Source organism: Indicator indicator, chromosome 10 (assembly GCF_027791375.1).
Source record: "Indicator indicator isolate 239-I01 chromosome 10, UM_Iind_1.1, whole genome shotgun sequence".
Classification (NCBI taxonomy): Eukaryota; Metazoa; Chordata; class Aves; order Piciformes; family Indicatoridae; genus Indicator; species Indicator indicator.
In genome coordinates, this window is record NC_072019.1 from 10,229,476 (window position 1) to 10,300,220 (window position 70,745).

General features: G+C 42.4%; 1 protein-coding gene across 1 annotated transcript; it reads right to left on the minus strand.

The window, feature by feature from the left end:
- Positions 1 to 5,512: 5,512 nt before the first annotated feature.
- DDAH1 (dimethylarginine dimethylaminohydrolase 1) lies at positions 5,513 to 57,249 on the minus strand. Its single transcript, XM_054384408.1, has 6 exons — positions 56,944 to 57,249; positions 21,814 to 21,913; positions 20,580 to 20,653; positions 19,362 to 19,481; positions 6,749 to 6,892; positions 5,513 to 5,629 (listed from the first exon to the last, which is right to left on the minus strand). The coding sequence occupies exons 1-6, from the start codon at positions 57,247 to 57,249 to the stop codon at positions 5,513 to 5,515; spliced, it is 861 nt and encodes a 286-aa protein (XP_054240383.1).
- Positions 57,250 to 70,745: the final 13,496 nt, after the last annotated feature.

Here is a 70,745-nt window from a genome sequence, read left to right on the forward strand (position 1 = left end):
CTCTCTCCTGTAAATGTGTTAAAAAAAAAAAGCATGTCAATACAGTAGTTCACTACATTAATAGTACCAAGCTAAATGTATCTACATTAGATATAGCACCAATTTAAATATATCAGTATAAAACCCCCCATACTTTTAACCAGTGTAGTTAAACTAGTAGGAAGGCTGTATTTAGATGAGCCCTAATGAAATCTTTTCTTGTCCCTGCCTCCCCAGCAAGAAGTGTATTGGATTATGGCTTGTTTAAGGTTTGTTACTAGCAAACTGTACGTTTTGGAAGTGATGTTACAGTACTGTTAAATTATGTTTGGTTTCTTAAGTTGAAACGACAATACTGAGACCTTGAGCAACTGCTGACTCAATCTTAGAGGTCTTTTTCCAAATGAAATACTTCTGTAATTGAATCTTGGATTGCCACAAGGTGGCACTGAAAGCCCATGAGCACTTCCACGTGTCCTCGAAGCCTAGAGTCGCTGCACTGTCTCTTGAGATCGTTAATCCTAATGTCACAATCTAATGATACTATGGCACAAGGGTTTAAAGTAGAGGTTAGTCCCACAAGTACTGTTTTTAGCACACAAGTAGTATTTAGATATAAAGCATGCAACCATCTGTCATGTTACCAGAAAGCAATGTCTCAAATGTCATGTCTCTTGACATCCTGGAAAAAAAAAAAAAAGACACAAGAGCTACGTGAATAATATAACTGTAACAGTCAGTCCACTACACCCTTATAGTTTTACCTTTTGTAACTTCCAGTAAAAACAGGAACTACAAAGGAAATACCACACTACAGTAACATCTGTTTAATTATCTTGGACAAAGATAATACTAAAATTTAGTCAGAACCACTGTATCTAGAACATATAGGCAATATCCTCTCTATGGACATTATTCTTAAATGTAGAGCACAAAACCATTACTTGTTTTCAGAGTCAACATTTCTTCTAGCAGGCTTAAAGGTTTTAGCATTTGTGTCTATAATTGGCTTTATTTCTAGGCATGTACAAAGCTTCCAAAGCTGGCATGAAACAGTATTAAATGAAATGCATACACTTCCAATTTCAAAACAAAAGGCAAAAACTACACAGTGCACAGTACAACTGATGTTTTATTCCTTCGTGATGGGAATATATAGAATTGAAACTGCAAGAGTCACACAAAAAAAAAACCAAAGTGCAAACCTCTCTTAAAACAGATTATGGAATGTACTGATGTTTTTGGCACAAAAAGTGGGGAACTATATACTGCAACAAGGTTTTAATTTTGATGAAATTAACACTTCTGTGTTCAGTAGTCATATTTGTGTACTGCAGAACAATACAATGTAAACCAGTGACTAACACAATTCACATGCAACTCTATAGAAGTTACATCATATGTCCAGTTAAAACTTCTCTGAAAATACATGAGGTCCAATGATACTTTGTTCACAATCACTTAACAGGTACCATTCTTTAAGTGGTCTTATCTTTTCAGTTTCCTTACTGATAAAAGCAAAATAAAAGAATCTTCAATAGTAAATTATTTTCCCCAAATGTTTCCAGGTCAATGCTGATGTTTTCTATCAAAAAATTTTGGATCTGACTTAATTCATATCACGTATAAGCAGCTGAATTAGATCAAAAGCTCATTTGCCCCCTATATTTCACCCCTAATTTGCTGCAAACAAACAGCCTTCTGTGCACTGACTTTAAAAATGGACATAGTGTTGCCTGTGAGCTCCGTATGTACCACATGGAAATCACCAAAAAATAAAATAATCAGAGCACAGCTTCATCAGTGGCATCTATTTAAAGGCAAAAAAAGAGTCTATTAGCATGAAGGAAAAAAAAGCAAAAATGGAAGAATTCAAGTTTATCTTATAAGGTACAGTATGCATTCACATTTTCATTGCAGAGAGAGACACTGTATTCACATTGTGGTGAAGAAATCTACACACCACAGCTCTCCCAGAACTCTTAGCAAAGGTAACAGACTGAAAGATCTGTAATGCACGTTGTAGCTCTTTCATGTGAACTGATTGCTTGAAGAAAAAAAAAAAACACCAACCAACAGCCTTTGATAGGTAACTCAAGCCCCACTACTGAGCTATTAACCACAAGAACTCTTCTACTGGCCTGCTACGTCGCATATCTTGACAGTTTTTATCAAGCATTTTACACAGGCAGCCAATTAGTGTGCAGTGTCTCATCTCTTTTTTGGTTTGGGATTTTACTATTTAATCAAGGGTGATGTTTTATATCAGGGATCTAAGAAATGGTCTGGTGACAAAATGTACAGGATGCCCATTAGATGCATATGTATCACAGCAGTAATGTCCTCACAACTGAATTCTTCATTTGGGCAACAGAGGAAAAAAAAAAAACCAAAAACAAACAGCAAAACCAAGAAGACTTTGGAGTAATTTTAGTTCTTAGTACCATACTGCAAATGCCACAAACTGAGGTGCTCTTAATGTTTCTGCTTTATAATGCCAGAATAAATAACACTAAAAGCAGAAGTAAGGGCCAAATCCACTAACCAGCTTAGATAAGTTTTGGCATCAGACTAAGACGTAGTTTAGAGCATCTATGTTAGTAGGCTATGATACTTACTGAAAATGACAGAGAAAGCAGGTGTGATTTAGAGCACCTACAGTCTGTGCCTGAAGTTAGATAGTTTGAAGCCTGAAATCATCACCTGAGGGAAAAAGCAGGTCGCTCAGCCACTCTATTGCTCCAAAGCCAAGGAAATCTAAATAGCAACAAGTGAGAGACTGAACTCTGTCAACACAGATGTTTCTCAGCTCAGATCCCAGCTCCCCACTCCCTCAGGAAGCCAGGGGAATTCATTGTCAGGTATTCTATTGCTTTCAGGGACACAAGATATCAATAAAGTTCACCACAATTGTTTCTCTTTTCTGGAGTAATCCTAAAGGGCAGTCACCCTTGTTACTCTGATCTATAGCTCCTGTTTACAGTCATCCTTCCAGTTCATAATAATTCCCTCAAAGTGGGCTACTCAGTTTCTCCTTCCTTCTGGCACCTACTCCAGGAGGGAGTGAATTTAGGACATGCCACCATGGGTTGGGATACCTAGAGTGAACAGCAAAGAGAGTAGCATGGAAAAAGAAAGCTCAAGCAGGAGAACTGAGATCACAGAAGGCAAAGATCACTTGGGGTTCAGAGGAGAAAGCTCTCACCATACCATAAACTAGAAATAAGCACCTGAAGAAGACAGATCAGTAAAAAGTGAGATAGTGTGGAAGGAAAAAAACTCAGCACCCCAAAAAAAGACACAACAGGAAGTTCAAGAGAGATAAATTGAACAGAAATCCTATAGCCTAACACTATCCCAGTATGGCTGGATGCTCTGGCTCCCTAGTGAGAGGAAAGAAGAGGGACTGAAAGACATGAAGGCCCAGACCCAGAAGGTGCATGGACAGGTTGGAGAGATTGTGTTTCAGTTTTCTGTGACAGCTCCTACAGCTGCGTAGGCTTTTAACAGAGTATAGCTTGCCTTTAGAAGGTCTCAGTTAAATACTGCAGGGGGAATTTTGGCACAAAAATCTGTTTAATGTCAAGTCATTTTAAAATGCAAAATGTTTTATCAGATTTTAAAAGCACTAAGGGAAGATAGAACAGACATTCCCCAGAGCAAATATTTACATCCTTAGAGCCTGACCACACCTGGGTCAGGCCTAAATGATGGTGCATAGGAATAGAGGGGACAGCAGCAACATTAGGAGAACCTTTTGGGACAGCACACAGCCATAAAAAGGGTACTTTGAGTGGCTGAAGACTTCCTTTGGGACACATTCTTTTCACATAACTGTATTTGGTCATCATTGCTCTCTCTCTCACAATACCCTGTGCTCTCACAACACAAAGCGTCAGATGTGTTCTGTAACTGCCAGGAGGTTTCCTCTTCATTAGCTACTGAGATGAAATAAGAGACATGCTGAGGAGTACCTACGGATACAAATACTTGTGTTTCTTCCCTTATGACTGCACAAAGAAGCACGCAGGTTTCCAAAGAATATCCAAGTGTGCTCCCAGTTCATATTGTTTGTTTTCCTGCAGACCACATTGCTTAGGCTGCCCCTGCTCATTTCCTACTGTACCTTAGCAACATGCCACAAGCAGTTCAGGAAAGGTGGAAGAGATGTCTAGGAAGCTGGTAACATGTTCAGGCTATTTGTCAGTCTTCAGGGAGTTCCCACTACTGCCTGTTTGGGAATTTCCCCTTCCTTAGCTTACAAATGATTTAACAAGAAGCACGTGAATACAATGGGGTATGCTTCACTTTACTGTGATGACAAAAGGTGATTCAGTGGGTAAACATGTTGTGGAATGTGCTACAAAAATTCTGTTTGTTTTAATTGAATACCACAGTAAATATTCATACAATTAGGAAAAAAAGAGTTATTGTTCCAAGGAAAACTGCCCCAAGGACAGATAATGTACAAATACCAATCTTTCAGGAAAAAATAGCTTCCTTTATTCATAAGCATAATCCATGAATAGCTGTCCTTCACCTCCTTCCATCAGCGTTTTATATTAAATTTTGTCAGTTATACAGCCTCCTAGAGAGGATAAAATAGCAAGGAGAGACTAATAAATTTTAAAAAGTAAACAAACTGATAATCAAACCCCCAAGTATTTCAGAGTACTTTTGCAGGTTTCATTTTTCCAAAAGCATCTCAGTCTTTCATTTTTGTGGTGTGGGTGCTCCCTGGGATCTGGCCTTTTTAAAAATCTCCTCTTCCATTCTCACCAAATTGAAACCATGACATTAGCAGCAAACTGGGTCTCAGATTTGCAGGACATTATCTGTTGTGGCTGCACTACTCTGTCATTCAAGTTTCCCAGGCAGACATTGCCCCTGAGCATTCCTGTCAGAGAAAGCTTTTTCAGAGAGCATCTGAAAATTATTGCAGCCACAACTCTGCCCAGAAGCAGTAATGTCATAGGGCCAAGACAGTGAGCACAGTCCATTGCCTACTGTTCCAGCTAGTGTATGGAAAGTTTCTCTACCACACAAGATACTAAGTTCATGAGCCTACTGAGCTTTCTTCAGTCACCCCTGGTATCTTGCACCACTGAAAGAGGACCAAGGAAGGCAAAAAAGATGCACAGCAAGGAAGACAGAGGAGGGGAAGAAAAGAAAGAAAAAAGAAGAGAACAGCATAAAGATAGAGGTGCTTAAAACCTTGAGAATTAGTTGATTTTCATAAAAATTCCACAGAGATATGTTAAATCACTAAAGCTAGAGGTTAGCCATTATAATTGTTTTCTGCTAGCCCACAGGACTACCATACTTCAGTTATGGGCCCCCCAACAAACCATACATCCACCTTAAATACCATCTGCAAGGACATAAAAATACACAGAGCAAAAAATTTGTAAACAAAGGTTAGTAGCACAGTGGTACAGTAGATTGTCAATAAAAACAATAGTAAGTGTGGATACAGATTCGTCTACCTTGTGTGTAACATTATTGCCAGTTACAAGGGAGGGACTCTGTAAACTCATAATTCTGAAGTTTTGTTAATAAGGACAGAGCAACAGGTGAGTGACCCATCCACTTTCTCCAGTTCTGTGTTGGCTATTGGGATCAGCATGTGGTCCTTCAGTTTTTCAAATACCTGTTTAGGAAAGAAAAAACAAAAATCATAACCCCACATGCCTGTTTTCCCTCTAGGATTTACAGAGTGAATGGACATGGGTTTATCATCAAGCTGTCACTGAACTGTCTTGTCACCTGTAATCAACGCTAATATTTGCAGTGCATGTAGCCTTTCACAGATTGCATCGGGTTGGAAGGGACCCTCAAAGGTCATCTTGTCCAACCCTCCTGCAATCAGCAGGGACACCTCCAAATAAATCAGGCTGCTCAGGGCCACATCAAATCTGATCCTGAATGTCTCCAAGGACGGAGCCTCAACCACATATCCCTAGGCAACCTGTTTCAGTATTTTAGCACTCTCGCTGTAAAGAGCTTCTTATGGCTAACCTATATCTACCCTGCTCATCCTATTGCTACAAGCTCTTCCTTGAGCACAAGCCCTATGAGGAGAGGCTGAGGGAGCTGGGACTGTTTAGCCTAGAGAAGAGGAAGCTCAGGGGAGACCTCACTGCTGTCTACAACTACCTGAAGGGAGGTTGTAGCCAGGAGGGGGTTGGTCTCTTCTCCCAGGCAACCAGCACCAGAACAAGAGGGCACAGTCTCAAGCTGCACCAGGGGAGGTTTAGGCTGGAGGTGAGGAGAAAGTTCTTCACAGAGAGAGTGGTTAGCCATTGGAATGGGCTGCTCAGGGAGGTGGTGGAGTCACCATCCCTAGAGGTGTTCAAGAGGGGATTGGACGTGGCACTTGGTGCCATGGTTTAGATAGTCATGAGGTTTAGGGTGACAGGTTGGACTCGATTTTTGAGGTCTCTTCCAACCTTCTTGATTCTATGATTCTAAATAGTCCCTCTCCTGCCCCATTCTGGCTATGGGATTTACATACAACAGTAGAATAAGGGAAACTGTTGCTATGCCCAGTTCTGGAAAAGAAGCACCAAGGGAACAAGAGACAAAGCAGTTAAATCAGTAGTGGTGATGAGCTCTGTTCTCAAGCCTCCCAACTTTTGCTACCTGATATTTCCATGACAGGAGACAACAGCCCGTTCTGGAAAGCACCCGATTACAATTTTCACCAACTTCCTGACAAGGCCAGGATACTGGGGGTCTATCTCAGGTACCCTCACAGTGCACCTCTCACCTTTGCACTCTCCGGATACTCTTCAGGAGCTCGGTGCAGCAGGACATGGCCTTTGTTGGGAATGTTTAAGTAGATGCAGTTTGCTGCAGCATCATCGGGCACTGTCAGCTTGTCGTAGCGGTGGTCGCTCATCTGTTGCATGGTCTGCCAGGAGACAAAGTGCAGCTATTTAGACCAAACACATTGGCGGCTCCAAACAAATGGGAGAAGAGAGTCTTCAAAAACTAGCTAATTGTGATTGCCAAGTCAGCCAAGGGCCATTTTGCTATGCAGCAGAAGTAAGGAGATCTCTTTTCATCTCTGCCCTTCAGGGAACAATCTACTAACCCTAACTGAAATGAGCAGTAGAGAGCTTTTATGAAGTGGTTCCTGTGAGTAGCAGGATTAAGCAGGGTGCTCAGTAAGCATTCTCCGTGAGGTCTTTTCATCAAGGAATGCTCACTGAGTAGGCAAAAACTCTGCTCAAATTGATGGAAACTGTAGGTGCTAAGCACCTTCAAAAGGAAAAAAGAGAGGCAACCATCATTCAATATTTATGAAATAAACGTGAATTAACACAAACAGGACAGGAACAGTTCCCAGCCTGGATACCAGCCCGATCTTTATTCTTTTCAAGGACCTCCTTTTCTGCTTTCCAAGCAGTCACTCTTTCACTAAGCACCTGTGCTGGGGGAGCAAGAAGGCACGTCTGCGCTAATCCTCGTTCCCAAGGGGACAACACAATAATCTCCTCAGAAAAGCAGAGCTGGTGGGTTTCAGAGGTCTGGTTTATAAATATAGGGCTTATAGACTAATTTGGATCCTGGCTGGAATTTCAGAGACAGATTTATCACACAAGAAGCCTGAGGTCTATGTTTTGGATAAGGCTCAACTCTTTAATAAAGATGGGGAAAGCCTGGAGACGAGATGCCTGACTTCCCATTGTACCATTCCAGCTTTATGGAGAATAACACAGAAGTGAACAAAGCTCAAAGCTGAAAATGCTGGTCTGACTGAAAGCCTAAGCCCATGCAAGTGTTTCAGTTTCCCTCCTAGTCTCTCTATGTTCCCATACACATTGTAATGGCAACCAAAGAAAAGCCCTTCTTTTTTTCAGCTTGAGAATACTAACATTATCTTAAAAATGAACTGGTAATCTGTTAAAAATTTCCAATTAAATTCTCTTCCTAGGAAAACCTCACGGATTTACATAATGTAGCAAAGAGCAGACTAATTTTAGGCACGCTTAAGTTTCTTGTTAAATTATTTGCAAGGCGATTCATTTGCACTACTTCTCATTCATAAAATAATGCTATATAGAACTGCAATTATAATGAGTCTACAACATATTGGGAAGCAATGAAGCAAGTGCACACTTGCACACACCCACAGAAATTCTTTTATAGGTTTGGATACATTTTTCACATTGGAGCTTGAGTCATCCACATCCCGTGGAGAACATGAAGCTCACAATGAAGAATGCATTCTTGAGGAAGTGTTATCAGATTGTAATTTCTTGTTGCTTATGAAGTTATGAGACTTGAGTTCCCAAGGTCACATCTATCTCCATAAAAGGGTAATGTGTTTTTCTAGGGAAAAGTCCTTGCACCTTTACTTCACTGGAGGAGTTTATTATTGTGCTTACCATGGTTGACTTCCCCATTTATAATTTTTTGTTATGTCAAGATGTATTTTATTATGCTTTCCTTGATGTTGCAAACATGTAGCAGCAGGTGACATTCCCACCCCATAACAAGACTTCTCCCTGGTAACCACAGCTGGCAGACTCATCCTTTTATCCGCAGCTTTTCTTCCCTACATAATTGTTTTAAATATCAGTTAAGGAAACATTAATTTCAGTGCAGATTTAATAAATGTGTCACAGTTAAGAGGAAGAGCCAGCATGTCTGGATTTTACTCAGCTCCCAAACAGTGGGCTTTCTGTACTCCTGGTTGGAAACAAAATCCTGATATTGTAGATTTTCTGTAGGAACAGCTCATTCATGAGAAACACTGTGCATCACTGTGAAACATGTCCATATGAAATTATGAATGAATTCTTAAGCAGAATAATATAGACATCTCCCATTGGATTTGCATCTGCAAAATGCTGAAAGGAGAACAGCAGCAGTGAGCAGAAATGAGCAAGTAGTAGGGTTCTAGCTGTGCCGCAGGAACCAGCTTCACAGAGCCCAGAGATGATGGCAAAGGCACATTAGGAAAGACTGCTTTCAAGATTACAAAGCACCAAAGCAGTGGCCGAATTAATTCAGAAACAAATGAGGAAAAAGCAAAAAAGAGTGGGAAAGTGAGATGAAGCAGCAGATGAGTACACAGCTGCAACAGTCGGAACAGGATCTTAGTTAGCTGGAACAACACTGCATTAAAGCTTTTATTAGTAACTGAAGGTTCAGCAATGTAAGATTCTCTTCCTTGGCTCTTAAGAAGGAAATTGTACTTGCTTTTGTTGCTGTTACAGCTATGCCTGCAAGTTGAAGTAAATGCCAAAAACCACTTGAGAGCGTACCCAAGCAGTAACACCCCAAACCTGCCCCGCAGGGAGGCTCTGGGTGCAGCAGAAATGCACCATCGTGATGCACTCAGGTTAAAGACCCGCAGGATTTCCTGTATTTCTGTTATGTAAAATTATTGAGCGAATGTGCCTGGCCAGACAGAACTCTAGAGAAGAGAAAAAGATACAAGCAAGGTCCTTTGATGGTATTTTCTGTCAGGCATATCCCAAAACACATTTGTTCGGAAATGACAAGTTTTACAAAGACTATAGCACTCACAATGCATTTGCAGAGGGCTGGCTTTTTGCCCACAAACACAACCAGCTACATTACAGGCCAGGCATTTCCCACAAGCCTAGTTTTTCTGGGAATTTTCTATAGCCTGAAGAGGGTGATTTTCATTGTGCATTCTCTCAGCCCTAAGTCATGCTTTCCTTATGCTGAAGTCATTCACATCACCTAAAGTGCCTTCTCTATAGTAGTTTGGGGGTTTTTTGTTTTGTTTTTTTTTATTATATTTTAACAGTGTGTCCTCAGACAACTGAGGTAATGGATAAGCTAAACAGCCCTAAATATGAAGCAACATTATGCATGAAGGAAAAATGTGTGTGCATTTAGAGCCTATTATCACTAACAGTTATGACCACATACACTTTTAAAACAGGCCAAGCCTAGTTACAAATTTTCCCTTTCCATGAGGAAGGCCCCAGTCGGAGCTCCTTGCTGCCATCCGGGACCTACTCACATCCAGACTGCTGCAAGACAGAGACCAAACCCATCACAGTTGCATTCACTCTATGTTCTTCTTGCTGACCAGGGCAATGAACACTGCACTTAAAGCCCGTATCGTGTTCACAGAATCACAGATTTTCGAGGCCTTATTTTTGATTAGCCTCTGCTCCACTGGCCCCCAATATTTAAGAGGAAAATGAAACTTAAGCCCAAGTCTAATGCACAGAACCCTCTACCCACAGGATCTTTCCTTCACCAGATTTCAGCTACCCCTTTCCTAACTCCTTCAAATGAGTGTTCTTAAAAGAAAACAATTCACTTAAAACTATTTAAGGTATATTTTTCCATCCCATCTCTTTTCCTTCTTTCCAAGAAGAATAAAGTTTGGTCTGTTTTACACCAATGCTTAAGTAACATTTGAGCTGGGGTACACAGCAATTGGAATATTTTAATTCAAGAGACTAGACTTGAGAAAGATTAAGCTACTAAAATATTTTTGTCCCACAGAACAACGAATGTGAATGAAAACAATAATTCAGCAGTATGCAGCTGCATAACCCCCAGGTTGTCTGAGAGTTTGGAAGGACAACATGCTTCTTTTCTACTTGGAGGAAGGATGACTTGTCTGGGAACAACATCAGGCTTACACCCTTAAGGCAAAAGACATTTAGATGGAGGACTGAGAAATATAAATCACTGCTTGATACCTGGGACATACAGACTACAAAATGTTATTTTTTTAATGCTTGCAGAACCTGGAAGAGCTTCTTTAGTGCTGCTGTACACACAATGCAGGTCTCAAGTCCCATGTGAAAGATGACAATACCTCATTTCTGAATTCTAAGACTGACTGGAAGTGGGCAAAATTTGGTGTGTGGTTCCTAGGAACCTCAACTCATCAGTGGTTATACAGTGCGATACCACCTACGGTGCTGCCCCAGGAGTCTGTTTAGTTCATTTTTGAACCTGTAACAAGGTAGTCTGAGTGCAAGGAAACTTTTTTCCTGACTTACTCCTTGCCCTTAGACCTCCCCTGGTCCTTGCACTGGAAGAGACAGCAAACAGTTGATCCTTGGTCACCTTTTTCAGTTTTCTTATTTTATAGACACCTGTGATCTCACGTTCTCTCTTTCCAGTTATATTCATAGCTTGCTTAGTTTGTCTCCCGAGGTAAACTGTTCCAGGTACCTGTCTATCCTTGCTGCATTCTTCTGAATCTTCCCAGTTTTATTCTGTCTTTCTTGGAACAAAGGGATCATGCATGTGAAGGGATGGCAATGGCCAACATGCAGATGCACCACAGCTTTACTCAGTGGCATAATGATTCTCTCCATTTGGCTTTCAGCTGAGCTGGCAATTTCAACAACCCAGGTTCTTGTTTCTGTGGTAATAACTGACAGATCATGATTTTGTATGTGATGTTCACATTGTCATTCTCTCTCCCTGCTGCACATGACTTCACATTTATCTACATTGAACTTCAATCACTGTTTCATTGCCTGTCTCTATTAAGTTCCCTCCAGCACTTCACAATTGGCACTGGAGCAAGAAAGCAGCAGCCTTAGGGTTAAGCAAAGAGCAGACTGACTTTGGTGAGCTGTGTTATAGTGTTTACACAGGTAGGCACAAGGACTCAGCCTGCCATACAAACCACACTACTCAGCCTCTAAAAGAGTTTCCTTGAAATGCACTAGTGCCAACAGTGACTATAAACAGTTGACCAAGCGGACTAGAAGAACAGAACTGGAAAAACAACAATCTAGCTTGACTGTAAAGATCTAGCAAGAGTGTCACCCCCAGAATACAGAGAGGTGGGAGAGACATTAATGAGGTAGAGTAGGAAGGGGGCAAGACAGCCTCTTTGAGCAGCATAAATTACAGTAGACTGATGTAAGGCTTACCAGGTACCAAAACATCTTCTAGAGAGAAAGGCTAGGATAACATAGACCTTACAGAAGCAAGCTGCATTTAAGATCTATTTGAAACCAGCAATGTCCCAGTTTGCCCTATTCTATATGCCAGATTTCTTAGCCCATACACAGGCAGTGTCACTTGAATTTCCACCTAACACACACACCCGGCAGCTGGGCTTTAGGCTCTTCCTCCCTGCTGCACACTCAGTCATGTTTTCCAGAAGGCAGAGTTAAGCAACCACTCCCACCCTGCTCCTTGGCTTTTCCTGGCATGGGACACCTTTTGCATCAGCACCAATGTCATGGGTACCACGTGTTGTTCACATGCATACCTGCATTGCTCTGCCCCCCCTGAACCACCTTCCTGCCAGCTCTGCCCAAGGACCACTGCAAAGGGAAACCATGACCTGAAGAGGGGAAAAGGATGAGGCTTATGTGTGTTGTTGCTTTCAGTCAAGAAGGCAAAAGGACAAACATCCTGTCTTATGGAACAGGAACCCAGGGAGAGAAGAATCAAATGGAAAAAAAAGCAGCAGCAAAGGAGTAGAAACGACGAGTCCTCATTTACACAAGTCAAATGACATCTTCTCAGACAGTCTCTGACCCAGCTCCCATGGCTGACAGCCTTACTGGTAAAGCAGATGCTCTCCTCACCCTTAAATTTTAAAACCCAAACTAATACAGTCTCCATTCTATAAATATATACTGGTATGTCGATACCTTCCAAAAACTAGATTCTTCTGCATACGGAAACTGAACAGCACTGACACTCAGATAAGTGCAGTATGTTTATCACAGCATTTACTTTTTGATAAAAAAAAAAAAACCCACAAAAACCAACCAAAACTAGGTGCCTGTTTAAAAGAGCAGGCCATCTGCTACTCAGTGAAGACCTGTGTCCTCTGAGATGCTGTATACCCGTAATACATAAAGTAATGGGGAAAAAAATAAGAGCAAAAGGAAAGTGCAAATAATTATTAAATTAGTCAATTTTCCTAGATATAAAGCTGAGAACAGCAAAGTCTTATTTTTTAAGGGCAAGCTGTCATTTGTTATCTGGCCTTCACTAAATTCTTTGTTGCTGCGTTACAGAAAAAAGTCATAATTCATCTGCACTTTCTGCTAATTCCCTACCTGATGTCATCCTCTTTGGGCTATTAATATTAGTAATCATTTCCACAGCAACTCATTGTGATACCATAAATAGAGGATTATGACTTCATGTGGGGAATAAGCAGAGGCACAAATGATGAATTCCTAAGGAAGAAGAGATAATGTTTTCATGCAAACTTGTGCATTACTAGAAAAAAGGATGTGTAGACAATAGGAAGAGCAGATTTAGCTGAGCTTTTTCATTCTTTCTAAGGACACAAGATAGATGAACTTCCCCCTTTACGTACCCATTCTGGAGGCACTGTTTGTGGCAGAGCTGGGAACACCTCGGCTTTATCCTCAGCACTATACCCTGATCTCATGCAGGGAACAGCACTTGACTTTTTAAAGCTGACACACTGCAGAGATTTAAGTTACACAAGATGGAATACAAACAAAGTATTTAATCACAGAAATGGGGGCAGCTACCAATGCAGTAACTCCTTGCTCTCAAGCAATGCTTACTGCTCTGATCATAGCTTTGAATATAGGCCAAGAGTTAGTTACCCAAGAGACTCCTTTCCGTTTCACCCTCAAGATGTGGTTTTGATAGGCCTCCCTTGACCTCTGCCAAAACAGCTGCATTTGCAATAGCATCCTTCAATGAATAATCTAGGGGATGAATGAGCAGCTCCACTCCCAACAGAAGGTATTGAATGGGAGAGTCAAGAACATGCCAAAGTAATCATGTCCAACCTTTTATCAAAAGCAGAATAAAAGAAGGGCATTTGCTGAAGCTGTGGTACTGTCATACTGTACATATGCTGAGACGCTCCTGAGTAAGAAAATCCAGTGACTAATGAGCTCTGAGTCTGGGATACAAAGGACAAGCTGAGAAGTGCAGATGTCACCACCACTCCAGGTCACAAGGGGTTACAAGCTCAGCTGTGTTACCTATTCTGCCTCACATCCTGCCTGGCAATGCCACTCATCCCTCACATCCACCAAGGCCATGCTGCCTCTGTGATGAGCATCCATTCCTCTGAAATGACCAATTAAAACCTCAGACATTTCCAATGCAACTGCATTACCCCAGATTCTCAGAGGGAATACTCTGGATGCAGCTGGCTACAGGGATTAAGCTCAGGCCATATGGTGGGATGAGCGCTCTCCATGTTGCAGCCTTCCTCCCTAGGAATCATGCTGGGTTTCCTGCTGATCATCAGCAATTAGCAGGCACCTGGCATCACTCTGGAGTATCAGGGTTCCACCAGGGTTTTCCCTACCAGTCCAGTGTGGAAACCCTGGGGCTAGTCCTTTGGAGAGTGCCAAATATCAGAAGCTACCCAAAGGACAGCTTCCTTCCCCAATGAATGAGAGAACATTAGCAGGCACTTGCTACTAACACAATACATACTGCTTGCAAGGGAATAGCTGAGCTTGCCAACAATGAGAACACCACATGTAACCCTCAGACCCTTTGGGATTGTCACAGACATATCCCAAGGGTGACAGGGAATGGTTTGGCTATAGACAAAGCCTTACCTAAGGACTGTGTCCACTACCATCTGCTGCTGTTCAAGTCTTCATTCATTACAGAAAGCATTTGTGCTCAGAAAGGATTTATGCTCTGAACCAAGCAACACAGAAGCCAAAGGACAGAAACACAGCTTTTCAGGATAGAACCAGAGAACACAGAAGGGAGTGAGTAACAGATGCTGTGTCATGGTTCCCATCATCATCTTGTCTAGTCTTTGTCTTTGCTGCTAGAATTTGAACTGGATTATGTCCCAGGCTAGTTCCTGTTCAGCTGTCCCACAAGACCACAGGGCTGCGTCCCTTGCAGTGGAAAAGAGTAGAGAGTTCACCCACAGCACTGCTGTCACCTCCCTGTGCTGGGACCAGCACTGTCAGAGCTCAAAGTCATCCCCCTGCACACTCACAGTAAAGGTCAGCAACTCCAACCATGCAGGATCAGAGCCCAAAGGTCTGAAGGAAATTCTAGTCTCACTGAGGCAACAAAAACAATCCCAGGCTTTACTGGCTCAACCACCATGGTCAATATTCCACTATGGAATTATGCATACAGAATCATGAACAGGTTTAAACTAGAAGGAATTAAATGCTTGCTGCAAACAGCAGAGGGAAGTCAGTTTCAGATGTGATAGCCACTACAGGCCCTGATACTTTCTGCAATTAATTTGTCTCTTTCGCCCAGTTTCCTGGAGTGCAACTTTTCAACAGCAGCCCAAATAAATATTCTGTACTTGCCAGAGCCTGAAGAGGATTTCATGGTTAAAATGTCATTTCTGATTTATTATCTACTTCCACCATGTGTCCCATAATCCTAAACTCTGCACTCATTTCCTAGCTCACCTGCAGCACTTTATTACACATACTGCACTAAAATGATCAATTGCATTCTGCCATGTGTTTACCAGATGCAAATGTTTTCAATTTTGGAAGTATTGTGAGAAAACATTAAGTTGCACCAGTAAAAACAGGAAAGAAAAATTATTTTAAACAAGATTGTTAGTAGAAAAATAAATACCATTTTAAATAAGCAATGTTGGCATAGCATGACACAGCAGTAGACTTGTTGCCTAACAAGACACTCAGAATGAAAACCTGACTGCCAGAGATGGTTTAAAAACAGCTTAATCATCTTGCTTGTATGATTGCATTTCCCCACATGAAAAATGGCAACAAAGAAAAGGTTTAAAATAACAAGCTATCACAATAAAGGCATGCTGGGCTGTGCCAGGCAAATGACTCAGTAGAAGCTCAGGGGACCATACTGCTACAGACTGCAATGGGTGATGAGAGCAGCAGCTGACAGCACTGCTATAGCTCAGCTGATCTCATGAAATCCAGGGAGCAGCTTTTAATTCTGAGTATCAGTGCCTTAGATCCTCTTGCAATTGCATTTCCTTAAGACTGCAAGAAGCTGATTACCAACTGTTTCTTTGGTTTGTGTTTTTTCTTTGGAAGCAAATGAACACAAAGAAATCATTTAGGTCAAAAAAGTAAGAATTCAAATATTAGGGGAACCTAGTTGTAAGCAGCACTGCCAACTCTGTCATTCCCAAGGCAGACACCTTACCTGTTTATCTTCCAATAATTTCTCTGAAGATATTTAGACTCCTGGAAGAACAGCTAGAGGTTCCCCAAGATGAGAATGGAGCTGGATCCAATACACTGAGCAAGGAACACACCCTAGGTAACTTTGTGTTGCTCTGATGTGGTTGCTTGATGTAAGCTGTTGTCACAGCTTGCTAGAAGCACAAGGGCACACTCTGTGGTATCCAAGCACTGCTCTGGGCCAGAGTCCTTAACCTCAGCTGGCAGGGTGCGAGCAAACAATTGCAACACACATGAACATGTTGCTAAATGTCCAATGCAGAGAAACACACTGAAAACTACACAGGTGATTAAAAAACATTTCACCAACAATCAAAGACTGCTAGACTATCTTGTTAACTACCACCTTCTTCAAAACAAGGTATCTGCTTTTTTAGGTACCTTGATTATGACTGGTATTTACTTGACGACTACTTACCAGCAGTATTTAATCAGCTTACCTAAAAAATATTTTTGGCTACAATAGCTAAATTGATGCACTGCAACACAATTAGCTGAGTTGTGCAAAAGGCTTTAATCCAAATGATGAGTTCTCAGATCAGTCCTGGCTCAAGTTCAAATTGAAGCTCTGAGCAACCAGTATTGTACTTGAATTTTGCTCATGTTTATATGCTCATGTTTATAAACACTCAACAGGGTCGTCTGGAAATCTGCATCAGACTGCTGTTCACCACACATTTTGAGTTTGAACCTGAGTATTTGGCATAGTGCACGTTTCACAGGGAAAGATGCATGGCACTTTCCAATCCAAACTAAAATCAATCTCAGAGCATCAGGAACGTAAGACCTTTACAACCAAAATGATTTGTCATAAGTTTTACAGGGGAGAAGTAATGGGTAATCATCTGGAAGCGTGTTCCCAGAGCTTCATGGAGTGATTTCTAACAACAGAAAATGTGACAGCTTGTTCAAATGAATGAGCAAACTTAATGTCACTCCAAACTATGTGGGATGCCAATGACCATCCTCTTCTTTAAGGGCTCCTCTGAACTCACACAGGCTGCTATCCTATTTCCTTAATTGCTGTTGCCAAGATCATAGAATCAGACAGGGTTGGAAGAGACCACAAGAATCATGTAGTTCCAACCCCTCTGCCATGGGCAGGGACACCTCACACTAGATCAGGCTGGCCAGAGCCTCATCCAGCCTGGCCTTAAACACCTGCAGGGATGGGGCCTCAACAACCTCCCTGGACAACCCATTCCAAGGTCTCACCACTGTCATGGTGAAGAATTTCTTCCTCACATTGTAAGTCTACAACAGCCACGACTGCACTTTTTTGGCTTCTATAATTCAACCCATACCCAGCAGAGGAGATTCCAAAATTAAAAACGCTGTGTTTATCTTATCTGGGGACTGAAACATTTTAAGTCTTGAATTGTCACAAAATAAAAAAGAATAAAATGAAACAAACTACAAAACACCAAATCTCTGCTAAGCTCTGGTAATAAAAATAATGCTGCTGGGAAAAGTCCTATAATTATACCCATGAGAAAAACATGTAAGATCTGAAAAGAAATGTGTGATGAAATAGCACAGCAAGGCAGTACGGACAAGTCACTCAGGCCTCTACCTTGCAAGTATTTAAAAATGCTTTAAATTAATAAATGCCACTAGCTTACTGAAGCAGAGAAGGTAGGTGTACAAGACATGCAGAATGGGTTCCTAAGCTCTCTGAGGACCAGGGATGTTGATTTCAGGGTTACATAGTCTTTGTTGCAAATGTTCTGCCTGGCACAGATTCAGATCAGCAGCCTTGGGCACTGATAGCGGTGCTGGTCTGAAAAATAATTCATGCTTTAAAATCAGGACAAGAGATCTAAGTCAGGTTGCATAAGCTCCATTTAAACTGAGTGGATTTCAGAGCTTTCTCACCAGTACAATAGAGCTATCTCCACCCCTCCTTATTTATTTTAAGGGACACACATCCAGCTTCTTTCACACGTTAGCGATCATGTTGCATCAAGGAGGCTTCTGCAAAGCCAAAGAGTGAAGTCTGCACTATTTATTGGCAAAAAAACTAGTATAGTCATAAGATAAAAATGTAGGACTTGCTGGCATCACTGAAAAGTAAAATTTTGTTTAACCAGTGAAGGCAAGTCCTGATAAAAATACATAAGACTCGTTCTTAGCTGTAAAGCTTTCAGACATGCTCTGGCTTTCCTGCATCTCAAACCAAAGTATGCAGGACAGTAAGAACTAATTTATCAAGATGATCAAAATCCTTCAAACTGCAGTCCTGGTAAAGCCTCCGTGGCACTTTGCTGGTCTGGTATTCTAGCGAAAGTTTCTCCTGCAAAGTATCAGTGCCTGCAGCTGTGCTACCATGCAGGAACAAAGATGCAGATCTCTGGGGTGAGCTGTTTCATAGACTGTATGTGTAATGAGATGCATGGCCTCAGGTGGCTGTGCCCACATCTCTGAACAAGCTTCATTTGGTAGATTTGCTCTGAACACACCCAGCAAGTCAGAAAGCCATAGCAACAATGAACAGTTTGCATTGAGAATGATGCTGCTAGTACAGCACTGACTTAACACACAACAGATTACTGGCTTGCAAAGACAGATCCAGTTGCATGAGACCTGTTAGGTCAAGGGTTCAAACCCACACCTCCCACTTTAAAGTAAAATGTTCAGAGACCAAAACTGTTGAAGAGGTTTGAGCTAGACTACTCTCCTTTCTTTCTGATATGAGACCCTTATGGAACCAGAGAAGAGAAAAACAACTGAGAAGGACCTTGACGTTGCAGCCAGGTGATGGATGAAGGAGCGATGTGGAATCCTGGACTCTGGTCCCTGAAGCTGGAGTTACTTACTGATTTTATCCAGCAAGTCTAGACTGCAAAATCACCTTCCACAACAAGGATCTGGCCTCTCCCCCTCTTTCTTATCAGAACTTTTACTTTGTCTCTGGCCATTTTAAAAGCCATGTTTCCTCACAGCAACATCTGCATTGACAACACCTCTTTCCTCTCTATCACCGAATTATCACCTTTTTAGTCAAAGCTGTAAGCAATAACCTGTATAATTCATTTATTTCCTGAAGATAAAGTTAAAATTAACATCACTGTCCTCTTGCCTGATATGTTTATATCTTTAGGGTCTATACATATAGGAGACCCTGAGATGCACTGATTTCCTCTTTCATTGATCTGTATCGACTGTAAAGCTCCAGCATCCTTCAGTAGAGATTAAAAATAACAAAAATATTTGTCCTTTAGAAAATTTTCTTATGTGCTTTACCTTGAGGGCTTTCTGTGCAGCTTCACTTGATCCAATAGCAATCAAATTTGGTCCAGCCATGCTGCAGAAACTCTTCAGATGCAAAGAATCATGAACAGGGACTGTGGAGACAGCATAATCCTGTATGGGAGGAAAGACTTGTTGCTATATGGAACTAGAACAACTTAAAATAATTATATTGAGACATTCCATAATTAATTTTACTCTGCAAATTAACAATAGCAATATATCCCAGGGCACAGTGTCAATTGTTTAAGTATGACATACCCCTCTGGGCCAGCTTGTCTTGACTGGCAAACTGGAGTTAAAATCCAGAACATGTTTCAAATACTACTATTGTTGCAACTGTAAAGAAGCACATTGAAGTGCATAATGAAATGGCCTGTACATAAAACCTCTCCAAGGAACAGCAATAAGAACATGTTGCAGATACATTAGAACATTAAGAATGTATTGATATGCTCTCAAATAACAACAGCCAACCACTACACAAGTTGCTTTTATGCAGTGATCTCACGTTTCAGGTTGAGCTTCAGAACCTTTCACTTTATAAGATGCTCAAATCTTCTCAGTAAATTAGAGAAAAAAGGTGCAAGTTGAAGTCACTCCTAAAAGCACTTGAAGTACAAGGTCCTGCACGAGGGTTGGGGTAATCCCAAGCACAAACAGAAGCTGGCTGAGGACTGGCTTGAGAGCAGTCTCAAGGAAGATGTGAGGGGGGTATGAGTTGATGATAAACTCAACATGAGCCAGTGCTGTGTGTTTGCAGCCTAGAAGGCCAACCGTGTCCCAGGCTGCATCAAAAGAAGTGTGACCAGCAGCAGGAGAAAGATGATTCTGCCACTTTCCTCTGCTCTAGTAAGACCCCACCTGGAATACTGCATCCAGTTCTGGTGCCTCCAGTGTTAAGAGGAACGTCAAACTGTTTGAGTGGGTCCAAAGGAGGGACACAAAGATGACCAGTGGGCTGGAGCACCTCCCCTATGGGGACAGGCTACAAGAGTTGGGGCTGTTCAGCCTGGAGAAGAGACGACTCTGGGGGGACCTTATAGCAGCCTTCCAATACCTGAAAGGGGCCTGTGAGAGTCAGGGATTTACAGTGAGGATGGTGAGAAACTGGAATAGGTTGCCCAGGGAAACTGTGGATGCCCCCTCCCCCCTGGAGGTGTTCAGTGGATCATAGCTTGTACTTCCTGTGGCATCAATGAATCTACAAACCTTAAATGTGTCAGCCAGAATTTCTGCACCACGTTGATTTGTCCGCCTGGAAAGACCCACAAAAAATTCTCTGCCTGGAATGAGAAAATGAAGGGTACAACAATTACAGCATTTTTTTCAGTTATTCCCCCCCCCCCAAAAAAAAAAAAATCACTACATGGGCTCGCCTTCAGAACATACACATCTTAAAAACAGGCCAGCTTTCGAGACATTCTGAAGCAATCTTTCACAGATTTTCTATCTTTCTTTTCTCAAGTTCAATAGAAAAACTAAAAATCCAGCATGGAAAAATGCAACCTGAAATTGAGAGCTGATTAAATTATTTAAAGTAATTATCTTTTTCCAGAAGACATTTCACCAGAAGCATAAATAGCTTCCTCTTCTACAGCTCTGCAATGGTCAAGTTAGGAAAGAACAGCTCGGCTAGATTAAGTACATCACCAATTGACCATTTCCCTCCCCCTCTTGAGATTTTCTCTGATCTCAAAATCAGCTCTACAGCCTCTGTCATCATTCAGCTCCAAAGAAAATCAGTGCTGGATCTCTACTGCTTTAGAAAGGCCTCCCTTCCTGGTTTGCCTTTTTTGAGACCCTTCCTTCCCCTTGGTGAACTAAGCCAAGCAGCCAGTCTGCTGTGAGGCTGATCAAAACAAACAGGCTCATTCAGCAGAGGCAGGGAGCAAGCATGTGCACAGCTGAAGTGAGAAAATGCCTAATGGGTTTAATGACAAAAAAAATACAGTCAATATCTTCATCTTTGAAGTCAACCATGCATGTAAGTTGCCTAAGCACATGACATCTGGCAGGCAACTCCACCACTTTCCCCGTGAAATAAAACATTTTTGCATTTGATTCAAACTAGTGACAACTGATTGCATCAATATTTACAAGTCCTGAAAATGAGTCTGGTGAAAGTAGCTGCTTGCAGTAAGAAAAGTGAAACAACTACAGGCAGCTGACTAGTGGAGTATTTTTCTTACTGGCATTTTACAAGCTAAAATAAAATCTGTATGCACAGTGCTGCTCTCTGTACAGTGTGTACAGCTAGTTCTTTTCTTCAGGCATTAGGCAGGACATCAAGGCTTGCATTGAAAATTCACCTCTCAGCTATCTTTGTGACATTTAGTAAACACATTTAACAAGCTGCATGAATGGTGTTTTGTTATGCAGACAGAGCACATGCAGTCTTCAAGGCAGGCAGAATATGTACAGTGATGGTAAATTTCCTGTTTACCTGTAAATAAGACGTCGCCACCATCCAAGGTTGCATTTTCATCTACCATCTCTACTATATTGAGGTTGAGACTTCCTAGTACTCTCTTCATGGCTTCAACCTGTTTAAAAGTTGTTTATATTGTGTCATTGAAAAGCTTGAACAACACTACCTATCAAAAATACATAGTTAATAAGAGTTCAAGTCCTTTAATGCACCTTTAGCAAGACAAATGGCAGGGTCCTTTGTGTCCCTGCCCCTTGCAGTTCCCTAGCTCTCTCCACAGGTTTTTGTGGTCGTCTGCAGAGGACAGGATGTCGAGAAACAGTCATCAAGCTCTTGTCTCTGCACAGCAACCAAGCAGCATCCAGGGGAGACAGATTAGGAGTCCAACACATGTTCAGTCCAGTCCCTCCACACAATAATAGCCTCTCTCCTGTCCCTTGGATTTGAGCAGGAAAAAACACCAGAGGAGTGACCTTCTCTTCTTATGCAGTGCTCAAACACAAGATGTGACTCTGCAAACCATGGAGGTGGCAGCTCTATCCCAAGCTCCTCTCGAGGGGTGAGGAATGTATGTGATGATAAAATAAAATCCCTAGATCCACAAATGTTCATTTCCATGATAGTTGTACAACTTCACCAAGCACTAGTTCACCTTGCAGTTTGGAGCTACGTTGATACAGAATTGTAAGATCTTTCATGTCTGCCTGTTGCGTGGTTGGCTGCTCACTGCAGAGCCACACATGGCAGGGAGCCTGGGGCTGCTGAGCCCATGTCCTGCTGAAGGAGCTCACAATAGCAGTGGGGAACACAGCTTCAGCAAGCTTCCTCTTCCCCAGTGAAGGCTGAGGAGAATACCTAGCGAAGAACCTGCTTCCACAGAGACATCAGGCATCCATAAAAGGAGCTAATGCTCGCTATGTACAAACAACATCTTGGTGCCTTGTAAACCAAGACAAGCACACAACCAAAACTCCCCCAAACCTTCCAACTACAGCTTGCAGAATGTCAGTATAAATACAAGCTCACCCACAGAAACCCATGAATCTGAACCCACACAGCAGCATCTTCATGTTTGGTGAAAGCTCCTCACCGAGGTTAACCAGAGGTGTCCAGAAAAGATTAACAACTTTGGAAGATGCAGTGAAGACCTGTTAGCTCTGATTTTTGCATACCCCACAGGTAATTTACCTGTTTAGTGTGGAAAATTAAGCATTTCTAGAAGACACAGGAATTACTGTCACCTGCTTTAGCTTATCTTCCAGCATCATATACCAACAGAAGAAACTCCAGCAGCCCTAGAACTGGGCTCTGCCAAACTTTGCCTGTCACAAAAAGAGAAAGGAGACATAATGGTGACTAATGCTGCCTTGCTGCAGCAGCCTCAGAGCCATAGCAGCAGATGCTTTGGCTGCCTTATCTTCCTAAGAGTGGTGCTGGCTTCAGGAAATAAAGGAGGGGGCAGACATGATCCACTTGAGCCCCCTTTTGCCTGCTCGTTTTCCAAGACAGCCATGTGACATTTGTGAGTGATCATACTAACCCCAAAACCCAGGCCCAAAAGGTAAGAGGAAGTCTACACAGGCTACCAGGACAGGTGACAGGTCTGAAAGGGATACACTGGGGACATTATCTTATCCAAGACTCATCTGCTCTCTGGAGGTTTTTCTTTCTCCCTAGCTCATCCTCACTCTGCAGTCACTTCACAGACAAAACCTTGGACAAACACATTAAGGTAGGTGCCTCAGTTGAAAGCTAAACACAACAAAGGCAGCTCTTTGTAGCACCTAGAGAATGCTGATGGGTTACATTGCAATGCAGTACCTGGGAGCTCCCCAAGACCAAAGTACTCATCCTACCCCCAAAAAAAAAAAACAACCCAGGGCTTTGGCATAGGCTGGAGTGAGCCTTTAACACGCCCTTTACCATTATTAGCACTTCTTTTTGCTCTTCTCTTTCACTTGATGCAAAAATGACTTCAGGCTGAAACTTGGCACTCAAGAGTCTCCAGGCTTAGTAGTAAGACTTGATCTTTCTTTTCTTGCTCTGTCTCCAGTGATCTTTAAAACTGGGTTTATAAGAAGGATTGGACCCATGTGGTATTTCAAAAATAAATGGAAAACAGCTGAGTTAATAGGGGAAAATTGACTGCTGTACAAACAGCAATGTTTTGTATTATCTGTGTGATGATAGCAGAATGATTTCTTTTGCCTGTGAAGCCCAGTGTTTTTTACTGTGCAGGTGGCTATGTACTTAAAGAAGAACAACTGTGTGATATGGAGTAATAAAGTTGCAGCATTATGTAAGAAGGTTCCTGATCCAACAGCACAGACTCCCTATTTTGTGCTGACATGAAGCAGACAAGCAGACTCATGACTGAGACACTGTGACACAAGTACCCCAACCACAGGCAACTGGAAGAAAGAAATATACCTATCAGATGGAGTTATTTTAGGCAAAAGGCCAAATCACAGGAGAAAACAGGATTGCCCAGCCTGCTGCATGGTCACCTATTTCCAGTTAATCCACCACCTGAGCAGCTTCCAAAACCAAAACGGTATCTTTCCAGAAGACATGATGCTGATCCAGTGCTCCCAGCAGAAGCTGTCTAAGCTTGCAGAGAAAGCCAAGCCAGTGGCTGCCTCCTCTGAGCACCTGCTCCCCATGCCACTCCTGTCCTCCTCTCTGATACCATTTCCCCAGCAGCCTGGAGCATCAGCAGAACTGTGGATATGGCTGTGTCAGAGGACCACCCTACCCCTTTCTGTGGGGGAGATCCTCCAGACCACAGAAGGACATCTAAGAGAGTGAAGAGGTGTAAAATCTGAGCAGCCTGAAGATAAGACAATCAGCATGCACCTTGGCTATGTGCAGGAGGCTGGATCTTCCTGCAAGATGTGCCTGTGACTAGATCAAAGAGACATGAGTCAGTGGCAGGTGTGGGCTCCCTCTGGAAAGAGGGAAGCCTACCTTTAACTTATGCATTGCAGCCCTGCAAAATGCTTGCACACTGCTGAGAAGTGACTCCAATGCAAAGGTGCTGCAGAAATTCCCAGGGAGATGCAGGCACAGAGATGGAAACAATCCACATCCCTGGGCCAGAATGGCCAATTAATAACACTTGCTCTACAGTACCAATTAAGGAAAGTGCCTAGCTAATGAGAAAAATGGAAGGTAAATATTGACTTTGGATTTGTGATTTCAGTTATATGCATCTTTTAATCACCAGCTGCTGATCACCATTTAACCACCAGGCTACACCAGGCCTTGAATTGTTTATTTAACTTACAGGGGTCAATGCAGCTGTAGCACAGACACGAGTTACCACACCTACAAGTTGTCCAAAATCATAGAAAACTAGTTTAATTTGTTTCATGATTGTTCCAGTCTTTGAAGGTAAGATCCTCAAGATATTTTTTCCCTGATGATTGAACTCACTTTAGCTTATGAAACCAAGTTTAAATAAAGAAAATGACAGCCACATAAATAGCTGGATCTTTTTTCCATGATGGGTGTTAATGGATTCAGTGGATTTTATGCAGCCAGTAGAAATTCCTACAGTTTTAATTGGAAAGTGCTGTTCACACATCTGGTGACATGCTAGGAGTATCTTTCAATAGCTGTCACTTACATAAAATAGAAGATTCAAGTTACCATTTGTATTCTATAGGCAACACCAGGAACTTCATTCAGTCGATACAGAAATAAAAAAAGGAGCACAAGATAAGTTGGGGATGATCAGAGGAAAGAATTGACATTATTAAAAAGGCAACTGGAAAAAAAAAAAAGACAACTTTCTAAATACAGGATTCTGGAAAAACAAAAAATGAATAGCCCTTCTGCTTTTTGCAAATAGCTAAGTTTCCTGCATGGGAGATAGCAAAGACTCACATTACCCCTACCACGCAATCTTTAAAGCTTTCCTGGAGTAGTTTCGAGTAGGGTCTCCCATACAGCATGTCTGTGGTATGCACTGACACATGACCATCTTGGAAACATCCAAGTTTGAGTTAGTATGTGGTAAAGTCCACGCAAGTAGCTTGAGTCTCATCACTGTGAAAGGAAACAGAGTTTGGCTCCATCCTTAACCTTTCCTACATCAGGAAGGATTGTGCCACTTTCCAACAGAACTCTACACTAAAGAGAAAACGAGATAGTCTCTAACTATGGAGGTACAAGGGGTTGTTAGTCTCCAATAAGAAGTTAAAAAAATAAGGGTGCAGCAGAGGAGTTTGATTTTTACAAAGCCCTCTATCCTCACGTTTTATTCTCTGCACGTAACTGGTACCCATTTTTCTGAAGTGTGGAGTCTTAAATACTGTGAGATTTTTATAACAAAGGAATGATTAATTCACAGAGCTAGCTTTCATGCATTGACAACTAGCCACCTGTTGTTTTTCCCAGGAGAGAACTGGAAAAAGGTGGATGGAGAAAGTCCTCTGTGAAGCCACAGTTACCCAGGAGACTCCAGTAAAACAAAGTATTTGGACATGACTTGATTACAAGCATGTTCACTATGAAGATGTGCTTGCTTTTTTCATAAGTAACCAAGAGAAGTCACCTTTCCTCGCTTTATCTCTTTTTTTTTTTTAAACTAAAATCCCAGGTAGTCAGAATTGTAGCACACAAAGAAAACACTCATCCGTATCCTTTAAGATGCCTGTCCTGTATTATCTCAGGTCAGCTTAAGGTTTGTAACACAATATTGGGTTTTATTGTACACATACCCATTAGTACATCGGGTTGAGTGTTAAAAGCTTGTGTGCTTTCTGTAGTGATTTTTTTTTTCTAATAAGCACATTCCTGGTGTGAGATGGGATGTGTCTAATCCATAGCAAAGCTGATTGAGAGACAATGGGCTCCAGCCAGCTCAGCTCTGTTTCAAGGAAAGAGGACAATAACTGCGTTTGACATTTATAGGAATCTAATTTCCTCGTGCTTTAAAAATGGAGCTCATTATCCTCTGGACTTGTGCCTTCCACCAATTACTGTAACTGATGTGCAGGGATTTTTCCTTCTCTATATTAGTATTTGATGCACTCTCCAGAGAGGCTGCTTCCTAAATTATTTACTGGGCTCCTGTGCACTAACCATGTTAAGGAACTTATGTTATTGACAGTAAGACGGCAGTGGAAATGGGTAAATGTTTTTGAGACACAGACTAACCCCTGCCAAGAGCAGGGCAGCTTCTCCCCTGAAGTGCAAGGCTCAGCAGCAGGGTTGGGGGCAAGCCACCATCAAGGCTCCCAAATCCCCAATGGGCAGGGGGACAGCTGGGGCTCAGCTGAAGTTGTGGATGGTACCAAATGAGGCATCCCCTAGTGCCTGCAATTACCCATCTACCTTTGCCTTGAGTTCTTGGTGAAAGGGGGAAGATGTTTACAGAACTGTTTTAGATGGAAGGATGTAGAGAGATTCAGAAAGAAGAAAACCATTCAATGAGAAAGAGATTAAATAACATTTCTCAACCAGCAGAGCTCAACTCCAAGTACTAACACATCAGTTCCCTAGAGATCAACTGAACCTCTAACAAAATGGACTCTCAGATCAAGACATTGTCTCCTGAGCTTATACATCCACCAGAAATTTCTTTGGTATGGTAAATTAGTTATTGGCCTTTAGTCTTCACGTTTTTATGTTTTAAAGTGTCATTCACAGATGTGCAAAGCAAATGTCAGACAATATATGTAGAAGTTAGACTATGGTATCTCTGAGGTGACTATTTCTGGAGCCATTAGCTCTGAGTTCACAAAGTGCTACTGTCAATATACAATGCATTTTTCAGCAAGGTTCTGAGGGAAGGCTATAAATAGGGATGGATAGATCCAAAGCCAGGAAAGAGTAGACTTCATTTTTGCAAAACCAGATACCACTGCTGGTCACAATCCAGGTTCTTGCCTGTCTGAATCCACTCTATTTGGAGATGAGGAAAGTCTGTCTCCTCTTGATAAGCATTGCCCTTTGGGGCTTGCAGAGACTTCCAAGAATATAAAGCAGCATTGTACTATGTTTGAGATTTTTGAGAGTAAAACCCCACTACTGGTTGTTTTCTTGCTTTACAAAGGTCAGACACACACCATCACGTTCATTGATCTCTAAACTGTGGGATGTGGGTTGTGGCAGAGTTTGACTCCTGCCACGTGTTGATACCAGAAAAGGCCCTGGTTCTTGAGAGGTCAGTGGGAAAGAGGTAGAAGAAGAGGATGCTCCAGCACTGCTGTTTAATGCAGATCATGGTGTAAGAGTGCACTAAGTGCAAGACAAGTCAAGTCATCTGTCCCACAAAGAGCTGCCAGCACAGCCCGGTAAGGACATCCTGTACCTGCCATTCCCATCCCCAGCAGCTGACAGACCACAGTTTGCTTTGGCAATCAATCCCCTTTCTAACCACACTGGGCTGTTGTGTTCATCCCACTGCCTCTTTTGAGAGGAGGAGGGAGGGTGAAGACCAGCAGCATCTTGGCCTGCATGGATAATTAACCCATTCATTATTGCCCACATACTTCTAGTTATGGATACAAACCCACTTGCTGCCCTACTGCTGAAATAGTCAAACTGTGCACCTGGAGCTGAGGTATCTGGTGCCAAAAGTCCATCACCCCTACTGAGCAATCTGAGATTAAGGCAAGTACAGCATCACTAGGGATTAATAGGGAAGGGCAAACATGGAAAAGAGCTGGACCAGGGGTGACAGTGAGGGACTGACACATGGAGAAAGAGCAGAAAGTGCCAGATGGCCTCTCTTGTTCTTGCTCCAGAAAAGCTTCTCAACACACAGGAGGGGAGCTCCAGCCTGGAAGATTTCAGCAGGTCAAGCAGCAACCTCCTCTTTCAGGTATATGCAGTTAAAAACTGAGTTAATCTTGATGTCCTTGGAGTATGTTATGTTTTAATAGCCAAGCAGAACTGAAGCACATGAGAACAACTGTAGAAAGCTCACCAGCAGTAAGCCTTGTCTGGGTTTCTCTTGCCTCTCTTCCATCACTTATCCTTTAAAACGCAGGGACATCAGCAACCTGCTCACTTCAGCTGGGCTGTAATTTCAACCCACAGAAAGAAAAAATTTCAGCTGAATTTTGAAACTGAATTTCAAAAAAGCTCAATGCAAAAAAGCATGTTTTAAAAAAATGAAGATTTAAAGTCTCTGGAAGAAAAGGCTCACCACTAAGATTCACTAAGCATGAAATCAGGTTAGTGGAAAACTTCAAGTGGCATGAATGCATTGTTACAGAAAAACAGTGAAGATTTTGCAGGATAAAGATGATGACATGAAATTTAAGTCGTACACAGGCATGCTGAGAAAGTAACGTTCTAAATACTTTCAGCTTACAATTACAAAATGATCAATTGTTAAGTGTTAGACAGAGAAATATATTCTATTCTGCTTGGACAAGCACAGTGGGCCAAGAATGCACCTGGATAAGCCAAGCATTCATTATCTCCCAGACACTCAATATCCCATAATACCCTCAGCGGCTGCCAGCTCCTTGTCCACCCTTGACCACACGCCATGTGCCCCATTTCACAGCTGAAAAGTATTTAAAATTCATGAAGTCTGTTGAAAGCTCAACTGTCACATTCTGCTCATTCCACAGGGTATGGGAAAACTGTGCAGAAGGGATATTTCAACCAGGGCTATTATGGCTCTTGAATAACCAATATTCCATTAAATTGCTAATAAACCCACTTGAAGATAAGTTGATCACAATCAAACCATACAGTAGCATTCCTTTCCTTTAACACCAAGTTGTCAGGTTTCACTCTGTACTGTACTACTGTTTCTGTGCTATTTGTTCGTGCCTTGACACAGAGCATTCAAGATACTCACTTTGTCCCCAGTAATCTAAATGCCCTATTCTAAAGAGGCTGAAAGATCTCTGGCAAGGATAACACTCTGCTTATTTTAAAGTAGGGAACTCTTTTCAAAAGAAAAATCTATGCTGAAGAAGTGAAAAAATAATTATACCTCAATTAGGATATTTGGGGTTTTGTAACTTCTTGAACATGCTGCTCAGTTTGAACGCAGTGGTAAAGGGTACAAGCACTTTCCACCTTCCCTAGTGCCCAGTCAAACTTGCCCTGATCTGAATTTTCATTTGAGTTTGCAGTTCAGCGACTCCTTTTCTCTACATATCAAATCTTAGTTTTATCAACCAAAATAAATATAAAAATCTTCTAATCAAAAACAAAAAACAAACCCAAAAGCTTGCAAGTGACTTTGTTTTGTATTAAAATAGATTTTGTTAGGTTCCTTGCACTTAATTGTCAAGCTCCTTGCATGCCTGCTGTTGCCTTCTGATCCTGCTGTATGCATATGTTGTTGTCCCAAGAGAACTTCAAATTTTCTAATTTCTAAACTGAAAGGCTTGACAGCCTTCTATCTCAGAAAGCAATTTAGAAGCTTTAATTATATATTAACTAAACCAATACTGCTGAAAAGCAGCTCCCACCCAGCTCCATCCCAGAAGAGAACCATCACCACCCAGCTCTGACATTACCTCTCCAAGGCTCATGGAGATTTCTGCTGCATAAATGGCCAAGTATTATCAGCAGAAAGATTTGATCCCACATAGTCTGTCTGGTGAGGAGCCATAGACAAGACCTAGTAGTTGCCACCAGGTTCCCGTTGCTGCATATTGAGGACAGGCAGAGAGGAGGAGTAATTGGCCCAGCAAGTATCTGCCCAGAGCCTCCTAGAACCAACTCAAGGAGCAAGAGTCATCAGCACAGGGAATAGAGTATTTTTCTTCACATTTAATTCACTCCATAGCTGGTCTTTCTGAGGAGCATCTGGTTGCTCCTGTGTTATTTTATAACAAGGGCCCCATGGGCAGAAGTTACACTAACCCTGCATTTCCCTCCCCTCTAATAATAGGTTTCATTCATACCTTCAGAGAAGTTGACATGTCTTATTTTAGCTATGCTAACACATTGTACAAGAGTGTCTAGACATATGTAACAACAATGACTGTAGGAAACGTAAATTCTGACCATTTTTCATCTCCCAGCTAGTTCCAGTAAGATTTCCACATTCCCATAGGATTACAGAAGCTTTGCTGGCACACATGCAATAAGATTAAATGCTTAAAGGCACCCCAACAGTTTTAAGTAGTCAATACAAGTAAGCATTCTAGGAGTCATCTACTGAACAAATTTGCCATCATAGCACTAGGTAGGACATTTTAACCTGAAAATTACCTTTAGCAATCTAATGTCACACTGACAAGTTTTAATAACATCTTAAGCTTTAAAAAAAGTTTTAAACATAAGGTGCCTGCTGTTTCTTGAACTCACACTGACAGAGGCAAAAAAAATCGAGCCAGCTTTGCAAGTCCTGCTTATGCGCTGACTTCCCATTGGAGGCTTATGGTCATAAGCAAGAAACAAGAATAAACCAGCAAGCACTAAAACGTCAACAGCACAAGCAGATTAAAGCACCTGGTGCAGTCTCTCTAAATCAAGCAGTTTTAGGAGATTCAGACTTCTGTATATGCAGTGCCTTGCCTGTCCTTGCAAGCCCACCAAGCATTCAGGCAGCTGCCGACCGTGCTGGGCTGAGAAGAGACTGTGCCCCACAAACACTTTCCGCACACCCTGCAAGTGCCGAGAGGGACACTGCTGCCACACAGGCTGCTCGGCCACAGCATCCCTCACCCTCCTGCGCCTCTAGCGACAGAAGGACTGCAGGACAAGCTCTCCTCTCCCATAAACCTCACAGGCAACATCCCATTTAAAAACAGCCACAACTGTGAGCAGACTACCCTCGCTAACATATGTTCCATCCACACGATACCAACAGAACACAGATCCTACCTTTACACCAGCCTCCACACACCTTGCCTCCTCTCCTTCTCCAACAGGCAAGTCCTCAGCAGACTCACAACTGCTGATGTGTAGAACTACAAGACCAGAGAGTTACAGAATAGTAAGTTCATAGCAACTAAACCTCTTGCATAACAAGATTGAGTCCTACTGCCCAAGAGGGAACAATAACCCATCAGATAGAACCACACACCCTTGGGCCTGAGGAGGGAGCACTGGAGCCTTCATAAAGCCCCTCTAAGACCTTGTCACCAGAACTGCTGTAAATGTCATCCTGTGATCAAGCACCAGCTTCAGATATAGGTGATACATAACCAAAAGTCCTGAAAAATTGTGGATTTCTGGTTTATGACACACATCTAAAAGCTTGAAAAAAGGAAACAGCCATAGTGATGTTTCATTCAGACAAAAGCACACTTCACAAACTGATATGCAAATCCCTGATCTATGCAGCAAATATTAATGAAGTACAAACCAAAGGAACTTCAAGGACTCCCTGCATTTACATTTCATACAGTAAAGGCAGAAATACAAATGTCAGCACCTTAAGAGCACTAACAGGTGCAATGTGGTTGTTTTGTTTTCTCCCCTGTCAAAAAAGCTGCTATACACTTTTACACATCCTGAGGTTATAGTCTTTCCATAGAGCTAAATATAATGTTCAGTGCAGTTGAAGGGAAAGTGGGTGTGAAGGTGGTGGTGTTACATTTTTCAACAAAACTTCCTTGGCATTTCATTTAATTATTCTGCACTTTGCTATTGTACAAACATCTTCCACTTGTATGTGCAATAAAATATGAGTGGGTTTAAACAAAGGGAAACCAGAGGGACAGGGGGTGAAATGAAGAAAAGCAAAATAGCAGCTAAGTAAAAGTGACTGTTCAAAGATTCCACTCAAAGCTCTTCTGGTAGAAAGACATTTCAAACGTGAGACTACCTCAACTGTGCTCCCTTCAAAACTGAACTATCTACCCCTCACTCACTCACCAATTCCACTCATCAGGCACAGCACTGAAGACAGAACTTCTGATATCTTACTGCCTTGTTTTGCAGAGTTACTTTGGAAATAACTCTGCAAGCTTTTAAATGCACCTTGGGAATTAGGGATGCACTTCAGGCATTACTTAGTGAGAGCTACTCTGAAGGGCTAGTAAATCTGCTGAGAACTCTTCCTAGCTACACTGCACTGGACTAATTGATGACCTACATTTCCTAAGTATGCCTCCTGTATCTGAGGTGGTACATGCTTGTGTTTCACTGCATCCAAACCAAGTGTCCTTCACACAACAGCAGTGGTGCTCCCAAGGGAATACATAGCAGAGAATCTGAGCTCTGCTCTCCTGTCCATTGCCAGCTTCACGTGCAAGAGGCACTGCTCTGAGGGATGCAGTGATGCCACAATCCTCCCAACAGGTCCCATGTTTGGAGGGATACCTACCTCACAGAAGCATGTCCCAAATGCACTGCTGCACAAAGCAAATAGTTGCATGATTAACAGACAAGGCAACAGCAGCCCATTTGTAGATTTGTGTGGGAATATGGAGCACATCTCCTGGAATATCAGCCAAGAGTTGATACAACAGACTCCAGTGTTACTTTACAGTCAGCCTAATGGCTTTTCCTTTCTCTGCACAGTACTACATAACTTTGCTGCCTTATAGAAATAAAGAGAAACAGTGAAATTTATAAAATTCTCACTAAATGGAAACTATTACCTCACCAGATGCTATCAATACCATCAGAAGCATGTTAACAACCTGACAGCTTGTAACTTCAGCACTCCCAGACAAAGGCTATGCCAGAGCCCACAGGTACCTGCAGGACCTGCTGCAAACAAAAGGTGAATTTGGGGCTAGAGCAACAGTCAGTCATGAAAAAAGTTAAAAGGAAAATCACTTCATGAACTCTTGCCACCAAAGACCTAAACTCAGTATTTCCTTGGCAGCTGTTTTTCTGTTCAGCTATGGGGGCTCCTGCCCTGCTGGGGAGGATGTCACTCCTGCATACAGTGGCTGAGCCTCCCCAGTGACCACAGTACCAGTCAGGCAAGCCTCACCCCTATGGAGAGAGTTCAGCTATGGATATGCCATGTCATTCAGACTAGGAGGAAAGAAACAATGCCCATGCTGTGGTAAGCCTGGGGGAAACTTTCATGAGCACCTACAGACAACCATCTTTGACTGTAACATCCAACCCTTAGTGCATCTTCTGGAAGTATCCTGGAGAAAAAGATGCCCTCAAACTTGGTAGTTATCTACCCCCGATGTCAGGAAGACAGCTGAAGAGATCCTCATTCACTTCTCCCAGTCACTGGCTTACACACAGGAAGACAGAGACAAGCATGTACTGTCTTTTTTTAGCCTTTTCAGAGTAGGGTCTTCTGCTGTCTGGTGAAATCCTAAACTGCAAATGCTTGTGGGTTTGCAGGTCAAACAATGACATGGAAATGTGCGAAAATAATATTTGCTATACTCTTTGCAGGTATCAGTATAATTTCTAAAGCTATCTACTGCTGAATGCTTTTGATGTCCCACAAGTGGTAAGTGCTCAAAGGGAAAGACAGAAAGCCTGTTTTCCTACCTGTCTGGTTGGTCAAAGTTAACTGTAGTTACACAGCAGTGAAGAGACACTGCAGAAACAAATCACTTCTGTTATAACCTTGCAAACTGTACGACATTTAATTTGGTCTGTTCCACATTTATATTGCATTTCAACAGAGTAACAGGTTGAAAAGAAGGCAGAAGCAGGGGCAAGTCTGCAACACACAACATATCAAGTTGCTTCAATGCTGACTTGGCTCTAAAGGAAGAAACAGCTTCTCCTTCAGAGACCACTTGTTACAACAACCAGGGAGAGGATGTGCCTGAAAAACCTCATGCACAGCTAGACATTAATTTATAAAGACAACAATTTGTTCAGAATACAGATAACAGACCATGCTCCTACAGTTACACATCATGTGGTGAAGCTAAAATGCACTGAACAAGTGACAGATTTTCTTTTTTTTTAAACAAAGTGGACATCCCTAACAAGTAAAAGCAGTGACACAATTAACAGAGAATTAATAATTTTCAAAAGTCTTCTTTTCACAAAGCTGAAATAGTTAAGCCAAATTAAGCAACTAATTTGCATGCTAAAAAAGTGATGCCCAGGAGCAGTTTTAAGCAAGTGTCATTAAATGTACAGAAGGCTTACACTCACAATTAAGAATGCTGTTCTAAGTTAAGGACCAAAGATAAGAGCTAGGTTAATTAGTGCAGAGGGGAAATTAAATCAGTTATAAAAACCAAAACAACTATATAAAGTTTTAGTGCAATACATCAAAATGTTAAGAGAAATTATAAAAGCAAAAGGACCTAGTGAAAAAAATCTCTGGAGAGCAGACTCAAGATTCACAAGAGGCTTTTTTCTGCTTTGCTTACCTGCCTTAGGGACAACAGGAATAGCAACAGTGGTGCTGTTCATTACTACCTGGAAATGGTGAAATTTTCAACATTCACACCAAAAAGGTAAAAGTACTAAATAAATATTTCTGTTCTGCATAAATAAAAAAGCCTGTTAAATATTCAGATTATATTACAGAGAGCAATTTTCATCCCAATTGCAACACAGGAGAACATTAAACAGTTCTTAAAGCACTTTTAAACCAGCAGGTCAGGATGATTTCCACCTAAGGAGGAGTTCTGCAGTGTTTGTGATCATTCACAGTCTAGCAGTCCTTACAAAAGGACTGACAGGGGAGTAATAAGGAGTCAAAGGATAAAATACTTAATGCAAATCAGCATGTGTTTACAGAATGTCAGTCTTGTCTAGTTTGATACAGCTTTGAATGAAAAGGTTAACTCCAGTCAATAGCACTGGTGCACCAGGTTAAAGATCCACCACATCCATAGCATGGAGAACACTCAACAGTCAAAGGGCTTGGAGAGGAGCCACCAAAAGGAAGTAATTTCCAAACCCTCAAAGCGACATTCACAGGGATCAATCTGTTTTGCTGGTCAGAGGATAATAAAGGCTTTCAATCATACCTGCAAAGACCTACACAAGGAAGAGAAATTTAATAACAAGCACTGACAAAATACAGTGCCTAAAAGCTGACTCCAAACCAGGAGCCATGGTTGATGTGAGGACAATGGTTTTATTTTTGAAAAAGATGATAATTCAGACAACTTTGCAAGGACTGTGTTAAACTCCCTTTGTTGCAACCTGAGCAGAAGGCATCCATGGCTCAAGTAGCAAGCAGCCCATGTCCAATGCAAATAGTGTGGGTCTGGGAGATGATGGGTGAAAGGCTGAATGTTGGCACCTACTGCTAGTCTGGGCAGCAGAAAAAAACTGATGAACCAATTGCAATTTCAGAACTTTTCCTCCTTGTTCAGTAAAGGGAAAGAAGGTATAGAGATTGGTGAGAAATTAAGGCACCTTTCAGACAGTGGCTAATGCCAGTGCAAATGATGTAATTTCAGGAACAGATGAGTCTGAATCTCAAAGAATTTTTTTTACTTTCAAATTGCTGCTACACACCGCTGCATAGGCAGTGGTACACTCACAGAAACAGATGACATACTCTATTTACAGCTTAATTTTCTCTTTGCAGGTATTAAAAGGCCTCTCTGTAAAAGGTTGTGGCTATTTAGCACAGACAAGGTGGTTAAAGATATTTTAACAGTACCATTTACTTGCCATGGTATACTTTAGTAAGCAGGAACATTGAACAGTAGGAGCTCAAAGGCAGGCACACAGCATCTGCAATACGTAGTGCAGCACTTCTGAGCGACGGGACAAGCGGGGAGGAGCAGTGAGAATGGTAGAGCTCACTTGGGAGAGGGTGGGGGGCAAGGCAGCTTGGGAAACACTGACGTATTGTCTGTCCATTACTAAAAATTACACTTTATGAAATAGCATTAGATCATTTTAAGAGGTTTATATAAGGACACTGAAAAACAAGTCCTTTTGCGAATTTTATTTTTTTAATGTCTCCCTCCTTTTTCTATTTCCACTATGCATCAGGTTGTGAAAAACCAACATGCAGTAAGTCTAGTGTTCCCAGACAGAAGACCAACCTCACCCCAAGTTAAATCTTCCAGCTGTTCCCAGCTCCTTTGCTTCTCTCCATCAGACAGGCTCATAGCAGTGCCTTAATGACTTGTTTAGGAAGGATGTGACACCTTCCAATTTAATACATTTAGCCGTTCTTACAGCAAATGTAGAATTAAGCCTCAATATGCACTTGACAGATCTCTTAGCAACTAGAGTGCAATCAGCCAACAATGGATGATTCACAGTTTTAGCAAGAGTGTGCAGAACTGCCTGCCAAAAGTCTGAATAAACTCACATTGCTAGACACTATGGTAAAATGTACCCTGATCTCTTTTAAACTATTATATCATAGAGGAAAGTTAAACTGCATGCATTCCAGCAGCCTGCCTGAGTCTGGAAATACAATTGAACTGCAACATCTTGATTTTATGATAGCCAAGACTTTTCAGTGGTTATTTTCACTGAATTCGGATAATGGCACCTTTCAAGGGAAACTGCTAAAAATCCATCAGTTTGTAAATAAGAAATTAATTCTTCCCTTTTCATTGCTCTGAGGTGGGATAAAGAAAAGTCTGAAGGATGCTAATGAGGGTACTCTATCCAAAGTCACATCAATTAAAGGATGGTCTTATCTCACACCTACTGATACAGGGCCCACTGGCATTTAAAATATTTGGAGATGTCTGTGCAATCCATCAGTCAGAGGGGAACAGCAGGAAGCAGCAGAGTGTACAAATAGCCATCCTGACACATTGCTATACTCTGTCACCCTCCAAAGCCCAACTGAGGACCAGGCTGCCACAGAGAGAAGACTGTTTATACTTCTACAGCCAAATGTCTGTCTTCACTGACCAGTTCATTTCAAACTTCAGATTTTGCTTTACCACAGTTTTCTACAAACTCCATCTTCCTACACAAAAACAGGATAGAGCAAATCCTTTATGAAATACTATGGAAAAAAATTAAAACTGGAAAAGCACTGCTGGAATTAGTGCCACACAGCACAAAGTGACAGCAGATAAGTCACAGACCTTTCCTTTGCAGCTACAATCATGAATCATGACAAGAGCTTTTCCTGTGTCACACAGGACACCAGTCCAAAGAGGTGAGTATAGCCCACTCCAAGCATCCAGTCTCATCGTAATGAGATTTCAGTGAAGAGCCTCTTTGGATCTTTAGTACAAACCTGCTCTGGAGGTCTAAATTTTTTTTTAATGGCAATTTATCCACTGTTTTTCATCATCCCTTCCTTGACATCAATATTTACAGCAGAAGAGAGCTGATATTGTTTTCTCCTTTAACTGCCTCAAGTGCCACTCACTTAGTACCCAACTGAACAAGATCTCATTTATATAGACATCTTAGCCACCTTTCAAGTAGATCTTGTCCTCCAGCTCTGCCTGGAGTTGGGTACCCTTTCTTAGCTCCAATCAGGTCCTTATAAGTCAAGCACAGACTCAAGTCAACAAAAAGTTTCACATATGCTTAATCTGTTTACCATTTTGGCAACACACCCTGGCAGTCTCACACCACCCCAGCCACCAGCAGTCTGGCAATTTCTCCTGTTGTAGGCAGGAGTTACACTGCAGCAGCCTTGAGCAACCGTCTTCCAGGTAAAGCAGATAACACTTGGCTGAACAAGTAGCATTCTTTGGCAAAGAGCAGGGCACCCAAGTCGTTGGCAGACTTCGCTTCTGAAAAGAGAACTGTGGTCAGGCATAGGTATTTGAACACACTGAGCTCTGTGTTGTCTTTAGCACTATGATAATCAACAAGTTCCCACTCATATGGGTTGATGATCCTAAAAAACAAAATGAAGCTAGCAGGGGAGGTACAGCAAGTGTCTTGAAGATAGATTATGTAGGAAAATACCATAGCTGAGAGTTCCTGTGAATGCACAAAGATAAAAACTGGATAGGTAGAGAGGAGCAGGTACAAAGTAGAAGATGCTTATACATTTAACACACTTGTTAAGAAAAGCTTTCTATTGACAAATGTTCTCAGAGAAACCAGAGCCTAGGAGATTTTTCCATCTATTTCCATAACGGTAAGATCAAAGGGATGAAAACAATGTGAGCAGCAGGGCTGCAAAGAGCTGGGGCAGAGGTGTTTGGGTTGGGGAGGGAGCCATGGGCAGGAGGGGGATCCAGTGTTTGACTTAAGCAGCCATGTGTGATCTGTGCCACGTAACACCAGCATCATCACATACCACCAGCTAAAGAAAGCATCATTGTATCTAGAAAAAAAAATACACTGGGGACTGATTTTGCCTCTGCTCAGAGCAGGCTAACCTCTGCCTGGATGGAGGCAGATGGTATGTCATTTTTTCCATCCCCAAGTCACTCTGCTGCAGCTCTTTTGGGAGCTCTGCTACAGCCTCGGCTGCAGAGCACGTGTGGTGGTACCTCTGCTTTGGGGAACTCAGTGTTACTCAATGGCTGACGTGAATCCCCATGTTGTAGGAGGCAGCAGAGCAGAATTCCCTCACTCCCTGTTTTACCCTATAAGGGCATTTGATGATGGTGCTGTGACCTTGTGCCTCTGCACACATTTTCTGCAGCTGCTGTAGCACAGCAAAGCCAAGCCCAAGTTTGGATTCTTGTGTGTTGTGATAATCAGCTGGGGTTCAGAAAATCCTTAAAAAAATAATCTTATGTCCTGGCAACTTAACAAGGCTTCTAAAAAAAATAACAGTTTAACATCTGGAACAAAAATACTCTGAGGAAGTCCAAGACCAACACAGTACAGAACATTTCCCCTTCCCCCTGTAACTTACTGTACAGCCCTTCCTTGTACCCTGCTCAGTGAAACTAGAGTGTTTGCATCAAGATACTGAAATATTTTATTGGAAGTCATGTAGGAAGGTAGAAAGATAAAGGGCTATTCATACATTTGATTTTTTTTAATTTTCTGGGTTTTGTTTATTTTTATTCCTGTCCCATGAATTTCCTCAGTCTTTTAAGGCATCTAAATCTTCATCAATATTTAACGCTGCAGCAGAAATACTGCATACTTTGTTTTCCCATTTAATTTGAGAGTAGAGGGAGGGGGGCAAAAAAACCATCTACAGGAAGAAAAACAGCCAGTTCTAGAGGAAAAGACTTTTCCCTTTTTCACAAAATGTCCTGGAATACAGTCAGGAAGTAGGATGAAAGAGAAAGGTGGCAGCAAGAACACCATCTGATTTCAGAGTTAGCTAGGGACATTATTTAGGACACTTCCTACCTCTGGGTTCCAGGTTTAAGATTTGCCTAATATCAAGACCAAATATAGTTCTCAACAGTGGATTTAACAGATGTTACTGTGTAAAAGCCATTCCCTGCAGTACTATGCAAAATGAACAAATAACCATATATATAATCACATACACTAGGTATATGTATGCACATACACATGTATGAGAGTCTTTCAACTGGGGATAAGAATGCTTAGTGAACTTCTGCAGGACAAAGGAGATCTCCATTTTTGTTATCTCCTAGAAGAGCAATTTCCCACCACACACACCAGACAGGTCTGTAAGACTGTCCAGCACGGAACTGATGGATGCCTGTGCCAGAGATTCTCCCCAGGACACCACCAGGCTCATTATACCACAATTTCTAACAGAAAAACACCATTTATTTGTCCCCTACTGAAATCTCCAAGTTCAAATTGTGTCCTGCAAAATCTCAGATACCTCATTTTCAACCTGCCCTGCCCGGGAACAGTATATAGAGCAGCACTTGTACCTGAGACACTGGTGGTGTCTCAGTTAAAATGACATATGGAGAGTTAATCTTCAACACAGCATTGTCAGTGTTGGCTATAAAATGTTATATGTTTTTTTCCTTGCAGAAAAGGGGGAAAAAGGAGTTGCTTTACTTGGACAAGCTCAGTGACAAACACTTGCAGTCTCTATCAGAATTACTAGGGCTCATGCTACATCAAATGAGGCTTCATGTACCAACTACTGTAGCATTAAAAAGTGTGGAGCTCCCAGCACAGTCACCCACAAGCATCCAAAAGATCCTAGGCACCTGAAGGACCTGTGCATATTTTCAGCTCAGCCAAAGAACATAAGTGGATATAGACTTTGGATCAAATAGGATGCAAACCAAAACCTAGAACGTTTTTATTTCCATGTACTGCATATAGGATTTGCACACTTTAATCCTGAAGCAAGCTCTCCTGCAAAGAGGACTTGAACCTCTTAGAGTACAGGAGGTCAGCATTCGTATCCTCCTTCCACACTATTTCTAAGGAATTTCACTGAAGACAGCAGAAATGAACCCTGTAGTATTGAGGTTTGTGATGCAGTCTGGCTCAGCAGAGGAGGACAATGCCACACAAAGCCCTGTTGTACAGGAAGCCACACAGACTATAGCACCTTGGGACTCCTCTGGATTAACTGCCTAAATAGACAAATCAATCCAGTAAATCTCATGTGCAGGTACACCTCCCAAAAATGTCAAAAGACTGAAAAGAGCTATGACAGAGACACCTGCAGAAGGCTCAGATTACAGAACCAAGATGTAACTGCATCTCTCCGTTCCTGCTTGCAGCTGAAATCTAGAGACCCATCAACAAACACTTGGCATATAAACCACCAGCTTTCAAGTGTTCTTACAGAAATTAATGACTTCTTCCCATACCTCTGCAGCTCAGGGGGTTCATTATCTGCTGTGGATAGTCAGAAAATGGCACATCTCTGCCCAGACAACTGGGCTTCTGGGAGATCACTTGAGAGCAGCAGAATTCCTGATTCCCTAATGATGCTTTCCCACTGATGGTGTGGACACTCCAGCGGCACCACAGCACCAATAGGCAAACCACAGAAGACTTTGTTCAGCACAGAGCTGACTGCCACCAAAGGCCCTGCCACAAAGGGCTTTCACTGGGACTTTGCAAGTGTTTGTCACTGAACAGCTACTTTAGGAAACACCTCTCTCCCCATAAACACACTCTTGAGATACACAGATCAACAAAACAGCAAGCACTGGAGTGTGACCTGTGTTTGTCAAACCTGGTGCATCATTTCATGGCAAACCAGAAGATAGAGAATGGAAATGCATTTGCTCATTCCCTAATGAAACCCACATTAACTGCAAACCACAGAGGCTTTGCAAAAGGTTGCCAAGAGTCCATCCTCCACCTTCTCACTGTTTAAACTTTTTAGAGGGCAGCAGAGGACAGTGAAAAGTCTACCTTCCTACCCAGACGCAGGATAAGTGCATCCCACAGATGTGCATCTACCCTGCTGTCCAGGACTGGAAAGCCCTGGACATTCACACAATCTATTCTAACAATTGACTATCTCTTCCATTTCCCCCTAGTACTGAACCTGTGCCTTGCTCACCACGGTTTCATCTCACAGCTTCTTACTATCTGCTAAACCCTCCCTTTTGGCAGCTGGCTGCCCTGGGGATGCTTCTGCATTTTCACTGTTACACTACACAGAATGTAATGAATCTTTAATTAAATGGTCTTGATGAGGGAAGTCATTCAAATTAGGCTTCAATCAGAAAGACAAAACCCCAGCTGTCTTTCCTAAAGGATATAATGAAGCAGTTTAAAGTACCTGGAATACAATTTTAATGCCACAGAAAAACAGTTTGCAAAGCCAACATTTGTTAGGTAAGCAATGAACGGCTGAAAGAAAAATCTCGAAGATCTTAAACGAATCAGGCACATTTTAAGCCATGCAGCTTCTACAGCAATTCCTTCATAAGCCAGGAGCTTCTAGCAATTTAACATGCTTAATGCAACCAGTAGCAAGAGTGCAACTGTTCTCACATTGGTTTGCCATTTGCATATCCAACATATCACAGAAATATAGTGAAAAAGGTACCTCTATTGCAGCCCCACAGAAGTACAGTAAATAAAGCACACCTTCAACACATCCTCAACATGCTTCTCATCTCATTAGGATGAGAGCAACACTGGGAGCTGCTGCTTGTTTAATCTATATGAGAGGGTTCATGTATTGAATGACTCTTCACATTGACTTCAGTAGGAATAAGCTACCCTGGATTTCTGAAGAAAAAAATAAGTACTAACAAAGTTAATGAGGTACAAGCCAGGTTATGACAGACCAAATAAAAAATTTCTCCTAAAGCTATTTCCTGCCCTGCTGTGATTGAATACACACCTTTTCAGGCCTCATCTTACCACCCCACCCCCCCCACTTTTAGGCAATGCTTTACTGTACCCTGAGACTTACTCCACTTTTCTAATCAGTTTCCATTATGTCTTTTCCTTTAAAGTTATCCACCGTTACAGCTCCACCAGGAGCAATAATGCTGGAAACAGCAGCATAAACTGGCTACAGCCTTTTAAAATAGTCTTGAAAGGAAGCCAAGGTGGAATAAGTCTACTGGACAGGGGGGTTTGCACACCAAGGCTCTTACTGCAGTGCCTGCATCCCTGGCTCCTGCCAAGACAGCTCTACACATGACAACATGGAAAGTTTTAGAGCAGAGTCTAGCTTAAGGTAAGAAAAAAAATCCTGATCTACAAGTTTAAAAGGATGTTATAACCAGGGGGCTGGATTTAGTCCCCTTCAAGCCAGAGGAAGGCCCAAAGGCAAGGCACTGAAGCAGGCTAAATCTGGCTGAGCAGCATTCAACCTGTGCAGTGATCTTTCCCTGCTTCCCCCTCCCCTAGAAGGAGGGTGATGCAAGTTTGCTTTGTGTATTCTCTTCCTGCTTGTGTTCAAAACAAAATGATCACCCTTGTGCACACATTCTGCTATACCCTTAGTGAACAATTTTAGCCCCCTTCAGATATTTCTTTCCATCACATTCCCACCTCACCAGCTCCCACTCCCAACAGCATGGTTCAGAGCTGGCTGGCAATGTCATGAGACAGGCTCTCACAAGAATTTCCTGCTTCTGGTTCAGCCAGACATACTGCGACAACAGACGCTCTTGCAGTATTCTGGCACCTCCGCTCCTCGTTCAGGCCAAGACCCAGGAACGCAAGGGAAAAAAAAACCAAAAACCAAACACACAATTTTTAGAATTTCAGCATTTCTTCCCCACTGAGATTAACTGAATTGGGGAACTACAGTGCTGAAGGCATCACCTTGCTTCCCAGAAAACAGCTTGGTAAGGCACCACCACAGTAGGGCATCCAAGCAGTTTACTCCAGAGAAGCAAGTGTCATGCAAAGAACAAACAGATGATCCTGCAAGTTTTTATTTTTCCTAAAACCATTAGGTTTTCCACAAGCCAGAATACTTCCAGCAAGTATTTCTATTGAGGCCACCTAGCTGGTGAAATCTCTGCATAGAAGTCTTACACAAGACCTACAGATCTTTCACTTGTGTTCCTAAAAGTGCAATTCATGGACTGAGAAAGCCAGAATTTTCACATCTTCTGGTCTCTTCTATTGCCATGCAAGCCTACAATACAGCTGGACAAGGCCACTTCTCAGCATGACTAATGCCTCATAGTAAATACTTCAGGTATCTGTAGGTTGCTACAGCTCACACCTGTGCTTTAGGAACAAATTTCTAGGCACCACTGCTGAATCAATACAATTCCCACTGACAGATCAGCTTGGCAAAAAGCCTTGCTGGAAATTCAGAATTTGGGCCACATACTGACATGCTCAGGCAAATTCCCTCTCCTCATGCCAGGTCTTGCCTCATAGGAGAGCCTGAACACATGCCCATGCTGGTGCCATGAAGCAAGGACCACACTGGATGCTGTAGAGGTACCTTTCAAGAGGAGTGGCCCTCAGATGTTCTTTTAGTTGCTCACTGGGAATGAAGCTGCCTATAGGCAATGCTGATACAAGCAGCAGTCATAGCTTAAGACATTTTCAAACACACCCTTCCTACCTCTCATGTGTAATGGCATGTTCCATCTCCTGATAGACTTTTACAGCAGTAAAAGCAGATTAGGTGTGGGCAAGCACATTTTGTGACAAAACAACTCCACTCCTAGCATACAGGCAGCTCGAGTTTTAAAGATGAGTTTAGAAACAGAAGCCAAAACTTCTCAGTACAAGTGCATATAGCTGGGCTGAGCTCCTAAACCACAAGCAGGCTTAGGAACAAGAGTCACCCCTTTCAGAGATGCTGAGCCTGTACTTCCCATTCAGGGCTTTAGCCAGGGGTCAGAGGACACGGACCACAGTGTGAGCAGATAGTCATGTTAAAATACTTTAAATGAAGATTCTGCCACTGATCTGATCTACAGGAGTTATCACCTATGTTCGTGTCTGTTCAGGGCTGGGGTTAAGGTCTTGCACCTGACAGTATACAGATTGATGAGGAAAGTGAGTGTTGACGACAACTACTTCCTCATCCTCAGTTCCTCTAGAGTATCTTCCCAAAAAACAACTAAATGAAGGCATCTATTTTTTACTAGGTTTAAATGAGCATTCCAATAGAAAATCTCATTGCTAGATCAGTCAACACAAGAGGCATGTCAGATGCTTTATGCATCAACAACGAAGAAGACACCTTGCCCAGCCATGGAAAAGCATGTCAAAAGCAACACACAAAGGTTAAGCATTCTTTAAGGATCCATGCTCCACACAGCTTTAGCTTGTTCTTAAAACTCATTGCAGGATATTTAATATTGCTAACATGCTATATTTAATATTAGTACACATGCGAGTTCTATTGTGCTTTTAACTACAATTTTGCCATTATGTGCAAATTATGTATGACATTAGTGTCTAAAAATCTCTTAGTCAATGTTTAAGGCTAAGAAACACTTTAAAGCTGAAGCCTTATCATCTTGACAAATGTTACATTACATCAGACTTTCCACTACTGAAAAAAGCCACCACCATGAGATCAGTTCAGGGAGATGGTAAGCAATCAGACACAGGGCAGGAAAGAGTTTAAGTGCTTTATATGAACAAGACAGATTTCAGGCTCCATGTCAAGCGCTGGCACCTTACAGCTCCTTACATACTCGTGTCACAGGTAAAAGTCCTAACCTTAAAAGAAAGCATCCCTCCCCTTGAATCACATATAACATCACATATAATATGCACAGCAATTCCCTGTCTTCATCCTTCCACTCCTTCCTGGACTGAAACCATCAGCTAGATCTACATTCAGATTCCCTACATGCCCTGCCAGCTCCAGAGCAGGCAGCCAACACTCACGCTTTGATGGACACCTCTCAGCCACTTCTCATACTGGATGCTTCCTGCTAGTGCAAAGGCTGCAGTCTATTCCATGTGTTCAAATATTTAGTCTTACATGTCAACAGTCCTGTTAAAAGTTAAAATGGGTTTTCAGTACCTTTCATACCACTCCCAAGAGTTCCAGTTTCTTACCATCATAGCACTTTATGGTGGATGTAGGTATGCAGTGAATCTGCTTTCAGGAATGCCTAACAGGGCATTACTTTCAGACAGTCTCAGCATTTATATAAATCTGAGTAAGACCCTACACACCATTTTATTAGCAACCCTTTGTTTACATTCCATTCCATAGAGATACAAACCTGTTTCTTAAAACATATCAAGAATGCTGTTGTGCATTGTAGGGCTGGCAGACCTTCAGAGTTCCTATTTGGCTTCTCGTCGTGTGCTGCAATCTTGTAAAGAGGGTAAGGAAACTAAGCAAAGTGGAAACTAGGTTAAAATCAGAGAGCCTGGTACAGAATCACAAGCAGTGCCTTTAGTCGTTAAGAAGAAGCGCAGTGAGAGCACATTTCAATTGCACAAAAGCTTTTGGCAGTTTCTGGTGGCTGCTGACATCTGTGCCAAAGTTCCCTTAAGGATGGAGAAATGAGAAAGACACAGCCATGTGCAGGAAATATCAAGGCCAGGACATGAAACAGCAAACCCCGGGAGGGACAGGACATGCTCACAGCTAGCAGAGGGGGGACAGTCACGGGAGTATTTTCCCACTGGTACCACAAACCCATCTGCTTTTGTCAGAGCCTGTACAGCAGCTGTCCTTCTCTATATTAGTTTCACCTTCCCTTGCATTTACTTTCACTACCCTTCAATCATTGTGCATGGCCAAAAAACAGTAACACAGCAATCTGGGCTGCAGGGCAGCCATGGCTCCAGGTACCGGGTCAGAAAAACCTGCTGGAAGCATTACTGCAGCCAAGCAACTGGCACCAAAGCAAACGGATGCAGCTCAAGAGCCCTTCTTCCCTGCCCAGCAGGCTGTAACACCTACAGGTCCCAGGCTCTCACAGCCTGCTTGATCAGATCACACCAGGCTTCCATGCAAAGGCCTGATGACTAGGAGGGCTTTTGGAAACACGGCCACAGAAAGGTTTACCCTTCGGCCTCAGATGCATCAGTTCTAGTCCTGCTCCTGTAAAGGCTCTCCAGTCAACAGTGCAATGCACAATTTGATAATCTTCTGTCAGAAAAGCCCTTCCTGGCATTATCTCAGATAAGATAGATGCCACACCTTGCAGCTTGTCAAACCCACCTAGAACTATCTCCGACATCTGCCATTTGCAGGCATTAAGAATCCATCAGCTCTGCTTCAATTCTTTTTAAAGGTTCAATCAGCTGTGAAATAGAAGCGTAAGGGGAGAAAGGAGTGCCTTTTCCGAAAGGTTCCCTGTGCTCTGAAAGAGATCCAACTATTTTCTATCACCAATGAGTGAGTCTCAGAACACCAGCAACCTCTATCAGGCTATTCAGGAAAAGTTTATCCAGCACAGGCACAGCACAAACTGGCAGGTTATCAGTTGCTCTGAACTGCCCCACAATAGATCCCATGGCCCATGGGAGACCATCCTCCTGAAGGCACTCTTCTGCAAAGGATCTTACAGAACATCTTCCTTAATGTTAAGCCTGGCTCTCAATATATCAAACTTCTCTATGCCAAGTACTCATTGCCTTTCTAAGAATTGTATTGCCATCCAGATTTTCACAGCTGATGTGCAAAAGTTAGAAACATCTCCTGCTTTACAAGGTGTGCATGGTTTCATAGGGCTAATATGACTTGCTTGGGGGGAGAAAGGAGAAGCCTTTCATATGCAGACAAAATATTTGACTGTCTTAATGGTGGAGCCATTCGATTTTCTGCTATCTGGATACACTGAAGCAGATAAGAAAATATAATTCAACGTCTGACCTCAGAGCACCATTTCTGCTGCTAGTGATGGTTCATCTTATGCTGTGAAACACCCTGATTAAGCCTGAATGCAGGTTCCCCTTTGCCTGGTAAGACAGACACCTGCAAGATCTCTGCAGAGTTAAGGCAGGGCAGCTGCCTCCTATATGGCAGTCCTTGGACGACTTACCATCTTAATGATCATGGCAAGTGACTCATCATGGGTCTGCTAAACAGCTATCAGTATTACAACTCATTCATAATACATAAACAACCTTTGTGGGTCACAGAGGCCTGTATATCCAAGTAGTCTGACACCAACAGCCATCAGTATTGACAGCTTAAAGAAAGAATAACAGAAAGAGCAGTATGGAGTGCTGCTGTCTCCAGCATATTTTCCCCAGCTTATTGTAAGAGACAGCGTACATATTTCCAAAGCCAGATATTGCATGCAGATCAAAGTGTTAAACAGCTATTGATGGTTCTCTTTCATTAGTTTATGCACAGCTGTACTTTTGGCCTCTGCAACATCCTGGCAACAAATCTGACAGTTCAGTTGTGCGTTGTATGACAAAGAGCTTCCTTTTGCTTCGATTTGCTGCCTGGGTATTTCCCTGAATGTCATCAAGTTTCATACTATCATTCCTAGTTTATTTTCTCTGTACCATTTGAGATACTGAAGATCTCTATTTGTCCTCTCCTCTGCCCAAAGGAACTTTTGAGTTGAAGGCATTTATCTCACCTCACTTCATACAAAAGCAGTCCTATGCTGCAGCAAGGTCTCCTCATCCATCCCTTTTCTGCTTACACAGAATTTCCAGGATGGGTAACCAGAACCTCATGCAGCATTTGAGGTTCAGATGAATAATCAATTTAAGTCCAGTCAAGAAAATGGCCTTTCAGCAACACTGGAGGCAAACAGAATTTTAAAATTGTGGGCAGTTCAGGTCAAAAGCATCAAGAATTATTAGACAAAGATCCATAAAGCCAACAGGAAAGTATCATCTACCCAATTTCCTCTAGAAACTTCTGCACTCCTGGCTACAGCAGCCAAAAACGTGTGCAAAGTTGCACAACCCTGTGCCATCACGTCCTTCTCTAACACCCTTTACTCCAGGAAAGCACCACATATGAAAATTTGAGTACACAGGGCTACAGAAGTCATCCCATGTCACCTTGAAAAAGCAGGCAAGCTCGCAGGGGACTTCAGTGCTCGGTGGAAAAAAAGTAGATATGGCATTCATATAATCCTCTATCACCACCTACTTTTTCTGTCAGTTTCTATTTGCCTCTCAACACTACCACTCACTCCAGCTCTTGCTACCACACTTCTCTAGCACAGTGACTAGTATCCCAGTCAAAACATTCTAAGATATAGCCATGAATCACTGCATTCAACTTCAGTGAGCACCTAGTGACTAGCAACAGCCATACCACCTCTCCTCTGCAATCATGGAAGAATGAGATACTTGAGATTCATCACTTTTGCCATTTTAAGCACAGTGATGACAAGCACACAGAGCTATCTGGGTATATGAAACTCTGCAAAGCACTTGTACTTTCTGCAAAATTAACTCCTGTAGTACTGGCAAACGTCTCTCACCTTTAGATAGGCATTGTCTGGAGTTAAGTGATACACATTTAAAAGATTTTTAAAATACATAGTTTCCTATTTCTGGACAGTAGGCCAGAAAAAATAGCTTCATCTCTAAAATAAATTTGCTTTTCTGACTTGGGTTTGTTTGGATATGACCATCTTCATGGTTGCTGGTCTGTGACTCAAAAGATGTCAAGCATACTAAAATGCATTACGCACAAGCAAGATTCTTGTCCTGTAAGATCACCTTTTCTACGAGGTATGGGATTCAGCTGCCCAGACAGCTCTTACACTAAGCCTTAGAAAAGGAGAAATCCAAAAATCCATCACAACACCACCAGTAGCATCCAATTACTTGACAGTCTTGTTTCAGTTTGCTTCAGCAGCCAGCTGGGACTAAACTGAGACAGATGATTTCATCTTCCCAGAGAACCTGACATCCAGAGACAGATATGGATAGTCAGTTCCTTTAACATACATAAACCTTCCAGAAACAAATTATCCCAATTATTTTTTAAAGACAATGCCAAATATTGAATCTCAACTGAAATAAAAATGAGTTCTGCAAGTCCTGAACAAGCTGGTTTTGAAATACTTATTTGGTTTTGCTATTGACTCAAAATGACAGGAAAATGGCATATTACATTGTGGACAGCTGACTTGTATCTGATTAGTGGCCTTGGATGAATGCAAACCTGACTCAGGTTTATCTCAGCTGTAAAACATTTAGTTTACTTTTTCCTGAAAGAAAATTTCTTAGTACTGCTACAAAAGAGGCAGTAAGAAAAGATACTGTCAGCACATCATTTATCTTCACTCCAGCCCTGTGACTGCCCAGGCCTGATACCAGGAGCAAAGCTCTCTATCTAATCAATCAAGTTTATAGAGTAAAACATTCCTGTAAAACAAACACCTTTTTTTAAAAGCGATTAATGATCAGTAATTGCTGACAGTGATTTCCTTCCTGGAGGAACACATTCTCTGCAGCCACCAACCTCTGCAGGCCTGCCATAGCAATGACTTCTACACAGATGACTGCATGTACCAGAATAACTCATGGCCAGCAAAGGCCTTTGTACAGGTGACTTGTTTCAACTCAGACATTTCATAATCAAATCCACATTTTTGATCCAGGAGACTTGACAAACACAAGAAACTGAAAATGGAACAACACAGAAGCATAGACACTGTTTGTATGGGCTAATATAAAATGCTAAACCCTAATATGCTCAGCCTAAGTGGAGTATTGCAAATTAAAGCTTGCTACGTGGTCACTGCTCACAGCATCCCTGAAGTTATGCTGTGTCTGCAGGAAAGGCCAAATATACCTGTTCCAGAGTTACTCCAGAAGAAACCAGCCAAAGGAAGAATCACTAATAATATTGGCATAAATTAAAGTCTGTATGTTTATTTTAGACAAAAAGTCAGTGTTTCCATCAGTCTGCCTCTGCTAAAGAAGCATGAAACCCAAGCTGCTCCTAGACTGTCCTTAAAGATTGTTTTACAGTTCTATAGATAGAAACCAATTACAAGTAATACAGTCCACTTCTATTTACCTGACTAGAAGCTACTTGCTAGTATTTTTACTAAATCCGTGATCATAGAAACAAAAATTTTAAAAATAGCAGTTCTTTGCAGAGCCAATTTGCCCAAAGTGCCAACCCTACTGATGTAGGGTCAGACCTAAATCAACAATGAACTTTAAAACCAAAGAATCACCTACCTAGCACACGAGACAACAAACTGCAACACAAGTGGAAGGGGCAGAGCCACAGAAACAAATCAAACTACTTCAGGAAGCTAAAACATCCCTTCTCATGTCTCCTGAGTACATTTACATAGGCCTCTGATACAGGTCTACCTAACATCATCCAAAGGACTGCTCAACACGTGAAGATTTTCTCCTCCAATGGGTGCTCTTCAGTTGTTTCATATGCCAATACAAAGACACTGAAAGCTAATGAAAACAAAGAAAACACTCATGCAGATTCTGCAGAGAATTACTTTCCTGCCTTATGATGGGCATCACCCCTTTGCTCCTGGAAAAAGCCTCCAAGTAACACACTGTCACTTGAAGATCATTGCATTTGGTTCTTCCTGTTAGATGCTCTGCAAAAGGCAATCAAAACCCATGCTAAAACTCTAGTGTATTTACTTAAGCCTGACTGGTTCTTTTCAACTTGCTTGCAGTATAACTGAAAATATACTGACACTATCTTGCACACTTTCACTCTAATTTTGAGGTCAGACTGAGAAGCTAGTTGAAAAGGATAGACTAAAGGAACACATATATGGGTCAGTGCAAAATGGGAAAGGTCCAAGAAAAAAAGATCTGACAAGGTGGAAATGTACCTGCTGCCATTCCTAATTTTTGCCAGCCTTCAGGTACAGATTTTGCCCTTGTTTTCTCACCTGCTGTTTTATGCACTAAGCAATGACAGTGGCAACCTTTATGCTTTCTGTCATAAGCTTTACAGGAAAAACAGCAAAGTCAGTCTCTAACATGAAGTGTAAAGCACATCATGCAAAGGGGTCAGTGCAAATCTACAAGTCCTGCATGGTTTGTTATGACAGTTTAAAGAATTATGAATTATTTGAAGTGGTAATAAAATGTTTAATCTCTTGCCTTTCTAGAGATCAGCAAGAGGTAAATCCTCCATGGAAATGAGACAGATCTCTGTCAGTTGGGCAGAGATGGTGGTTTAAGTGATTATTCAGCAAATACAGGTTATTTTGTACTAGCATACACAGTAAAAGCCCCATAATCTAAATAAGCTCAGGAGCCAGGAAAGCCTTGAATCTGTTTCTCCTGAGCCTAGCTTTTCTGTTGCTTTGCAGTATAGACATCATTATCCTACAGAAGTACCTAGCTCTACAGAGGGAATCCAGGAAGTGTGTAGGCTCAGGAATATCACATAGTTCCTGCTAAAAGCTAGACAATACATACATAACTTAAACTCTTTTGGCCTTCTGTTTTTTCAGAAACTGTCACCAATCCACCTGAGAATCATTCCTGCAAGCAGTAAGCTGCAGCTGGGGCTGCAGCCCAGCACAGGGTGCAAGCTCTAGTTCAATATAGCTGTGCAGCCCTGCAGAAGCTGTACAGTGTGGGGAAAAGGGGTGGCAGCTGAGCAGGTGAGGGTGCCCGAGTAAGTTACCTGGCCCAGCACAGCTTTAAAGTTCTGCCACACAGAAAGCAGAGGTGGGAAGATGTACCTACAGATGCTCAAAAGGCAATGAGGATGCTTCGCCAGTGCTTGGGAGGATGAGACTTGACAAACCTACTCCTTTGCTGCACATTTCCTGTCCTCACTGCTGAAGGACTACCCTACTACACCACAGGAATGCAGTCCCACAAATTGACTGCTGTGGGTCCTGAAAGAGTGGAAAATAATACTTTTGAGTGGAAGTTCTCTTGACAACTAAGGAAGGAACCAGAGTGAACTCTTCTGCAGCAGCTCCTAAAGCTTTCCCAGCACCAAGCTATTCTCCCTTCCCAGTGCAGCAACTGAGAAGAGCACGGGTCACTGTGGGTGCATTTTGCTGAGCTTTTGGGTTTCCATCCGTCTGCATAAGCACAGGAATGGTGAAAACGCTGTTTTGTGCTATCCCAAGCACAACTTAGGCAGTAAGAGCAATGTGCTGATGAGAGCTTTTCTCAGCAACTAACTCCGTTGTGTTCACAAGGTGACATGAAGTTTATACTAGAGGAATAAACATTTGAGAACACACTGCTGGAACAAAAGGTGCTGGAACAAGCAATCTGATCAGTGATCACAACATCCCCATTGGAGTTACTCAGCTTGAGCATCAAGCACACTGGTGACTGCACACAGCTAAACAAAACACCAGTCTATTTGCATTAGCAATCTACCTCTGGCTTATCTTAAAGGCCCCTACATTTCTGCTAAATCAAAAGATCCCCTGAAACTATGAATTTTAAAACAAGTTCAGAAATTGATAATACAGAAACATAATGCCTTGAGATAAGTTTGACTCTTGTAAACAAATCAGTAAATGCATGACTAATTTTTCTATTTTACTTAAAAAAAAAAATACTGGGCTCTTTCCCAGTACTGACTGAACACAACCAAATTTAATTCAGCTCCTTTATTTCTCCTTACAATAACTTGGAGCAAGAATAGACATAGCCCTAGAATTTATTTTGGGGCTTTTTTTGAGTTTGGGGTTTGGGTTTTTTTCCAGGCAGACGACCAGTAAAGAATCCCATGGTGCTGGAGGGGTAAGCAATAGTATCTAAAAAGCCTGAAAGCTCAATGCTGTTGCAAGATACTACAGAAATTTGCCTGCTGCATACAGTGTCACAGTGACTGACCACAAGCCTTCTTAATAAGGTGTCTAGTCAGTGAGAGAACATGCTGTATCACTTCTTAAATATTGCATTATGGGTTTTCAGTAGCATGAAACAAGGGAGATGGAGGCAGTGCTGCTCAGTGCTGCATCTGGCAGGCAGTTTAACAGGAAGGGTAATGCACCTGAAACAGCACTGCCCCAACTGCTTATTCAACCAGGTTGTTCTTTCAGATGCACCTTGGCAGTCCCACACACCCTTCAACTTTCACTGGTCTGATCAGGCTTCAAAGCCTCTTGGCAGATTTTCTGGGCACAAGCCCTCCCTCTACTAATTCTTTGCAGAAATCATACCCTATAGCCCCATTTCCCTCATCCTTCTCTGTGCAGAAGTCTGTTAGTTAAGAGATCAGCAAGGCAAGCTGGGCTGAGTCCTGCTTTACAGGGAGGCTCAGGTCAGGAGTGCATGGTCAGGAGTTGGCCTTTATGTTAAAACTGGGTCATGCCAAACATATGCCAACTGTACCATTAAAACACTCATGGGTTTGCACTTACATTACAAACCGAGCAAGATCGCGCTTTGAGAAATCAGTGCCACATGCAGACTGCATCCACCCTCCTTCCCTCCATTGTTCAGCTGACCATAGAAGTGACAACTCCTAACAGTCTTGGTTCACTTCTATAGCAGGCTGACCAAGCCAGCTGGAAGAGTAGTAGAGTCTTTCAGAAGCTGGTTTCACAGGGCTTCATCCTTCTCATTTTCTAGCAGTGGATCCACCAGACCAGGAACAAGCCAGATTTATTGACTACTCACCTTCTCAACAGTGAAGATTTCATGGCAGTTCAGCTGACAAATGCCTGACTCCATGTATACAACTGGTTTTGTGCTCACAGAATAATTCAAACTGAAAGAGACCTCAGGAGGTTTCTAGGCCAACCTCCTACTCAAGGCAAGGCCAGCTGTAAAGAATAGACCACATTACTCAGGGCTTTATCCAGCTGAATCTTGAAAGCCTCCAAGAACAACTGCACAGCTTCTACAGGCATTAGTTCTGCTGCTTGGCTGTCCCCATAGAAAAGCCTTCTCCTCATAACCCATTAAAACTTCTTGCTTAAATCTATGTCTGTTGTGTCTTACCCTTCTGCCACACAACTGGCTACATGTTCTTGTTAAGACACAGTCTGCAAGTGCCAAGTAGAGGTTAACCACTTCCCTCAGTCTACTGGTTCTGTTCATGTTAATACAGGTCAGGATCCTGTTGGCGATCTTTACCAGAGGGGCACATTGCTGGGTTTTCTGCAGGGCCGTCCCCCACCCACTCAGTTCCACTGAGGGACCTTCCTGGGACAGGACTTTGCAAGTGTCACTCTTCATATGGCCACCATAAGTCAGCCCTTTCCTTCAACCTAATGAGGTCCTTATTAACTGCAGTCTGGACCTCAAACTGAATGTAAACCTCAAAAAATACCTTGGGAGGCTGACAACAGCTAGCCATTAGGATGAACAGGAGGCTCAGGAATATTCACAGGGCTCCCTCAGCTGAGGGTGGCTTCAGACCTCAGTGCCTGAGCACCTGTAGCTCGTACCTCCAAAATCAGGACTGGAGGCAGCAAGAACAGAGAAGCTCTAGCTGCAATAGGAAACACCATCCCATGAAGCTACTAGAAACACTGGTGCTTCTTGGAAGCAATGTTATCATACATGTTTGCCAAGACATCAAAGGCAAGTGCCCAGAAAAACAAGCATCTTCTCTGCATCTCTGAAAAGCATTGCTGTAATGTTGTTCTTGGGAGGAAGGATTGTTGTAAATACTTAGGAGTTATATGTTCAGACAAGCACTACACTGCAGAGTCATGTATTGTTATAGCTTTAAGAACATATTTGTTCAATTACTTTTTCTTTTTTTACTTCACAGAAAACTAAGAGAGATTGCTCCATCATTCAAGAAAACTAATAATGTCCAAATTATGCTTCAATGCTGCTTCTCTGGACTCATGACTCCGTCTTGTCTAGTCACCCATGGAAATTAAATTTGTTTTCCTAAAAGTGAAATTGTGCAAATGGTGGCAAGAATCACAGTGCTACACACCAGTGAGTTGTGGGAAGGACCAGTGAAAATCCATTTGGACTCTGGCTGAGACACAGATGCTTCTGAGAGCAGTATGTGACAAATACTTCACTCTGATACTGTCACCTTTACAAGCATTCAGATGTTCTTCAAAGAGTAAACACACAGGAGCATGCACAAGGAATTGCAAACATACAAGCTGCATGAAGTGTCTCAGACTGCTACTCTGGACGCTCATCCATTGCATTTAATGGCCAAGAGCAGCTACTGCCACGCTGCAAGCTAGTGCCCTTACCCTGTCCCACAGGAACAACGGTGCATGCTTGTGGATCACAAGATGAGCTATGGTATCACAGAGACAATGGTTAACTGGGTTACATAAAACACATGCTTACCAAAAAGGCAGGTCGCTAGTATAGTGGCTTTGCAGCTTCAAACAAGGTAAGATTTATTCAATTGCGACCCAACACTCACTGAGGAGATAACTGTGTGGCACTTCAAAGCATGCACTGCTTGAGTTTATGAATGGGTTGAATATTTTCAAAAAGTCCTAAGAAATTTAAAGTAATGCTCCTATGACTGTTTCCTTCACACCTCTCTCCAATGAGACTATTTACACCCCCTTATGTCCACCCACCAGTGGCCCAAAGGGCCTGCAGTGACTGCACAGGGCAGGCAACATCAGGTTCAAGGGCATTCAGGCTGACACAAAGCACACACCAGCTCCTGCACATGGGCCAGCGGGTGCGATTACCATAGATATCGCTAATGCGTTGTCTGGAAAAGAGCTTAAATTGAACATGTACCGAAAAGAGGGTTTGGATTGAGTAGTACTGCAGCACGGACACAACATGGACACAAATCTGCACATCCATCCCACAGAACTGACCTGGACAAGCTGGCGAGGTGTGGAAGGTCCAGAAAGGTTAAGTCATAGTTTACACCGTACACTTGCTTTCAGGAGCAGGTGGACACCACTCTTCGATAAAAGCCCGGCGTAGCCAGCTCGGTGGCGCAGGGAGCTATCAGCGGACCCTCCAGGACGGCAGCTGGAGGCCGGGAAAAGCCGCTCTCCGGCCCCCGTCGCGCCAGTTCCCCCGGGGAGGGCTGCTGTGCCCTGATCGATCCCTCCTGCCGCCGCCGCCGCACCGCCACCCCAAGCCCTACAGCCGCCGAGGCTCCAGGGCGGGCCCGGAGACACGCCCCACGGGAGCAACTGCCCCGAGCGTATCTGCATGGCGGGAACACCGTTACCCCCGGCCCCTACGGTACCGTACCTCCTTTCTGCGGCTGGGCGCGCCCGGGCGGGTGAGGAGCGCGGTTTCCTCGCAGACTACGGCCACATCCTCCACGAAGACACAGTCGGGGAGGCTCTCGTCGGCCGGCAGCTCCACCACCTGCAGCCCCAGCTTGCCCCGCAGCACACCCACATACAGCTGGTACTCTCGCTCCGCGCGGGCGAAATCCACCTCGGGGCCCGCCGCGCTGCGCAGCGCCTGCCGGCACAGTGACTCGGGCAGCGCTCGCACCACGGCGTGCGTACAGCGCCCGAAGGCGGCGGGACCGCCGCCCAGCCCGGCCATGCTGTGCGGTGGGGACGGCGGACCGCGAAAACGGGAGGCACAGAAGGACAAGCAACCGCGACCGCCGCGGCCGGCCCCGGCAGCTGATAAAGCACCGCCCGCGGCCCGGCCGCGCCCCATTGGCTCCCCACCAGGCACATTTCTATGGGGCCGCAGCCTAGCACACTCCCATTGGCTGGCGGCCGCAGCCCGACCGCGCCATTGGCCGCCCCCCGTAGGGTGCCGCTTACCTGTGCGGCGGGCGGGAGCGGCGGCGCCACTCGCTCAGCCCCGAGGGGCTAGGCCGAGCCCCCGGGCTGGGCCGATGGTCGCGGAGTGGTACAGTGTGGTTCAGCCGGGGAGAGGCGGTGGGGTCTTTAGCCCGTGTCCCCAGCGTTTTTCCTGGGCAGTGGTGGAGCTGTCTGTGCTTGATGCGCGGCTCCAGTACCACAATGTGGATTGAGGGGCAGTGTGTTTTCACATACTAATTTTGCATAGTTATGTATAAATATGTGGTGACAGAATTCAGACACCTACATCTCCCTATATTTCTACACTTATTCAAGATGAGGTGCTTGCTCTTGCTGGTCGAGGTGGCATTGGTTTGCCTGCTGCATCCCTGCAGTGGATCAAGAGGCCAGGTGATTTATCCCTATGGCCAGAAGAATAATATCCTAAGACGAAGGCAGTTCCAAACACAAATCTAAACGAAGTAAACACAGCCCTTCCTAATCCCTCATCATGGCTTTCTACAGGACCACTCACCAACAGAGCATGTCCCTTTTTCCACTCATTTATACTGTCAAAGTTCTCACCTTTGCAGGGTAGAAGGGACATAGAATTTTGTTCCACCTCTGCCACAGGGACTGAAACAATGAGCATTTTCCATCTTTACTTCCCCCTACTTATTTTTCCCATTTTTATCCTGATGTGAGGTTATCCCGGGCGAGAGCTAGCCCTTTCCAGCGCACACTTCTAACTTCAAGGCAGAAGGTGAATGAAGCTTTGAGCATGAGTGCCATGGGCAACATCCACAGCACCAGCCCCAGGTTGCACTGTTCTTGCTTCTGCTCTCCCAAATCCACCTGAGGTGTCTCCTCACTAGCACAGATAAGAAGAGACAGATACGAATTTTTCCTCCCAGCTCTTCTTTTACTGGCAAGGCTCTTCCAGGTATCCCTCTGGTTACAAAGGGGATCCCACCAGCACACAGCTCCTTGTTTCCCCTTTGGTGCTCAGGGAGAATCTGGGCAGCTGCCTTCGCTATGCTGTCATGGACATCAATCAGCACATGTTCAGCATCTGGGAATATGATTAATACATAGCTCAAAGGAAATAGCAGAGTATACTTCCAAAATGGTAGCTGACTAGATTTTCATCTGCATTTTCCACATGTTCTCCAAATATCCTATAATGGCTGCCTGTACTCAACATGCATAGGCATGGTTATTTGAATAGCTGTCATTCACCAAGTAATGTGCAAATATTATTCTCCTTAAATAAATGGACAGATAATTGAGTTGCTATCATGTATGACATTTCAAATTCATAGAAACCACTACAAATAGTATTATAATATCTCTCATATACTGTGTGATCCTTCCACAGTCATTTTTACTTATTATAGATTTGGGACATAGCCATTGGCACACTTTAGTTTGCTTTTTGTTAAGGTGATTTCTAACCAAAAGAAAAAGTGCTATTATCCTTCTATAATTAAAAAAAAAAAATCGAGAGTTCCTATCTGAAAAGGTCTTGAAAATAGTTGTTCTTACAGCAAATGGATTGGAAAGTTCTAGTTAGTACAGATCTTTTTTTTTTTTTTTTTACATCTGTAAGTACCTTGTGATAGTAGTTTTAAAATCTCACTGAGGTTACAGAAATATGAGGTATGAGGTGATGCCACACAGCCATCTTGTATGCACATGATATACTAGGACAGTGATGTTTGCCCCAGAGGCATTGTCACCAGCCCAGGCTGACCTTAGGTGGCCACGGCTGCATCCTGGGACTTGACCAGGTTTCACTTCTGACAGCTTCTCGATACCTTTCTGCACTATCAGAGACAAGGCTGGAGGAAGTAGGATCTCTTTATGAGATGCAGTGGTATGCTAAAAATACAATGTGTTTGTGAAACAGAAAATGTTAGCTATTTAGACAAGGTTACAGAAGTAGTGACTACAGTAGAAAAAGTCATCTGTATTTCCATAGGTGTCTAAACCAGTGCAGTTTAAATACAAATGAAGATTTGTTTGCTGATAGTGATTGTTCTATTATTTATGCTGAAGAGAAAGGCATCGTTAACAATCTAGGAACAGATGCACCCAGAGCAAAATTGTGCATATTTATAACAAGATTTTAAAAATAACAGTTTACTCACAACTTAACATTAAATAGTAGAATATGTTCACACAGTTTTGTGGAAATGATGTTAAAATTCATCATATGAATTCACGCAAGTATTGTCTACTTTGCTCTATATCCTGTAATTTTTTTTCATGGAGAAACTATTGTAAAAGAGCAAAGCTGTCCTTCATCATCCTATTACAAGAGGGATATGGACATGCTGGAACGTGTCCAGAGAAGGGCCATGAAAATGACCAGAGGGCTGGAGCACCTCTCCTATGAGGACAGACTGAAAGAGTTGGGGCTGTTCAGTCTGGAGAGGAGAAGGCTCCGAGGTGACCTTATTGTGGCCTTCCAGTATCTGAAGGGGGCCTACAAGAAAGCTGGGGAGGATCTTTTTAGGATGTCAGGTAGTGACAGGACTAGGGGGAATGGAATAAATCTGGAAGTGGGGAGATTCAGACTGGATGTAAGGAAGAAGTTCTTCACCATGAGAATGGTGAGAGCCTGGAATGGGTTGCCCAGGGAGGTAGTTGAAGCCCCATCCCTGGAGGTGTTTAAGGCCAGGTTGGATGAGGCTCTGGCCAGCCTGATCTAGTGTGGGATGTCCCTTCCCATGGCAGGGGGGTTGGAACTAGATGATCCTTGTGGTCCCTTCCAACCCTGACTGATTCTATGATTCTATTCTATGTTAAAAAAGCTGTGTCACACTACAGAATTTCTGCAGAATGATGAAAACTTACACTTGTAACAGAAGATGGACTGTAGACCACTTAAGCAGTATCACAGAAAGCTGTAGAAAGGAGAAAATGCTTCATATAGAAAATGATGCAAATCCAGGTGTTTTATGACTGACACTACACAGAGTCATGTGCTGGCAGTGACAGCAAGAAGAAAATTGCTTTGCAAAATGTATTTGATGATGCATATGTGAATAGCACATTAGCTTTCAGGAGAAACAGCAGGTGCAGTTTTTGCTACACAGAGTGTATGTATTTAACAAAATCGCTAGCAGTATATTGATAAGATTTCTTTTTTTTTTTTTTTTTTTTTTTTTTTTTTTTTGAAACAGCCATGACTTGAGGATGGTCTACAGCTATGGAAAAACCTACCACCAAAGATGAAGGGAGTAATTTCCACAAGGTAGAAGGCAAGCAATGGATTTCAGTATTGTGAGGAAAAGTATGGAAAACTTTAAGAAGCAGAGAAAAAGATTGTCTGGGAAGAATATACAGCCTCTATAGCAAGTGTTTTTAAGCAGCTGTTAAAGAAATACCTGCTAGCAGCAGAAAGCCAGATCTGGGGAAGAAGGATGGATAAGAAGTCCCTTTCAGTTGTATGATTCCATTATAACTGTGGGTGTCAAGTGTGTGTCAAGCTCTTTGATGGTGCATAGTAATAAGACAAGGAACAACCAGTTCAAACTTGAACATAGAAGATTTCACCTCAACATGAGGAGAAACTTCTTTACAGTGAGGGTGACAGAGCACTGGAACAGGCTGCCCAGGGAGGTTGTGGAGTCTCCTTCTCTGGAGGCTTTCAAAACCCACCTGGATGCATTCCTGTGTGGACTACCCTAAGTGATCCTGCTTTGGCAGGGGGTGGACTGGATGATCTCTGGAGGTCCCTTCCAACCTCTGATATACCGTGATACTGTAATTTTTACACTGAAAATTATTTTAGTGAAAACACCTATGTAATGATGAGTTTGACATCCCCAGTACCAAATGTGCAACCTTTATGTGCACCGCTAGGTGACTGAAGGTCACAGCTGGTCACTGCTGTTGAACACTTTGTCAGACCACGACAAAAGGGAATTTGGATCACTGCCAGATACAAATACATACCACACAGGCTGACTGCTCGGGCATGCTAGATGCTACTGCACAGTTTGAATGCACTTCCTATCACTTGCAGATGCTGGAACACCACCACTGTCTCTAAAGCATTAATGGACATCTCTTACACTATTAATTAAATGATACTTAAGACTCAAGACAGTCAAAAGCCAGGACAAGACTTCAACTAAGCCATTCAGTCACCAGCATGTCCTGCTATGGCAATGCAAATCTGTCCCAGAAAGACGGAGAGACGCTGAGTTTCACTTTTTAAAAGGAGTACAGGTTGAAGTGATGAAGTCTTCAGCATAATAGAAAACAGTGCAACTACTGCACAGCCAAATGCCATTATTAACAGAGGGGAACACTGCTCTGCAGGAAAAGCTTCTGCTATGGGTAATTCTCTTACTGAAGGTACAGGATCAGGTCTTATGCACATCATCCTTGGGATACACAAACAGTGACTTACAATTACTTCACCCAGACAGTTCACAGAAGTTTTCAATTTGTGCTCCACTACTGTTAATACAAAACCCCACAATGATTCTGTGAAGGAGTATTTTTACTAAATAATTGTCTGGGCTCCTCATTTGGAGGAGGTAAAGATATTACTCAAGTCCCTTAACTTCACCTCACTGTGTGCACAAGCTCTAAAATGGTTTTGCATTTTCCAAATGCTGAACAGATTCAGCTTACCATCTATTCTTTATGTGACAGATCACTCCTGGAAGAGGAGACCAACCTCTTCTGGACGGTGTAAATCAACAGTGTATCTGTCAGCCTTATGGGGAGCAGCATTTTCCCTTGCCTGAGTTGAACCCAGGCTATCTCACAAAATCTTATCAGGGTCAGATTAATTCTATATATAGCTGGTTCAGAGGAAACACAATATTTGTTTTGTCTGCTATGTGATAACGAACTGGGTGTTTTCTCAGCTGGCATTTTGCATCCTCCAGAGAAGAAGGAATTCCCACAAGCTGACAGCTACGCAGTTGTTGGGAGACAAAGCTGTCAAAGGCTGATTCTTTAAAAGTCGGCTTTGGCAGCATTGTTGTCATGACGCATGGCACCAAGGAGCCTGGACAGCACACCAAGCAGCAGGGCATTCCTCACATTTATAGTCCTCCCACATGTTTTGTCACAATAGGCTGCAGTAGTGCAGCCAGGATCAACTTTGGGAGTCACTTGGCTGCACAAACAGATCACTGGGGAGAGAGCTGCAGCACTGCCTATTTACCCTCCGTGCTCCTATCTCCTCACCTATGCCATGCCTTACATTCGCTTCTGCCTCTCTTTCTTTGCACAGGATAAGTCACTTGTTGGAAAAAAAAAAGAATAGGTTAGGCACCACAGGTTCAGATGACCATGACTGAAAAATGAGGTTAGTATTCTGTGGAAATTTATGCTGAATTACAACAGTTGACATCTCCCTTACAGAAAAGAAAAAAAAAAAGACATCGTTTGTTTCCCTGGTGAACATACTTCCCAGAAATACACCAGAAATACTGTGTCAGCCAGGGCAGAAAAAGGAGACAAGGCTAAGATAAGTGCTTTGTAAAATGTTCTTCTTGTGGCTGCATAGGAAAATTAGACAGTAAGACTTTTCCTGCCATCAGACAGCATTTTAAGTAAAGTATGATATTTTATCAGCTTGGCAAGAACACATCAGCTCCAGCAGCAGAAGGGAGGATGTCTCATGCCATTTGCACTATTCAGTTGGTCTCCTGAATCCCAAACCAGATGCTGGATGGGAGGAGCTGCAGGTGACACCTGTCTGAGGGAAGGGTAGGATAAAGTCTTTGGTAAATCATGGCTGCTAAACTGGGATGCATTGATACAAGAGGAAAAACAGACATGCTGGGCTTTTTGCTCCCCTTCAAGTCTTCCACCAAAACTATACCTTTATTCCCTAGAAAAGCAAAAGCTTAAAAATGCTGATTGATGCAGGTTAATATTTTCTAAAGGACCCAAGCCTGCTGCAATGTAACTTGAGTTGCATGTTAATGTTTATTCTAAATCTCCATTTCCCTTTTCTATGGAGCCAGCTGACCAGCTGGCAGCACCCTGCAGGTGTGGCAGGCTGTCCTTCCCTTTCATTGCCTGAAAAGCCCTCGCAAGCTCAGCAGTAAGATGCAATGACATTTGGCTGTAGCATGTCTTGCTTTTCATAGTTTTAATTTCCCATTCCTTCCAGGAGCCATCTGCCTGAGAATGAATTCCCAGCCTTTTTTATCATTGAGGCATCTTTTGCCTTGATTTATACACACGCTTGGTACATTTTTGGTATAGACTTGGTCAATAACTTGAAAATACAACTACGAAAGTGTATATTTACACATAACTTGTTAAAGTGGAATTAGCTTTTGTATCTACATGAAAGAGAATATGGAGATAAAGATACACACATGGATATATATGGATATATGTGAATACATGGGTAGTTTCCCTTGTGTGCCTGCAAAGAGCAAGCAGGTCTCTTGCCAGCTTCCTTGGCACTAAGATCAGTGCTAGAGACAAACTGGCAGGTTAATACATCACAAATCAAGCTAAGAAAGTAAAAGATCTCCAATAAGCTTTTTTACTAAGTTTATTAATATGGCATCCTGAGTGACAGAGTTAAAAAGCTACAAAACATAAAAAGATACACAGATGAGCTTCATGTATCTGAGGCTGGTGACAATAACTCTTGCTGTAGTTCATCACAAAATGGATGTGAAAAGACCTTTTCTTCTTCAGAGGAAATGTCCAGTGTCTGTTTGCCCTGCCATAGGGCAGCAACAGGTAGTTGCTTCCACAGGAAGCAGATAGTACCCAGGGAGTGACACCAGCTGGAAAGCTTGAAGCGGCAGTGGGTGATCAGTTTGTTCCATTGGAACTTTTGCTGTTCCTTATCACTTAACCAAGAGGTTTCTAGATGACTCTAACTCACCAGCTGAAAAAGAATAGAGAAATGGAGCAATTAAGGTATAATTCAGAACTCTACTCCCCACAATTTCCCTGCAGCCACACATGACAGGGACCAGAGGCAGCAGAGAGGGCACTGCCTTCAGCATATAAATCTGCAGGACATGCAGCACCCCTGATATTACTTAACATATGATCCCAAGGGAGTGCTGAGCTGAAGCATCTACGGGACTTCCCAGGTCTGTTTTCTGAAAGTCAGTAAGAAGACCAGAGCTTGTCTCTGTGTATTCAATGTTAGCTTCACATACCCTTGTAGAGCAAAAGCTTTTCATGATGTCCCATTTGAACTTCTCAAGGCGCAACTTCTGCCTGATTTATCCTCTGTATCTACCGAGAATTTGTCTCCATAGTTTGCAACTGCCTTTCAAGTACCCATAGGTTGCCATTATCTCCATCTTAGCCTTTTCTTTCCTAGACCAAACCAGCATAGCTCCCTAAATCTCTCTTGCATGCCAAGGTGCTTTCGGACCCCTAATTACCTTGGCAGTCCTCTGCAGGGTGATCTCCAGTTTATCAATCTCTCTCTTGACTGGGGAGTTCCACACCAGACACAGTATTCCAGGTATGGCCTCACCAGTATCAGAGAGGGATAATAATTTCTCTTAGTTTACTGGCCATGATCCTCCTAGTGCAGCCCAATATACTACTGAATATCTGGACATGTAAACCTGAGTAACACTCAGATCCTTTTCAGCAGGGCTCCTGATCGGCTGGTTCCTATTTTGTGCAGACCCACCCATTTGCAAATCTCTGCAGCTCTTCTTGTTGACCTTCATGAAGTTCCTGTTAGCCCAGTGCTCAGGTTTCACAGTGTCCATCTGAATTCTCCCACAGGTCAGCACAACTCAAAATGAAGACTTCTGTCTCAGCACATTCCAAACAAAACAGGGGAAAAGGTAGATGAAACTGAATTACCCCTGTTAAGAACAACAACAACCTTCTATACGTAATACAAACCCTCCTATCCTTTCACCTGATTAGCAGAAATTCTACCCAAAAATCAGCTAATGCCATGCAATCCTATGGCAATCAGGTGCCTGTATTCAGCTCCAGGGAACTAGTCCTAGTCACACCAATGAAAGATCTCATTAACCTTTTCTTGTGCTGTTTTGAAACTGGTGGTTACAATTATTTTTTTTCCCTGAAATCCTGAGGACTTGTGATGACCTGTAAATTACTATGTGCTGCAGATATTCTGCACCAGTACCCACACTTCTTTCTGATCTGTTGGTATTTCAAAATCTCTGTCCTTGTACATTTAATAGCAACTTAATATTTTGTGGAAATCCAGCTGCTTTATTCTTCGGTAGACATACAAACACTGCCAGTCACATTATTGGAAAGGAATGAATGTTGTCTTAAACTGCCAGCAGAAGTCAGTTCACATAGTGAATATGCTTGCCAGTAGCTTTGCTGACCACATAAATTCAGTTCTTTTTGAAATGTGTTTGTGAAATCAAGTGAAGGGAACCAGTTATGCTTTTCACAAGATAACTGCAAAGACAAAATCAGCACTGAAAGCAGATAGCTCTCATACTGATTTCTCTGAAAGCAGTAACAGAAAAGTATATTTCATGCATTTTGGCAGTTCTATTCCTTACTGCTATAAATACATACAGACTAGGGCTTCAAAATGTTCATATTCTTATTCCTCTCAGGATCAAGGAAGAAATACCATATGGTAATGTGCTGAGTAAGTGGGAATGGAAGAAATTTTGTTGTGCATCCAGGTAAAATATAATAATTATGGTCATAGTTTTACCTGCTTACTTTACCAGATGCATTAATGGCAGGAATGCAACTACGTATTTATTTATTTATTCCTTTCAGTTACAAGTTAAGGGTGACAGAACACTGGAACAGGCTGCCCAGGGGGGTTGTGGAGTCTCCCTCTCTGGAGATATTCAAAACCTGCCTGGATGCATACCTGTGTGACCTGGTATAGGTGATCCTGCTCTGTCAGGGAGGTTGGACTAGATGATCTTTCGAGGTCCCTTCCAGCCCCTAACATTCTCTGATTCTGTGAAGTAATTTAAAGCAACTTTTTTTTTTTAATAGCTGAGGGAAAAGTATTCTTTTATTTATTTTTCACAACAGAAAGACATATTTTAAAAGATAACTAATGGCTTTGGGTGCTTCCATTTATGGGCACTCTTCTTTCAGAAGCTAAAAGTCAAAGGGTTGGGGAAGCACCTTGGAAAAAGCAACATCAGAAGCAGAGCACACCACATCATGAGTCATTTCTCAAAATGTCTCCATAAACAGTGAAGAAGACAAGACAATGTCATGTGGGAACTATTTTGTTACAAACTAGAACTGCTCTGTGTATAAAAGGAGACTATAATCCGATACCAGACATAAGGGGATATATCATTAACTGTTGTATTTTAACAGCTGTTTGAGGTACCAGATGACTTTTGCTGTGCACACTGTCATCTTCTGATTAGAAGGGGATATATATATATATATATATATATACACACACAGAAGCAAAAGTAACACAGCAGTGACATCATGATTTAAAAATACTCTAATGGCACAAGATGGAATTAAAGATCTAACCAACCAACAGAAAATGCATCATTTTCCTATTTTAAATTTGGCAAGTACAAATCTAAAACAAGATTTTTTTTAGTCTCTACTATCTTGTCCACGTATAAGGTTTGCTTTCCACTACAGGCTATTTTAATGGGCTTACTTACTTAAGTCAACAGGAAATAAATCACTGTTTCCAAGAGGGCTTGTTTGAATTTGGGATTTATTTATTTATTTTCCCTACTGCTTCAAGTTAAATCTTTCTTAAAAAAAGGACAAACAAAAGCCCTAGGTATGACTACTCAATTACCATATTAATCCATGTTAAGCATTTCTTTCCCAGTAAGTCAGAAAAAGACAATTTTAGACTATAAAACTTATTAGACAATATTACTCTTAGATTATTACTTTTTAGAGCTTAGTCAAGTACTGCTTTCATTTTAATTTATTAAGCCATCACTTAACTTTATCACACTTACTCTCTCTCTCTCTATATATGGAGGTCGATTCCACCCTATCACTGCTGTCAGTGTGGAATTATTCTAGTAAATCTACTCCAGATCCAAAGCTGAACAAAAGGAAAACCAGTCCTGTATGCTTTTATATGTCTTCCCATTTGGCATGCAAATAATTGTGGGTACATCTGACAGTTTTTAGTACTGAAACATTGACTATTGATTATTTTTACTGTATAGTGTTCCACTGCCTCTGGGGAACTACCTGATGGAATTTCCTGCATTAGTAAGTTGCATCTCCTGAATATTAGCATTTGAGTTATTACCTGTTCCTCAGCAGAAGGGAATTGATTATTCTGACTGTAATTTTTTTAAAATTTCAGAAAAAAATTCATACACCTTTGACAGGCACACTACCGTCCATTACATGCGCAGTGTTAGACCGAGTAGTCATATAAAAATCTGATTTTGCCTAATTATGCTATCTGCATACTGTAAATTGCAGCAAGTCTGTGGTTTTGATAGGCTTGCAAAGACTATTCTACCTGCTCCTCCTGTCTTCTCAATCTTTTCCTCCCAAAATGCCATTCTTTTTTCCCACTTAAATTGCTACACTTTATACCTACGTGAGTTTTCTCATGTTGTTTCTGTTTGAAGATCATGACCTGCACCAGCTACGTGCCCCTGGAACAATGAAACTGTCAACCACAGGGCAAAAACATGGCATTTAGCCCACAAAATTTGGAAGCTTCCCCCAAAAGAGATCATATTAACTGTGGACATCTGTGCCTTCAAAGTGAAATGCAAAATCCACTTCTTTGATCTAGTCCTCTGCTCAGTAACACCACATTTATAAACAAACATGCATCGTATAAAATAAACATTGCCCAGCTCCTCGAGCTGAGAGACAAGAAGGCTCCTTCTGTGCTCATTTTATTTTTGGGAGGCAACTGGACACTACAGCAAAGAGAGGCCTTATATAAGGACCTAGAGATGTGGAGATTTTCCAAAACTAACAGCACACTGTGGTAAGTGAGGCAGCTTTTACCACAGACGCCTTCCAAATCTAGTCATATATAGCTGAACCCCCACCTGAAATCTGCCAATTAAAGCAGCTTTAGCTTGCATGCAGCAGTGACAGGGAATGAAGATACACATCAGAGTGATGAGCACTAAAATGTAAATTGTTTGCCCAGATGGAAATCTATAGATCTTTTCACTTTATTCATTGTTTAGGCTTAGGATGACAATTAAAGCTTATGCAGCTGCTGAGTGTCTTAATTACACAGACAAGAAATCCCATGTTTTCACTTCTACTTGGAACTTCTCTTGTGCCACATTAAGCTTATACAGTCAGGCCTCTTGCTGTTGCTAGCACTGACTATTTAACTAAAAAATCCACAGTCCTTGCTTACACCCAGCTCCACCAGTGAAGTGATCCTCCCACAGCCCCGTGGGTGCTTCACGATGGTCACCAGTCCCTGTACTGCACAAGACCCTTCCAGACAGTGTCTTCCTCTTCCATTCAATTTTTAGTGTTTTTCACCTCCCACTAAGTTTTGAAGTCCACCCTTCCCTGCCAGGACATTTTCTGTTAGTTATTTCCCTTTTGCTTACTCGTTCATTGGCCATTTGTTTTTCTCACTCACACCGAATCACACTGAATCTTCCCTCAACACCCTGCTCGCTCAGGCTCTGCATTATTTGCCATAGTGGGAGCAGCCTCTCTAGACACTGAGAAGCAGCACAGGCCATGGCCAAGCTGCAGTGGTAGCTCACTGCATGTGGGACTGCCACACACAGGCCACCCACCAGTGCCACCTTTGAGCAGGTACCCAGATTTATAGGCAGGCAGGTCATTAGCTGTGTGCACCACTGACAGCGTTCAAAATGGAGCAGAAGGAGGTTTCATTTTGACATCCATGGATTTGTCTGAGTCTCTTGGAAACAAAGTCCTATCTTTTATGTATTTTGTCACTACAGCACTCATCCATCCCTTGTGAAATGAGGCAGGAAGAGAAGGTTTTACTTTCCTTGAAAGAAACAATATAACAAAAATTTCTCATAGAACTCGATAATCTCTTTTAACTTTCTGGGCACATTTTGGTGCTGTATAAATGAAAGCAACTAACAGAAAGCTGAGCTTGAGCAGTGCAAACTCTTCCCAATTGTCCTTGACCAAAATACACCTTCCCCCCCCCCCCACCCCCACCCCGAAACCTTCAATAATGCAGGTCTAAAAACGTAGTGCAGTTAGTGAAGCTGTGCAAAGAATAGTGAAGAAAAAACACACCGAAAGCTCAGGCCTCTTGTTTTATCATCATGATTGTAACTTTGTTATGAATTAAGTTGGGAAAATCCATTAAGTACCCATGGATCCAAGAGCAAGGTCTCCAAAAAGCTCTAAAAAGACAAAGATACAATAGTTTACCACTTAGCCCAGCAGCTCAAGATCACAATAACTAAAAACACTGTGCTGTATGTCACCTTATGTTTGCACAAAATGGTTAGATTAACCTAATTTAACCACAAGATTATTTGAACAGTATTAAACTGTATTCACCAAAGAACAAATAAGCTATGGCATACATCAAGGGAGAAAGGAAAAGGTAAGAGGAAATCCATCATTCCCCTTGAGCCATCCATAGTGGTCCAATTTACATGTGAACTGCTAAGGAGGAGAAGGTTAAATGGAGTCTTCGGAGCATTAAAGAGTATTAACTTGTGTCATGCCTTTTTTTGGTCCCTTTAACAGAACTTTAATTCTCTTTTATCCTCAGCCTCTGCTGCACTGCTCTGGAAAGGTAGAGAGGCCTTAGAGGTAGACATAAATTTACAGAATTTACAGTGCCAGAGAAGCACAAGTGTGCCTTAGAGCTAATGATCTCAATTACCAAAGAAAGAAAAAAATATTGAACAGTCAGTACTACTGTTGCTGCAAGCAAGAGTTAAAAATTTTACTTCATCTTGATGAATTATATCTTGACAATACATTCCATATTCATTCTTTTAATACAAATAATTCATAAACTATTGCAAATAAAGCCTGATGGGAATTCTCCTTGCAGGAGAAAAAGACCATCTGTCCTTCATCAGCCAGGCACAAAAAGGATGCCAATGGTGTTTTACAGAAGCTGCCATTCTAGATGTAGGATCATCTATCACAACAGGCAACATGCCATCTCCCACAGTGGTGAAGTGCTGTGTAACTTGCAGTGCTGTGAACATGGTTCGTAATTATATTTGATAGTTTTTACATTTAGCTGTTACGGGTTTTCAGGACAAAGAGGAGGGAAAGAAAAAAAAAAAAAAAGACATGTCCTGAGCTTTTTAAACTACTCTTTTTTTAAAAAAAGAGTTTTTAGGAGGAAAAATCTAG

What these genes read in the sequence shown, in the direction of transcription:
- DDAH1 (XM_054384408.1), bottom strand. Translation starts at nt 57,249, where the DNA reads ATGGCCGGGCTGGGCGGCGGTCCCGCCGCCTTCGGGCGCTGTACGCAC. An exon ending in CGCCCAGCCGCAGAAAGGAG is followed by an intron (nt 21,914 to 56,943) that starts GTACGGTACCGT and finishes ACTTTTAAACAG; the next exon opens with GTTGAAGCCATGAAGAGAGT. An exon ending in TGGCGACGTCTTATTTACAG is followed by an intron (nt 20,654 to 21,813) that starts GTAAACAGGAAA and finishes TTCTCATTCCAG; the next exon opens with GCAGAGAATTTTTTGTGGGT.